This window comes from Bos grunniens, chromosome 17 (assembly GCF_055505025.1).
Source record: "Bos grunniens cultivar Pamir isolate PY7600 chromosome 17, Bosgru_T2T1.0, whole genome shotgun sequence".
NCBI classification, from domain to species: domain Eukaryota; kingdom Metazoa; phylum Chordata; class Mammalia; order Artiodactyla; family Bovidae; genus Bos; species Bos grunniens.
The window spans coordinates 73296773-73364161 of NC_141181.1; the positions used below are offsets into that span (position 1 = coordinate 73296773).

At 62.6% G+C, this 67389-nt stretch overlaps 3 protein-coding genes across 7 annotated transcripts; 1 reads left to right on the plus strand and 2 right to left on the minus strand.

Moving 5' to 3' along the window:
- Positions 1-819: 819 nt before the first annotated feature.
- RTN4R (reticulon 4 receptor) lies at positions 820-19667 on the minus strand. 2 transcript variants are annotated; one of them, XM_086346138.1, is made up of 2 exons: positions 19370-19667; positions 820-2498 (listed from the first exon to the last, which is right to left on the minus strand). In XM_086346138.1, the coding sequence occupies exons 1-2, from the start codon at positions 19389-19391 to the stop codon at positions 1099-1101; spliced, it is 1422 nt and encodes a 473-aa protein (XP_086202264.1). In that variant the 5' UTR covers positions 19392-19667; the 3' UTR covers positions 820-1098. The 2 variants fall into 2 exon arrangements, with proteins under 2 accessions (XP_086202264.1, XP_086202265.1); XM_086346139.1 differs by lacking the exon at positions 19370-19667 and adding an exon at positions 4391-4418 and having other exon boundaries at positions 825-2498.
- A 20448-nt stretch (positions 19668-40115) lies between these two features.
- PRODH (proline dehydrogenase 1) lies at positions 40116-57744 on the plus strand. 4 transcript variants are annotated; one of them, XM_086346143.1, is made up of 15 exons: positions 40116-40392; positions 43999-44207; positions 48533-48567; positions 48853-49002; positions 50290-50354; positions 50602-50718; positions 51090-51169; positions 51602-51683; positions 52057-52149; positions 52548-52694; positions 53156-53331; positions 53538-53636; positions 56491-56610; positions 56871-56959; positions 57258-57742. In XM_086346143.1, exons 1-15 carry the CDS (start codon positions 40120-40122, stop codon positions 57443-57445), a joined length of 1923 nt encoding a protein of 640 aa, XP_086202269.1. In that variant the 5' UTR covers positions 40116-40119; the 3' UTR covers positions 57446-57742. The 4 variants fall into 4 exon arrangements, with proteins under 4 accessions (XP_086202269.1, XP_086202266.1, XP_086202267.1 ...); XM_086346140.1 differs by lacking the exon at positions 56491-56610 and having other exon boundaries at positions 57258-57744; XM_086346141.1 differs by lacking the exon at positions 56491-56610 and having other exon boundaries at positions 50608-50718; positions 57258-57744.
- A 461-nt stretch (positions 57745-58205) lies between these two features.
- LOC147355955 (protein DGCR6) lies at positions 58206-62546 on the minus strand. The gene is made up of 5 exons (XM_086346144.1): positions 62407-62546; positions 62172-62332; positions 60046-60146; positions 59043-59183; positions 58206-58639 (listed from the first exon to the last, which is right to left on the minus strand). Exons 1-5 carry the CDS (start codon positions 62514-62516, stop codon positions 58556-58558), a joined length of 597 nt encoding a protein of 198 aa, XP_086202270.1. The 5' UTR covers positions 62517-62546; the 3' UTR covers positions 58206-58555.
- Between the last annotated feature and the right edge of the window lie 4843 nt (positions 62547-67389).

The window sequence follows — 67389 nt, forward strand, 5'->3', positions numbered from 1 at the left end:
GCAACGCTCGCACCCCCCACCCCCCTACCCCAGCAGAATGTGTGTTCCTCCCTCCTCAGCTCCCCAGGCCCTGCCCCCGGGGGAGGGTGGGGGGCCCACATGGCTTCTCTAGTTCGAGTCCTTACACCCAGGTTTTGGGAAAACGTGTGTGTTGATATTTTTGCCCGTGCTGCATGTGAGCACACGTGCGCGTGCATGTGTGTGCACACGTGTGGTCCCTGCCCGGCCTGTGCATGCACGTGTGTGCAGAATGGTGTGGGCGTGTGGAGCGCAGGCCCGGCTCTGGCTCTGCTGTCAGCCACCAGGCCCAGGGTTGAGGGTGGCACACAGTCCCTGCAGGGCCTCTCACCGCCCAGGGCTCCATCAGGGCCACCCGAGCCTACCTGCAGGATCCTCTGGGACCCCCCAACCCACACGGGAGCTAGTGGGGGCAGCCAAAGTGGTGCTGGGAGGCCGGGACCGCTAGGGACTCCATGCAACCGCAGAGCAGATGGCCCCACAAAGGCAGCCTTGTCTTGCTGGGCATGGTCTGCGCTGTAGACACTGCTGTCAGGGCAGTCAGGAGGGAGGGGGCCAAGGCACACGGGGGTCGGCCTTAAGGCCAGCAGGGCTGGGAGGGGTGGCGGCCAGAGTGTTCCAGGTCCCTGCTGGCACAAGTGCTGGGCTGAAAGGGGTCTTGCTGCCCACCCAGGCCGCAGCACCCGCAGCAGGCCCTCCACCTTCCTGGGCCTCCGGGTGCCATGAAGGGGGTGGGGTGGCACTTCCCAGCTCACCCCCCTCCCCTGGCTCACAGCAACCCCCAGCCTGAGAGCCCACAGCTTACGAAAAGAGCTCTTTATTCCACATCGTCCAATGTTTTTACACAAGTAAAATAAAATGCATATCTCTATATACTGCGTTCCGGGCGGGAGGCGGCGTTCTGGAACAAACGCCCCGCCGTGCCCTGTAAACATGACGGGTGGAGAATGGGGAGGGCAGGCGGGTGGACGGTGGGCGACGCCGCCAGGGAGGGCGGCCGGCCGGCTGGCTGGTGGCGGGAGGGGACCCCGTATGTACACACACCCAGCTGCTGAGTGAGGCCTTGCGCTAGGGGGCCAGTCAACAGCGCCCGAGCACCGTCCACAGCACCGGCGCCAGAGCCAGGGGGACGAGGCTGCAGGCGAGGCCGGATGGGGTGCCTGAGCCCTCCACTGCGCCGCTCCCACCGCCCCCACTGCCCGCCTGGCCCAGACGGCACTGGCTGCGTGTGCGGTTCTTGCGGGAACAACCCGGCCGCCTTCGTGGGCCCGTGGTGGGGGAGTCCGGGGGCTGGGAACCCTCAGGCTGCACCGCCGTCAGGGGGGGCTCGGCCGAGCCCGGCAGGGTCCCGAAGGGCGAGTCGTTGATGTGCCGCGGGCCAGAGCGGTTGCCTGGTGCGCTGTCTCCAGGCGGGACTCGTCCCTTGAGAGCGTTGCCGGCCGAGGCGGGCCTCCCGGCCTCCAGCACTGAGGCCTTGTCCACGGCGTCCGGCTGGCAGCACTTGGGCAGCCCCAGAGGCTCCTCGTGGACAGGCCCACCGGTCCAGATGGGAGGGGCCGGCAGTGTGGCCACGGCGCAACCCTCCAGGTCGGTGGCGGCCAAGCGCTTGAGGTCACGGCCGGCCAGGCGCGCGGGCAGGCTGCAGGGCAGCTCTGACGAGGAGCCACGGAACTGCTGCAGCCAGGCCCAGAGTGGGCGCGCCCGGCAGTCGCACACCCAGGGGTTGTCGTTGAGCCGCAGGTACTGCAGGGACCTCAGGGGCGCCAGGGCCTCCGCGGGCAACGCGGAGAGGTTGTTGGCAAACAGGTAAAGCGTCATGAGGCGGCCGAGGTCCCGGAAGGCGTGCGGGTGCACGCGTGCCACGCGGTTCTGGTGGAGCAGAAGGCGGTCGAGGCTGTGCAGGCCGCGGAAGGCGCGCTCGGGCACGCTGGGGATGCGGTTGCCGTGCAGGAAGAGGTGCGTGAGGTTGCCCAGGTCGCTGAAGGCGTCGTCGGGAAGCGCCTGCAGCCCGTTGTCCTGCAGGTAGAGGTACTGCAGGGCGGCCAGGCCGCGGAACAGGCCGGGGCCCAGCTCCCGCAGGCCGCAGCGGTCCAGGTGCAGCGTGTGTAGGCGGCCCAGGCCTCGGAACGTGGCGGGGTCCACGGCCCGCAGCTGCGCGTTGTCGCTGAGGTCCAGCTGCTCCAGGAGCGCCAGGCCGGAGAAGGCGGCCGCGTCGATGTGGGCCAGCGCATTCGAGTGCAGCCACAGGATGGTGAGGTTGCGGCAGGCGCGGAAGCTGGCGGCGGGCACGTACGCAATGCGGTTGCCGTGCAGGAAGACTCGCTGGCTGGCGGCCGGGATGTCGGCGGGCACAGCCTGCAGACCCTGCTGCGGGCAGCTGGTGGTCACCTTGGGTTCGCTGTAGCACACGCAGGCGCCTGGGCAGGGCGCGGCCACCCTCCACGCCTGCAGCCACAGCACCCAGGCCAGCAGCTGGCTTCCTGCGGGCAGAGGGGAGGGCGGTGAGGTGGGCGGGGCGGGGCCCGCGTTTGCAGGAGGGATTCCGCCCCTGTGAGTGGGCGGGGCCGGCGAGGGCGGGGCTGTGCGGAAGGGGCTGTTGTCCCTGTGGGTGGGCGGGGCCCTGTTGGGTCGGGGCTTGCAGGAGGGGCTCCGCCCCGAGACCTCTAGTGCGGGGATCCTTGCCCCACACGCCATGAGGAAGCTGCTGCACCCCCAAACCCGCCAGGGGTCTTAAGCTCCGCGGGAAATCTTGACTGCCGCCTGAGACTCAAATACACAAGCTGCCACGCCGCAGCCACCACTCGGGGTCCAAGGGAAGGCCTCCTGGAATGGACACTCACACCTGCAGACGCCAGAGCGCCGGTTGGCCTGTGCGCAGTCCCAGCGCCAGCAGCTCACAGGCCAGGCGGGGAGAGAAGCCCCTGGCAAACACTGGCGCACCAGGTGGGCCCCACTCACCCCGCGAGCCCAGGGCTACTGCTCACGTCCAGGCCTGTCTTCTGACAGCTTCTGCAGCAGCACCACCCACCCCAAGAAGGTCCTCAAGGGCTGCAGGAAGGGTGGGGCAGTGACCCAGAGCCCCTGGAGCCAAGGCCTGCCTGGATTCTGAGGGGGCCTCACCACCTAGGGAGCTGGGAGCTGCAGCCCCTCGGCCCTCAGCTGGGGTCTGGTCCCACAGCTGGACTCACCTGCTCCACCAGCCCCTGGATCAGGAGCCCCGAGGGCAGAGGCAGGGGGCAGGCAGGTCCAGGACTGGGGTGCTGCAGCCCCGGCTGAGAGCCCCTCCAGGCAGATGTGCTTCCTGGTGAACCTCCGGCCGCCTCCTCCCCTCCGCCTCATCTTCTGCTCCATCTCCTACCCAGGCGAGGAGCTTACTCCAGTCCAGCTGCCCCCAACCCTCCCGCCCAGACACTCTCCCAGGGGTTCCACCCCAGCCAGGGGGGTGCAGCTCCCCTTTTCCTTCCCCCATCGCGGGGCCTCACCCAAACCTGGAGAGGGTGGGAGAGCGCTCCTGGGTGCTTTCCCCAGGCTGGGCTCACTGGCAGGGTCACATGCCCAGCACTGGGCTCCCTGCCTGTCACCCCACTGTTGGAGCCTCTGCTTTGAATGCAGAGGTTCTTTCTGCCTCGGGAGTGAGTCTATCAAAATGTGAATCCCCCTGGGAGGGTTACGGCTTATCAGCTAACACTTGAGTTATCAGCTAACACCTTCGTTGACAGCTAACACCTGCATTGACAGCTAACACCTTCCTTGGCAGCTAGCTAAGAGCAGGATTCTGCAGACCCAAGGCCAGCAAAGTGCTGGGGTTGGAGCCGGGAGGGAGAAAGGAGAGGACCACGGGCCAGCTTCCCCAACCCAGGACTGTGACCTTGGGCTCCCGCCCCCTCCTGGGTCCTCTCTGCCTGGGCAGGTGCCGACGCTTGCCCCAAGCCCAGAGGCCCAGCAGGCTGGGTGTATCCACTGGGGCTGGGCCGTTTGTTGGCTGCTGGGGACACGGAAGCCCCAGGCCCACCCCCTGCAAGCCCTGGATACCCCTCCCTGGGCTGGCAGCACACAGGAGGTGACCGGGTAGCATCTCAGCTGGCATCCCTTCCCTACTGTCTCCTTCCAGGCCTCCTTTGGGAGGCAGGGCCCGGTGAAGCCAGCTCCGTGGCCTCCTACTGCTGTTAACCGCAGAATGTGCCTGTGCTATAAAAATGGTACTTCCTGTTCCTGAAACCTTGTGGCAGGGGACTCTCTCGGGTGGGGGCCGGGCGGGGGGCAGGTCCTCATCAGGCCAAACTCTGGACCTCACCACCACGGCTGGGCCACACCATCGTGACCAACCCGCCGCATGCCTGCCGACTGAGCTTTGTTACCCTCGCCCCCTGACCCGGGGCTCCCATGCCAGCAGCCACGGTCTGTGAAGTTGTCTGGGTTGAGGTCGGCTCACCACCAGAACCAGCCGTCCCCGTGCGGGGCCTCCAGAGGACCATAGGCCATGGGCCACGTGTCTGGGCCCTGCCAGGAGGCAGGCATCAGGCACACAGACATGGTTCCCCTCTCGCCCAGCCGGTGGCTTTTTGGAAACCAACTTCTGAGGGTCAGTCCCTCTGCATGGGCCCTGCTGTCAGCACAGCGGCCGGCGGTGGGCCCGCTCCTTGCCTCAGCCTGCGGTAATTGGCTCCGGCCTGGCCCCCTTGGGGCCTGCCCGCTGGTCTCCATGGCAACCCCTCTGCTGAGCAAGCAGAGGGGGCATCTCTTTATGAGATAATCAAGCCCAACTTTGGGTTATGTGTTCATAATCACGGCGGGCGCCCTGGAACGCGGGAACCCCCACCAGGTAGCGGGAGGCTGCCCCTGGCCACGCCCCAGGGCCTGGACCCCACCACTCACCTAATCCCTCCCACCTTAGAAGGTGTCCCCACCCCCCCGTCCCTCAGCCGTACCCAGACTGTCTCCCAGCCCATCCCCTTGTCCTGCAACCCCCTCCGCCGCCCGCTCCTTGCTGGCTTCCACGGTCCTGGCCTCTCAGGCCTCCGGGTCTGCCCCCATCAGATGCTCTCAGGCTGCGCCCTGCTCACCTGCCTCTCCTTTCTTCCCCCTCAATCCCCCCCAGGCTCCGGCTGGCCGCCCACTGCCCCGGCCCCAGTGGGCCCCCGTGGGAGCTGACCTCCCGCACACAAGGTGAGAAAACTGCCCAGCGCGTGGACCTCATTCACAGAGACCACAGCACGGCACGCCGGGCCCCCTCAGGGCTCTGTAAGCCTCACGACCCGGGTCCCTGCCAGGCCAGCAGGCCCCTGCAAGCCCCACGACCCGCGTCCCAGCCAGGCCAGCAGGCCCCCTCAGACCCTGCAAGCCTCACGACCCGGGTCCCTGCCAGGCCAAGGTCCCCTCAGGCCCTGCAAGCCTCATGACCCGGGTCCCAGCCACGCCCCCTCAGGGCCCCTGCAAGCCTCACAACCCGGGTCCCAGCCAGGCCAAGGTCCCCTCAGGCCCTGCACCTCACGACCCAGGTCCCAGCCAGGCCAGCAGGCCCCCTCAGGGCCTGCACCTCACGACCCGGGTCCCTGCCAGGCCAGCAGGGCCCCTCAGGGCCTGCACCTCATGACCCTCGTCCCAGCCAGGTGACCTCAGGTACCCTGCAAGCTTCACGACCCGGGTCTCTGCCAGGCCAAGGTCCCCTCAGGCCCTGCAAGCCTCACGACCCTGGTCCCTGTCAGGCCAGCAGGCCCCCTCAGGCCCTGCACCTCACGACCCAGGTCCCTGCTAGGCCAGCAGGCCCCCTCAGGCCCTGCACCTCACGACCTGGGTCCCATGCCAGGTCAGCAGGCCCCCTCAGCTTCCCCCAGAGCCAAGCCCTCCTGTCCCGGGGCCTCTGCACAGAATGGCCGGGGTCTCCTCCGGTACTCTCCCCGTAGAGGGGCACCTCCAGCTTAGGCCAGGTCTGCTCTGGAGCCGTGGTTCAGGGCTGCACTCGGGGGAGGACCAGCCCCTCGGGCCTTGGGGGCAGGGGCTTGGGGACCAGATACTGTTCAGGGTCTCTCTTCCTGACTGGCTGACAAGACTGGGAGGCTGGGAGGTGTCAGGCCTGGCATGGCCTCCAAGGCCATCTGCACCAAAGAGATGGAGGAGGGCTGCCAGCCTTGAGGCCCAGAGTCTCCCTGCGGCAAGGGGGTGGCTGTGACACCCACTCTGCGGGCTGTCACGAGGGCCCACCAGCTGGCACAAAAAGGCCTGAGACGGAGTCGCAGTCGCACGAGAACCCGTTTTCTTTTTGGTGTGTGAGCCCACCTTCAGATTAGGAAGCTGAGGCAGTGAGAGGCTAAGCTGTGACCTGCTGCCACTCAGAGCAGGTCCTGGGGGCACATGGGCAAAACAAGGAGCCACAGAACAGCCAGAGGGGCAGGAGGCACCAGCAGTCCCAGCCCAAAGGGCAGCCAGTGTGGCCACGGCCAGAGCGGGGCCCAGGCTTGGAGGTGTGGGTAGCTGGCCTCGGGTCCCGGAGCCTGGGGTCGGTGGTCTGTGGCGGGCTCGGGCAGCATCCGCCCAGGACCCTCTCGAGCACCAAGAACGTCCCATGGAGGGTCACATCGCCAACTGCAGTACAAGGCAGAACAGGAGGCCACAGCCAGCTTAACCAGGCCAGAAATAGCTCGGGTGGGGGTGGTGTCCACGCGCCGCAGAGGGTCACGGCTCCCCAGTGCGGCTGCGCCCGCGCCCCATCCCTGCCGGCCCCACCCGCGATGGGCTCACCGCCCGCCCCCGACGTCCATCTGTCCCCCTCGGTCATCGCTGTTTCTCATCCTCACCGCCCACCTTCCGTCCGGCCGGCAGGCACAGACACGCTCAGTGCGGCACACGTGGCTGGGCCGTTTCGGGCCCCTTGCCCAGCTTGGGGGTGGGTGGCGGGGGGTATGGGCTGGCCCGATCCCTAGCAGGCAAGGTGACCCCCTGTGGCAGGAGGGTGAGGGACATGGGGTTGAGCAGTGGGGGAGACAGGCCTGCTGTGGGCAGAGCCCGTGACAGGCAGACCAGGGCTGAGCGGGCCCAGCGGTCTCTGGGGGACTAGCGTGTCGCCCGTTTTACAGGCGAGGGGGTGCGGTTTTGGGGTGGTGGGTGGGGCACCCGCTCACAGCCCAGGAACTAGCAGGCATCCCAGTCTCGGGGGTCCGGGCACTGAAAGGCCTGCCTGAGCCGCGGAGAGCCAAAGCTCCTACCGCCGCCTCAGCCAGCAGCCCTGCCTCAAGCCCCCGGGAGGCAGTTACACAGAGGGTAACAGGGGAGGGGGGCCTGGCCGCACAGAAGTGGGAGGCCTGGGTGCAGAGCGCACCCACCCGTGTGCTCTGAGGGTGGCACGGTCGTGGCCCTGCTGGGACTCTGTGGTCCAGGCGCACACTGGACCCCACCACACGGCGTCTGGGGGCCACGGAGCCCAGCTGGCCGCAGGCAGACATCGAGGGAGGCGTGCTGGAGCCCGCTGCAAAGTGAGGACCCAAAAGTACCCTCTGACAGGTGGGACACAGGGTGTGTGGGCTGCAGGCCTCGGAGCCAAGGCTGGGCCGCCAGCACGCAGGGCTTGGGACCCCGCCCTGTCCAGGCACATGTTCTTCCACAGCGCCCACCTCCCCGGGGCCCCACTGGGTGGGCTGGGGGTGGGGGTGGCGCTGATGACACCACACCGGAAGCCTGGTCCAGCCCCAGGACCACTGGTACAGGCCACGCCCGACTCCCAGCAGGGACTCAGCAGGCACTTCCTCCTCCCACCTCGCACACCATCAGGCCCGCAGCATACACCGGCTGCCTAATTACCTGGGGATCTCTGTCCGCACGGCCCGGCTCGTCAGGGTCCTGTGCTAATGCAATGCAGTGGCCACTGTCGGCTCCCGTCCCCAGAGGATACTAATGAGAAAGTGGCTGCTGGCCGACATGCCCCTGCCCCGGGGGGGCTCAGAGATGGGGCGTGCCCCATGCCAGGGCCTGGGCCCTGCTGCCACACAGCTACCACCAGGCCCACCAGCCTGCCTCGATGCCATCCACTGCCCCCTCCTGTCCTGGACCAAATGCCGAGCCTGGCAGGGCCAACAGGGCTGGCTCCCGCCCTCCCCCGTCCTCCTGGGACCTTGCCTCTGCGGTCAGCTCGAAGCTGACTGTTCCCGCGAGGCCCTGTTGGCTGCCTCCGGCAAGGCCACTGCAGTGGGGGAGCCCACGCCCCGGGGCCCACACTTCGGGCGTGCACTGTGGGCACGCGCGCACACACACACACCGTCTCTGGACGTGTGCTGCTGGAGCCTGGGTGACCCGGGCTTAGAGGTGAGCTTGCTGGACGGCCCCAGGGCTGCTATGACGAGGCGACACCGGCAGACATGGGAGTCCCAGGGCTGGGCCGAGGGGTCGGCCGGCCTTTGTGGTGGAAGCTGATGGGCCATCACCTCAGTGGCTTCCGAGCCCTCGGCCCTTTTCGGCATCGGTGATGAGGCCAGCGGCAGCCTCTGCAGAGCAGGACTTACTTGGCTCTGAGAAGACAACGGCCGGGCTCTGGAGGCCCTGGACCGCTCACCCTGGGGATCAGCCTGTCCTGGCTCTTGACTGCTGCGGTCACCACTGACCCGAGGGGCAGTTGTACTGGGAGCCTGCTCCTGCTGTCTCAGGAGGGTCAAGTCCTCCCAAACGCTCCCGACTGGGGTGGTTTGCGCTCCGAGATGGGCTTACCCCGGGCGGGGTGCTTGGGGGCTTTGAAACTGAGCAGCAGAGCTTGGGTGGGGCAGCAACCAGCAAGGGAGACGGTGGGGAGAAGCAGCAAGGCCCACGGAACCCCCCGGCTAGAGGCAAACGGGGGGCCCGGACCCTCAGCCCGAGACGCTGCCACCGGCCGAGGCCACCGCCTCTGGGTGGCCGTGTGTCCGTGGGAGGCTCCGGGGAGGCCTGCTGGCAAGGAGGCCCTGCACGCGGCGGTGTCTCCCCTTTCCTGACCAAGGTGCCCCACTTTTATCATTCGTCCTTAAATGGGAAGAGCTGTCAGCCACGGCCTGGATCCTGACGTTGGGGGAAGTGCGTCAAACCCAGCTCTCTGTCCCCGCCTCCCACCAAGTGGATGGCGTGGTGCTGGTGGGCCAGTGAGCGCCCCGCTCCCGTGTGACCCGGCCCCAAGCCCCGGAGGAGGAGAGACCCCCCCCCCCCCGCCCCAGCGCAGGGCAGACGCGAGGCAGCCCCGAGCACTCCAGCATCAGGGCCTTAGGTCATGCAAGGCCTTCGTGGCCAAGCTCGGCTCCCAGGGAGGCACACTGTCCACCCTGGCACCCCCGCTTCCCATGCGTCCAGCGCCAGGGACCTCCTGGGAACACCCAAGGCACCGACACCCTCACTCCTGGGGGCTGAGCTACATGCCCCCAGTGCAGCGAGGAGATGACCATCAACCCCACGCCTCAGATGTGGGCACAGAGCCTGATGGAGGGGCAGCGACCACGGGGAGCCAGCAGGACGCTCACTGCAGGGGCTCACCAGGTGCCTGGGCACAGCGTACAAGACCGCCGCCTGCCACACCAGGTGACCAGGGCAGGCCCTGAGCCCCAAGGGACCCAGAGAGCTGGGCGGAGAAGCAGCCCCTGCAGCGGGTGAGCCGCTGAGCCCCCTGCCCAGTGCAGGCTCTGGGTTCCCTGACCCCCTGAGCGCTGCCACCTCAGCCCAGGAGTCCCACTCCATGGGCTGCCTGAGGTGGACCCCAAGGTCCGGCGGCCCTGGTCTCCGCTGTGGCCTCTGGGACATGCAGAGTGGCTCCTGCCTGATCACCCACACCCACCAGTCGATGGGCCCCTCTCTCAACAGAGCACCCCACCAGCCTCCATGCCTCCCCGGTAAACATTACCAGAAAACCAGGTGTCTGGAAGAGGTGCCAATGCTGACAAAAGTGGAAATGATTCTAGAGGAAGCAGAAACTGTGCGGTGAGTAGATAAAAACTAGGGAAATCCAACCAGTGTCCTCACAGGGACAGGAGAGGATATAAAACAAGAACAGGGTGCTATGAAAAAGGAGCCGTCAGGAAACAAGAAGAGCCCTGGGAGCTAAAGATAGACCTGCTAAAGTTACCAAAAATCAATGGAAAGTCTGGAAAACAAGGTCAAGGAAGTCTTCCAGAAAGAACAACAACAAAAAAGAAAAAAAACAGAAGAGAAAAAGATGAGCATGGAGCCAACACCTGTCTTAGGAAACTCCAGAAAGAAAAACAGAAGAGAAGAGGGGAAATTACCGAGAAATGATACTTGAGAACTTCCCGGAGCTGAAGACCCCCTTGGGCGAGTGCCTGGCACAACGCGGGACCTTCGTGGCACGGCCTCAGGCCTCAGGGTCAGGAGAGGAGCCGCGGCACGGCTGCAGACTCACTTAGGAGTGGGCACGCGGCTTAGACCTGCTGACGTTCGAGGGCTCAGAGACTGGTTCTTCACGGGGTCTTTTTTAGATAGTGGAACATGCTTCAGCTAAAATTGGACGTGAACCCAGAAAGAAAGAAACACGAACCCCAAGAAAGACTGGGTGGTGAAGGGCAGTCAGGGGCAGCTGTGAAGGGACGGCCGCGTGCCTGGCCCAGGAGGGGATGGCAGGTGAAGGCCTGGAGGGAGATACTCCCCCGACCCCGGGGAGAAACCAGACCGCCAGCAGAGTGCCTGCTGTGGAGCAGAGGAGGTCCCAGAGGGTGGCACCTGGGATGAGGGCAAAAGACAAAGTCAGCTCTAAACTCCAGGAAAAACCAAGGGCCATGCCAGAGCGAGGGGTTACCCTCTGTGGCCATGCGGTGATGAGCATCTGCGTGACCTGGGTTAGGAAACAGTGGTTATGAATTCAACTGGCAGCCTCGCTGGCGAGCGTGCTGGAGAAGGGGGCGGGGCGAGGTCGGAGCCATGGACACATGGGGGTAACCACCTGGAGGAATGGGGCACGCGGCGGCAGCAGGTGGGTTGGAGGAGGACCGCACACCAGAATCCCGGGACCAGCCTCCCAGGGCCCGGTGCAGGCTTTAACTTTGAGCAAGACGCGGCCGACCACGGTGTTATCTTTTTAAAAAGACTGCAGGCTTGGCAGTGAAACCTCAGAAACAGAGATAAATAAAAAGAAGAAAATAAAGTGTCTCTGCCAGAAGGTGAAGAGGAACGTGGGTTAGCGGCAGCATTTCCAAGGTGTGGGGCGGGGGAGAAACTGGGACTGATTCTCCCCAAGCCTCCGGCACATGGCGGGCGGCTGGCTGCTCTTCAGCCGCTGCTCGGCCAAGGGTGGCCAAGGACGCCCCCGGTCTCCAGGGAGCACCGGGCGCTCGGCTCCGAGGCCTTGGAAATCCAGGCTCTCAGAGGGATCGCTTCCAGCATGAAGATCATCCGTGCGCCGGGCCCCTCAGAGTCCCCCGCCCCGGGTGCTCCCAGGTCACAGATCCGACTCCTGACCCCAGACTGGGGACCCTCAGGAGCAGGGAAGCCAGGGGGAAAAACCCCCGGGGCATCGGGGTGGGGGTCCGCTGACTTTGGCAGAGCGCGGACAGGCCTCCCCTCTGCCTCTATGCGAGCCTCAGTCGTGTGCCTGCGTCCAAACACCCGGCGTGCGGAAGGGGTGGGTGATGTGAATAAGTAATTGCTCTTTTATTAACGAGTGATAAATTATTCCTATATGATTGTGTGATAACTTTGCCTTATTTGAAATCACTTTGGGATGGAGCTCGTTGGCGGCTTCTCACCAGCGAGGGTGGGGGCACCGGGCGCCACTGCTCGTGGAAAGCAGGTCAGGGCACTTCGGCCGCTGTGCCAGGCACCCCGGGGCGGGGCGGGCAGGCTGGCCTGGTTTCCTGAGCACCCGCCCCTGGGCCCAGAAGTGCCTGAGGCTGAGGTCGGGCTGGGGAGCAGCCCCGGAAGGCCCCGAGCATTGCTGGGGACGCCCGCAGCTGGGCACCGGGGGCCACCCGCACGTCACACCGCTTGGCCCCGCTGAGGTCCTGCCTTTCGCCCACCTGGCTCCCGCCTGGGCCTCCGTGCTCTGCCCAGCCTGACACACACGTTTGCCTTTCCCCCCAGATTTTTCCTAATTTATTTCACGTCCTCTCTCCTTGCTCAGCCCGGGGACTCCGGCAACCTCGGCTTCTCAGACCTGGGTTTGTGGTCTGTGAATGGGGGTGTGGAGGCTGTGAACCTGACAGACCCCCACGGGTGGGGGCCCATCACCCTCCCTCCACGGTCACCTCGACGGTCTCCTTGCTTGTTTTTGCCCCACCCCCCACCCCGGGCCACAGGCACGAACAGGGTGAGTCAGATGTGTTCTCCGTCGGTCCATCTGGGCTCACATGCTCACATTGGACGGGGTGGCTCCCTGGGAGGAGGAGCAGGGGAGGCTGTCCCGACAGCGGGAGCCCCTCAAGGGCCCTGCCCGGTGGTCTACTCTCTGCAGACTCGTCCCCTCAGCTGAAGAGCGCATACAGCCAGACCTGGCAACGTGGGGACAGTGATCCCTGCCCCGTGTCCGAGCTGTCCATCTGGCAGGAAATGGGCCGCAGGGGTCGGACGGGGAGCCTTCCTGATTCCCAGCGCCTGCCACGGCCTGGTGCTGAAGGGAGGGCTCCGGAGAGGTGCCGAACCCCCAGGCTGCTGCCCCCACCCCCGCCGCCCCGCTTGCCGCCCTGGGAGCAGGTGACGAGTGCGGTCCCGAGGGGCACCATCTGTCTTGGCTGTGACGGGCCCTCTCGGTGAAGTCCGGGAGGGATGCAGTAGGAACGTCTCTATGGGGAGAGTTTTTCTTTTGCAGATTCTCGCACAGGAAGCCAGAAGCTTGTCACACCTGTCCCCGTGTCAGCCTCTGCCTGGCAGAAACTGGGGCTGAGGTTGGGAGATGATGTGCAGCCTAGACCTGGCCAGGGGCCCTGTGCCCGCTGGCGGGAGCTTGGAGCTCGCCATCCCCACCCCCATGGCCCCGTCTGTCCCGCTCGAGCTCCCCTCACCCCTCCCTGCACCCTTCTTGGTTCCCATATTCATCTGACCCCCACCCCGACCCCGGCCTCCCGAGCCCCACATGGTGGACCGTCCCGGGGTCTCGGGGCTTCTGCTCGCACCAGGAGTCCCTGGTCCTGGGCCAGGACGGGGTCCCAGTATGGCTTCATTGGGGGCCTGATGGGGCCCAGGCCTCAGGCTCCTCACCAGCCTGCCAGCACCCACACCAGCTCCTCTGGGGACCCTCGTGGACTTTCAGGCATCTCCCTGGGACCCGAGAGCCTGATTATGTCACAGGAATCTCAAGGTCCCCGCGGCCCTGCATGGGACACCTGCTGGGGATGCAGCTGGAAGCCAGCCTCTCTCAGGGACCTGTCAGGGGTCCCCCTGCCCCTTGTGTCGTGTTAAGCATGGGGCACAGCTCACCCCGCCAGCAGGGCTGAGAAGGGTGCTCCCCAAGTCTGGCCTCAGCTGCTAAGCCAAACCGACCATCCCGAGGGGAGGCTGCCACGTGGCGGGCGGGCAGGTGGGTGGGGGCCCGGACGGGGTGCACGGGTAGGGGAACCCACACTCCAGTCTGAGCGCCACCCGATGTCCTCGGGGCAGGGCAGGACGTGGGGGTCTCAGGCAGCACCATCACAGCCTCTATTCCCATAGCATGGCCCAGCACAGGGCAGGGGGGGTCCCAGCTGAGCAGAAAGGGCCCCCAGGAGCTGGGACAGTCAAGCCCGCAGTGGGGCCCTGGGCAGCAGTCTCCACTGACTCCCTTCGAAACCTCCTGAGTGGCAGGGAGGCCCAGAGGGTGAGGGGCCTGCTGGGGCATGGTTGGCTTGGGGCCAAAGCCCAGGCTCTCCACGCAGGCCCCCCGCGCCCTTGTGGAGAGCACTGCTCACAGGTGGGCACCCTCTGCAGACCTGCACCCTGGGGACCACCTTGGGCACCCGGCCCATGCTCAACAGCCACTGGCCCCAAAGACCACTGGCGCCCGGGGCCCTGGGCACTGACTCAGGGCAGTCCTGAGGCCACCCCACCGTTCCTGCACCCACCCCAGCCTGCGCCCCGGCGCCAGCCCTGGGCTGAACTTGGAGATGTGGACGGTGGGGAAGCAGGTGTGTGAGTGCCAGATGCTGGGACCTGGGAGCCGGAGCAGAAGAGACTTTTCCGAACAAGACCCCCAGTGCAGGCCTCGTTGAGGTGGGGCGGACACAGGAGAGTTCGGGACAGGAGGAGCCTGGCTGGCAGCATTTTAGGACAGCGTCTCAGAGCCTGAAAGGAAGATGAGATGGCGGCAAGCATATGTGGGCGTCTGTGGCCACGGGCCCAGGAGTGCGCCGGTCCACAGCAGACCCCTGGAGGAGGAGGGGCAGGGAGGGGTCCAGCTTGACACTGGACTTGCCCTTGGGGAAGGGTAGCGGGAGGTGGCCAGGACGCTAGGCCTCGGGCCCGGATGCAGGGGTGGAGGGACGTGTGGTACAGGGCAATGACCACCAGACAGACTGAAGCTGGGGAGCCTGAGACCCCCAGAGAGGCACGTGGAGGGAAATGGGTATAGAGCTGCCAGGGGTGGCAGCCCAGGGGCCTGAGACTCCCCTCATTTGCACACGCCTGGCACACAGCCCGGAGGCAGCAGACATTTGTTAACCAACCCCTGGGAGCTGAGGCCCCGATGGCACTCCGTGGCAGGCCAGGCTGAGGCCTCAGAGCTGGCCCTGCCCGGCCGGCCCAGAGGCCAGCAGGCCCAGGGGCTGTGGACTGCCCACTAGCCTCGACCCCGCCCCGCCGTGCAAGTCCTCTCTGTGTGTGCTGAGCACCTACTCTCTGCCTGGAGCAGCCACAGGACGCCATGAGCCAGCCCCCCACCCCCACGGGCCCCGCACACACACCCAGCAAGCACCCCACACACGTCCAACTCAGGGCATTTTCCCACCCATGAAGGCACTGGGCCGGGAATTGGCCACTGTGGGTCATGGACGAGGCCTCTGGTGACCGGGAGAGGGTGGTGCTGCCCAAGGTCACACAGCAGGCCGGCCCTGCCCGGGCTGATCCAACGGCTGCCAGACTTCAGGCTGAGGAGAATTCTGGCAGGTCCCCGAGCCCGTCCCATCTGGGCTCTGGCAGGAGGTAAATAAAGGCACTGTCTCAGCAAGGTCGCAAAGGTTGGGACAGACCAGGGACACCATGCTGGGCCCAAGCAGTTGAGGGGCAATCTCAGAGGGCTCCCTGGATGAGGTGAGGGGCCCAGGGCCCTGCCATGGCCTGAGCCCCTCAGTGCCCCACCCCCTTCCTCCATGGGCCCCTCACCCATCAGCTTCAGCCTCAGCCTGACATTTCCCGTGACATTTGCTGCAAAGAAATAGAGCCATAAACCCAAAGGTTAAATTTGCACATTGCCTTGCTGCCAGGAGAGCAAGGTCCCTCCGCCTACCAGGTGCATGGCTTCAGGGCTTGTGTGGGACAGCCCACCCTCCCCGGGGCCCTGGGTGGGGGCCCCAAGGTCCCCCTCCCAGCCCTTCCATTGGATCTCAGCCACCAGTTCCCAAAACAGGTTCCTGGGCACCACAGGCCCTGAGCGTGCTACACAGGGTGCCTGTCAGAGGGGCTCTGCCCATCCAATGCCCTGCAATAAAGAAGCTCCATCGGCACCTCCTACCCAGCCAATCCCAAACCAGCTCGACCACGAAACGCTCGTCCAGTCCCCCCAACACTCCATGGAACCAAGATCCCCTGGAGCCTGCTCTGTGATGGTGTTGGGCCAAGGAGCACCCTCCTCTGCCGCGCCCCCCCCCCCGGGGTGCCAGGCGGCTGCCTGAACAAAGCTGAGTCAGCTTGGGACACCCCGCTTCCTGTCCTGGGCTCCCCGTGTCAGCATGGGCCCAGCTCCACGTGCCAGGGCCCTGCCGGGGCAGGCCACGTGCCGGGTGTAAGCGTGGCTGCCCGACTCCTTCAGCTCCACCTCTGGGTTAGCGTGGGCAGGGGGCAAGGCCATGGCCAGGGCCCCCATGGCCCACTGTCCACCCCAGGCCTGCTAGGAGACGGCAGTCAGGACTGTGGAGGGCCGGGGTGGGGGCTGTCAGAAGGCGGCAGAGGAGAGGCCGGCCCACGGCGCCAGAGGCACCAGGGCTGGACCTGGGTGCCGCCAGCAGGCCCAGGCGGGGGGGTGTGAGAGGCCCTCGGAGCCGGGCTCTGGGCAGGTGGGCGGGGCTGGGCCAGGCCCCGCCTCCTATGGGGCACCCGGCCACGCCCCCGGCTCCTGTGTGGTGTTTGCACCCCGTCTCGTGTCCTGCTGCTCAAGCGGCCGTGTTGAGAGGCCAGGGCCGCTTAGGACACGACTGAAGGCAGGTCCTTGGAAAGGGCTTCCACCCTCACCCGCACACCTGGACACACAGGAGCGGGTCCCATCGTGCGCAGAGTTTAAGATACAGCGACCAAGGAAGAAACTGTGGCAGAGGACGCCCGGCCAGGCCCACAGGCTCTAGCGATGGCGGAGATGCAGGCTGTGGGTGCTGCCCGCCCTTGGGCCCGGGCGGATGCTTCCAGCTCCGTGGTCACCAGTCCTTCAAAAGCATTCGGTCCTAGCAGCTCAAGACAGGCAAGGTCCACAGCCCTCAGCTGCTGGGTTCAGAGGGGGTCTGACAGGCCAGGAGAGCCAGGGAGTCAGTGAGGGAGTGAGTGAAGGGCCACCCAGGAGCAAAGGTGGGATCTGGGGACTGGCCGCTGGGAAGGGAGGAGCGGGTGGACTCGGGGGTTGGAGGTCAGGGCACATTGACCGTGCAGAGCCAAGAGCAGTCAGGAAGGCCAGGACGGGGCCCAGGGGCGGGGGAGGCACTCACACCTACCCCCTACTCCCAGCGACACCCCTATTCTCCCCTCGGGCTCCTGACCCCCTGTGCACGCACAGACTGAGGCTCTGTGAGGACTTTCTGGCTACAGGCCCAGGACAGCAGGAAACACGGCCCCCCGGGGGGCTCCCCTCTGCCTCCTGGAGCCCCAGCATGTCTCCCACAGACCCCCCCGCAAGACCTCCTGCTGGTTGAGACTCCCAGCCCAGGCTCGCCTGCCCCACCTTTCCTCCACCACCACAGGGAGAGCCGGCCCTGACCGCGGCCCCTGGCTGGCACTGGTTGTCACGTCAGGAAGCCAAGGCTCGGGGTTCAGCAGCCTGGCGTGGGGGACACACGTGGCCATGCCCCCTCCCGCAACGCCCTCTCTCCCTTCTGCCCCCACCTGCCCCTCCCTTCTCCAGCTCCCCAGGGGCTTCCATGGGCCTTTGTTCCCCATCTTAGTGGGGAGCGTCCTGCCGGCAGTGCAGGGTTCCAGGAGGACTTCCCTGTGTGGGACTGCAGACCAGCGCGGGGTGCTGGTGTTCTCAGTCGGCTGCAGGCAGAAGCACTGGAGCCAGCACTCTGTGGGGGCCTCACCCTGTACGTGTCCCTAGCTACTCCCAAGGGAGGCCTGATCACTGACCCATGTCCCCAGTGAGGTGAACCGCACACCCAAGGTCACACCACGGCCGGTGGCGGAGCTGGGACCACATCCGGGCCCTGATTCTCCTGCCATTCCACACCCAGGAATTGGGGTCTGTGAGCAGCCTCCTGCCTCACGTGGGCACTGGTTCCTCTCTCACCTCCTTTGGAGCAGGAGCGGGGAGGGTACCCACTTTACAGATGGGAAGACTGAGGCTGAGAAAGGGAGCAGCCAGCCCCCATTGCCTGCCCCATCATGGGACCCACCCCAAAGCCTATAGGGATGAGCTGCTTGTCCTCATTCTACAAAGACTGGCCCTGTTGGAGGGGGCCAGGTGGTGGGCCCCACCTCTCTGAGCCCTGTGCTGGGGTCCTGCTCAGCATGGTGAGAGCGGGTAACCTACACCCTTACCTCAGTCCTCCACCCTAGCAGCTGAGGCAGGCGACCCACCACAGAACCCCTCACCCAGAGGATTCTCGCCGTGGAGACCACCAGCCCACCGGGGACAGAGCCTTCGTGAGGTCACCCTGGGTCAGCTGTGGGGTGGGCACATGCCTACCCTGAACTGGACCAAGTGGCAGACTCCAGGGCGTGCCAGGGGCTGGCCTGTGTGTCACGGCACTGAGGCACTGACCTCGAGGTGTGAAGTGGGCCTTCCCCACCCAGGTAGGTCCCAGCCCCCATCAGCCAGCTCTGCCTCAGCCTGAGGGGAGCAGGGCAATCAGACACCTCTTTGGCCTCAAGCCCAGGGCTGGGCACTGAACTAGCTCCAAGCACCCGGTTCCCGGGGCTCTGCTACAGATCTGGGTGGGGGGAAGCCAGCCATGGCCTGCCTGGGCACACAGGGCACCTGCACTAGGAGTGGAAGAGACACACGCCGCTGTGCTCGCAGGAGCACGCGGTCATGAGAACAGAGACACACGTGCAGACGCATATCGAGCTCAGGCCACACAGGCTCCGGGGCTGGGAACGGAGGATCCCTGGACACCGGGTGGCTCCTCCAGCCCGATTCCCCCACCCTGAGTTCCCGCTGCCTGGCCTCCCCGCCAGGACACGTGCTCCTGTGCGCCCAGCGTGAGCCCACTGAGGCGACCACAGCGCCCGTGCTATGTGCACGCATGGCCGTGGGCGTGCGGGCGGGGGTGGATGTGCACCACAGCGTGTGCGCGCGTGCACGCGGGGCAGCCTGGCACGCGTGTGCACATGCGTGTGCAAGTGTGCAGCCTTGTGGACATGAGCACGTGCAGAGAAACGTGTGCAGCCTGCGGCACCACGGACATGAAGGGGGGGAGACCAGGGGCGCACCCTCCAGGCAACGCATGCCCCACCCGCCCCCAGCCCTTCACACCAGGTAGAGGGGAAGGGTCCCGCGGGAGTCGCCAGGGAGGGGGCGCTCGAGCCCCTCCACGTCCCCTGCCCCTCCGCGCAGCCCGCAGGGGCCCTCAGGTTGCGGATGGGGGGTGCTTGCCTGCACCTCTGCTCGCCCGACCCCTGGGGGGGGGACAGCTCTGGGTCAGCCCCGCCCTCCGCGCCCTCTACTGTCGCCGACGCCCCCATCATCCCGCTGCGGTCTGACCCCAGAAAAACCAGAGGTCCTGAGCCGAGTCCGCGGGGTGCGAGGAGGGAGGCGGCTGGACACCCCCACCCCTGCTGGGTGCCCGCGTTTCTGCAGACCTGCTCGTTAACCCCTTCGCGGCCGGGCGCTCAGAAGCCGGACCCCACCCTTCCCGACAGCGGACCCCCACCTTGGCCCCGCCGCCGGCCCCGCCACCGCCGCCAACTTTCCCGGAAAGCGGCAACTTTTCCTGCTGCCGCGGGCTCCGCCCTCCCGGGGCCGGGCGGCACTGCGGTGACCCTCCGCAGCCCCCGGCAGCCCGGGCGCGCCCCGCAGCTCGGGGAGGGGCGCCCGGATTCCGCGCGCGGCCGGCCCGGGAGCGGCACTCACCTCTGGCGGACGCCCTCTTCATCGTAGGGGTCGGGCGGGGCGCGTCGGGAACCGAAAGTCGCTCCGGGGCCGGCGCCCGTCCGCCCGCGGCCGGGTCCGCATCCAGGCGCCGCCGCTCCGGCCCGGCCCCGGCCCGGCCGCGGGACGAGGCAGCGCGCTCCGCCCGGTCGGCTGGGCTGCGGGCGGCGGCGCGGAGGCGAGGGCGGCGGGCCGGGAGCCGATGAATGTTTTATGGGATCATGTGGTTTGACGCGCGAGCGCTCCGCCGGGTCCCCGCCGGCCGGGCCGGGCGGGGCGGGCCGGGGGCGGGCCGGGGCGGGGCCTGGCGGCGGGCGGGGCGCCCACCTGCGCGCTCCGGGCCGGGCCGGGCCGGGCCGGCGGGAGGGGCGTCGGCCGAGGACGCGGGCTGGGCGGCGGGGAGGCGCTCGGCCCGCCCGGTGCAGCGGCTCCGCGCGGCCCGGACAAAGGCGGCGCGTTTCTAAAGAGGCAGCGGCCCCTGCAGGCGGCCGCGGGGATGACGGTCCGGTCGAGCCGGCTGAGGGTGCGGGTCGAGGGCGTGGCGGCCCGGGCGTTTGGGGTTCCCCGAGCGGCCAGCTACCCCTCAGGGCTTTGTCCGCAGGCCGGGGAACGCGGGGTGCGTCTCGGCGCGGCCGACGCCCTTCCTCGCTTCAATAAACACCGGAGGCCAACCCCCTCCGCCAGCAGCCCTTTGCTGGGGGAGCCTTGCTCCATTTTTCAGTTGGAAAACAGGCTCGAAGCTTCGCCGACTTCCTAGGGCCCCACCTGTCTTTGTGACCCAGGGAGGGGACTCAGGCTCAGGCCTGCCCCTACCTCCACAGGTGTCCGCCCCCACCCCGCCCCGTCCCCTCCCGTGGATGTCGTCTCCCGCCCAGGAGCTCCTCTTCAGAGCCCACTTGCTTGGTGCCCCCCACCCCTATACAGAGTCAGGCCCGACTCTAGGGCCAGAGAACCCAGTGATGCACCCTCACACTCTGGGGACACCTGCACAGCTGTCCCGCCTTCCTCTGCGTGGGGTGGGGAGGGGGGAGCTCTCCTGAGTCTTCAGCCAGCCCCTGGGTCAGCATCCCTGCAGGCTGCCTGGAGGCCACGTGGATGGGGATTGGCTGGCAGGGGGTCCCTGGGATCCTGTGCTCCGGGAGGCCTTGGGTCCTCCCTGTGGCTGCAGCATCCTGGCTGAGGGCTTGGGAATCCCCCTGGGAACCCAGCCAATGTCCCCCAGAGGCTGAGGGGCTGATGACTGGGAGGCCTGGCACGTTCTGCCTTCTCATCAGACCTGCCTCCCTCCTGACCGCAGAGGTGGCTTGGGTGAGGTTGGCAGAGCATGGGGGAGCAAGGCCGGCTGGCCTTCCAAGGGCAGGTGGGGCCTCTCTGAGTCCAGTGTTCCCATCTGCACACAGAGTCACAGGCAGCCTCACAGGCTGGACACCACTGCTGGTGCCTGAAGCCCTCCAGCTGCTGCATGTGGCACCAACCTTTGCCCGCTGCGCCCCGGTCACCCTTGTCCCAGGCTTGGCTTACTGGGTCATTGTGGAGCACACTCGATTCCCAGACACGTGGGAGGTAAGTGGGAGTCAGGACCCCTAGCCTTGGTGTTCTTGGCCCGCCCCCAGCCACCACGCACAGCCGCCTCCCCAGTGGATGCTGGGTGCCACCGGTGATTCCTGCCACGGAGCGGAGGCGTGTCCCCCACCGTGCAGGCGGGGAGCCTGAGGTCGGGCTCACAGCGCTGGCAGGAGGCAGAGGCTTGTCCCTGGTGTCAGCCCTCCCACCACGGCCCATGCACGTGGCCGCAGCACCCAGCTTCCAGACCGGGAAGAAGTTCTCCCCTCAGGCCCATCTGAGACCAGAGGACTGGCCCCGTCACTCTCAGTGGTTGTCATTCTGAGGTCAGGGTGAGTGTGGACCTGGACCCAGTGCTCCTGGGTGGCTGTAACTATCTAGGCCCCCAGGTGCGCCCACCACTGCTAAAGCCTGTAGATTCAAAGCCCTTCCTGGCAGCAGTGGGGGGCACCCGTTCTGGGGCCACACGTTTCACCCTCCGAGCTCGGATGTTCTGGCTCTTCTGGCCTGGGGCTTGGGCCTACCATGCACCCAAAGGTCTGTGTGGTGGGAGTGAGCTGAGGCCTGCAAGCCACTGTGGACTGTGGGAGAGGACACTGGGAGACTGTTTCTCCCAAGTCAGCACCACGGCCAGCGCCCTCCTTGTTGGCTGCGGAGCCTGGGAGATGACCCCTATGTGGGGGGGCCGTGGGTGTTGGCTGGGGAAGGGGGAGATGGGTGTGGACCCACAGGGAGAGGGGTGCTGAGCAGGGCTGGGTGGCAGATCAGCCTGCCTCCAGCAGGAGGCTGTGGGGGGTGGGCGTGTGGTAAGGGTGTGGGTACACCCAGGAAAGCCTGGGGGACGTGCTGCAGCCTCTGGGGGTCAGTAACCGGGGCCAGAGCTGGAGACACCGTGGGAAGGGCCTGGTTGCACTCTGAGGACCAGCTGCTGGGCTGCCCAGTGGGGATGGAGAGATGACAGGCTGTGGTCCAGGCCACACCTATATGAGCTGCCCAGGCTTTCTGGACATGTGTCTCTGGGGCCAGGAGGCTGTGGACACCTTGCTCTCAGGGCTGCACAGCCTGCTCCCCCGCCTGGGCTGAGCTTCTGCCTGAGCTGACCCCGCAGCTGCCACACGCAGGGAATGGCCTCTGTCAGCTCTCCCGTTCCGCCCCTCTGGTGAGGCCACATTCCTGGCTGCCTCACCCTCACCCCATCCTGGGGACCAGCCCCCGAGATCAGCCTGTCGGGCAGGAGAGGCCCTGTGGGCTGTGTGACCTCGGCCCAGGCCCTGGCCTTGCTGAGCTCGGGGCAGCAGGTGGACGAGGTGGACACTGATGCCTCCTGGCCTTCATCCCTGAGGGGGCATGCGAGAGTCTCCCTCAAGCCTCCAGGTCCTCTGGCACAATCCAGCCTGGACCAGGGGACACTTCCATCGTGGCTGGTACCGGGTGATGGGTTTCAACCTGCTCGGAAGCTCCCAGGGGCTGTGTTCCATCCTGCAGAGACAGGCCTGCGGTGGCTTTGCTTGGTGGCTGGTGTGGGACTTGTGGGCATGTGGTCCCCTGACGGCTGTCTGGGGAGGGATGGGGGCACAGGGCATGGTTTCTGCTGCACGCACGTCAGGCCACCCTGGGTTACCCGAGGAAGGACCTGATTTTGCCCAAGTGCTGCTCCAATGTGACCCTTCCTGGTACTGAGTGGGTGGCTGGGAGTGTGATCCCAGTGCCAGGGAGCTGGGGGGTGTTGGCCTGCCATCTGGCCTCTCAGTGGAGGGCAGCTGCCTGCTCGAGGCCCAGAGGAACTCTGTGCCAGGCCTGCTAAGTGCATCACCCCCTTCTGTGCTGTGGTGCAGACACCACCGCCACCACCCACTTTACAGACAGGACAGTGGAGGCCAAGGGGACTTGGGTAGACCCACGCCCTGGCAGCCCCTCCCGCTGTTTCACCTGTCCCCCACCCCAGCCACAGGGCTGCAGAGGGTGTTCTGGCCCCTGTGACCATCAGCCCTGTGTCCCTGAGGAGTCCCTCTGCCCAGCTTTGCTGATATTAGGCCACCATTAATCCACTTCCTCATCTCTTATTCATCAAAGCCACATGCAGCAGCTGCTGGGGCCGTGCAGGGAAGGGGTGACAACCCGACCCCCGGCAGCCGCATGCCCCGCATCCTGCTGGGCCTGCCCAGCTCCAAACGACTCCAACCTCCACAGCAGTCAGAAGCCTCTTCCCACAGGGAGGCCTCAGGGGTTCACCCTGCAGGGCGTGCCCCTCCCACCCACGGGAGGTGTGTGCGTGACACCATGTTGGCCCTCACGCAGCCCCAATCCCCGGTCCCATGGCCAGTCTCTGGGATGGGAGCCTGGGCCTGGGAAGGGGCTGTGTGGAGCTGTGGCCCTGGCCCCTGCCCTCCCGCCCCCGGCTGCATCCCTTCTCCTGACTCCTAGGCTGGGCTGAGTCCCCAAGGCTCCCTGCGGGCAGGCGCAGCGTCCTGTCTCAGGGAGTGTAGGTGGCCGGCCCCTGCCTGGGAGCCAGCTGGGGCCTTGCTGGGGCCTGAGTAGGACACTCCTGGTCCCTGGGGAGCCCAGAGTCTGTGCAGGGGCCGCACTCCGGAAGGCAGGGTCCTCAGGCTTCGCCCCAGGCGGCAGGCTTGATTCGCGCCCCTCCCCCACGCCTGCAGGGAATGCAGATCCTTCCAGAGCCACCCACCCAGCAGTGACAGCTAAATTGGGAGCCGCTGTTCACACCAGGAGCCGGCGAGCGGTCAAAACCGGGTCGGGGGAGGGGGCACTGGGCCCACAAGCGCCCAGCAGGCTGGGGAAGGCGGCCGGGGCTGCCGGGTGGAGTGGGCATGAGTGGAGGGTAGGGTGGACTGTGCAGACCCGCCCGGAGCCACAGGGAGAGGTTCCTGTGGGGCCGACCCGGGCTGAGTGAGCACCCAGTGCTGCTTTTCCTGGGGTTCACTGGACCCCGAGACCTTCTCCAGGCTGCCTCAGTCCATGGGGCGTGAAGACTGATTCCATTCTCCCAGTGGAGGGGCAAAGGGCAGGGTAGGGCCAGTCCAGCTGGAGCTCAGCACTCGCCCCCAGAGTGTACTGTGAAGCCCCCGGCCCTCCTCCCCTCAATGCCTTCATCCGCTCCATTTCTCAGTCATTTAGTCATTCAACAAACACACTGAAGGCCCATTCCAGATACCCTTAAGTGTCTCCAGACTCAGGTCCTCTCACTCTCACAGGATACAGATTGGGAGGCTGAGCTCCAGGGGGAAAGCCTTGTCCTGGGGTCACTTCTGTACGGAAGGGTCACCCAGAAGCCCACAGGGACTGACGTTCAATGGAGTGGGCAGCTGAAGCAGAGCCAGCTTGGGATTCACCCACTGCCCCGACACCCTGCTGGGGGGCTCAGCCTGAGGTCCCGAAGCTCTGCCCCTGGCAAACGGCTCTTCACCCTGGAGCCTCCGGACAGAGGGCCATGCCCCACACCCCAGCCTATTCTGGAGCGAGCCTCACCTTGCCCCCTGCCCCCTGCCCCCTGCCCAGGGTCACAAGCAGGGAACAGGACAGGGGCCAGACGTTGCCTTCAAGTGATAGAGGCCTCAGTGGCCAGTCCTGGAGACTAGGGTCCTGCCTGGGACTCTCCAGGTGCAGTTCCGAGCTTCCTCATCTGTTCAGCAGGTCCTATTGCCCGCCTTCCCCCAGGGCTGAAGGGCATGTGTGCAATGTCTGGCTTGAGGAGGGGGCTCCAAGGCGGCTGCAGCAGCAGGCAGGCCTCTGAGACCGGGGTATTTTTAGCCAGGATTCCTGCTGACAGGCCAGGCTGGCCGAGGTTTGCTGCCAGCCGCAGAGGCGCTTCTCCCAGCCTGCATCAGGATGCACAGGGTCTTCCCTCCCCAGCCCAGCCCCTGCTCCGGGCCTCTGCCCCTCACCTATCCAGGTGCAGCCTTCCCGGTCAGGGGGCTGGTTCCTCCCAGGGGGGAGGCTGTCCCAGGTCAGACACTCCGGGAACTGAGCCTGGCCCTGGGGGACTGCTGAGCGCAGGTGAGGGGAGACCCTGCTACGGAGCCATCTGCTGCCCAGGTCCTGGGCCTCGGGCTCGGGTTGCCACTCCTGACTCGCCTAAGGGTGGGGTTTCTGGGAGGCTCTAGTCAGCGCACGGGCTCCAGGCTGCAGGGTCTGTCCGAGGGCCCCCTGGCTGCAGCCTCTCTGCCCCGCTGCCGGCCCCCTCCGGAATGACTAGTCAGCAGAGTGGCCAGAGCCACCAGCCCCGGGCCCGGCTCCTCGCCCCCCGGACACCACTGCCTAGTGCCGCCCACCTGCTCCGGCCACTGGGTCTCTCTAGCCTGTCCTACAGGGTGGGCGGCTCTGCATGTGAGCACGGGGCCACGCCTGGGCCCGCAGAGCTTCCTGGCTCAGCCAGAACCGTGTCCCTTCCCACAGACAGGAGAGGACACCCGGAAAGGTACTGCGCCCGGGCCGCGCCCTCCGCACGCTCCACTCCCCAGGGGCAGGGGCCGAATCACGGTCCAGCACGCTGGACAGCGCCGCGCCTGCGCACTCTGCGCGAGGGCGGGCCGGGGGCGGGGCCGCGGGCGCAAGTCAGGGGCGGTGGCCCGGCGCGGGGGTTGCGTCGGGGGGGCCCCCGCTGGAGTGCCGACTGGTGGTTCTCTGGGTAAATCAGGAGGCCTTGCCAAAGTAATTCTGAGCAAGCAAAGAAACCCTGGAAAAAATTTTAAAATAAGCATACTGAGGGAGACGGGCCATGTGGGATCCCAAAATATACTTTAGAACCACAGTAATTAACACAACCCATGGACAGTCAGATGATGGGAGAGAAAGCCCAGAAAGAGGCTTCAGTGCGAATGTGAGACGGGAGCAGGTGAAATCCAGGAGGAGAAACGGATTATCCAATAAATAATTCAAAATATATAACAAATACATCATTTTAGGACAACTAAACAGACATTTGGGGGATATGTTTGGATTCCCTACCCCACTCCTGATACTAAAATAAGTTCCAAATGGACTACAGCTTTAAAAAGTATAAAACCCATAAAACTACTACAAGAAGAAGGAAAAAAACCTGTAAATTGAATCATTCTAGGAACTATACAAAAACCAGAGATGGATATATCCAACCTCATAAAAATAAAAGGCAGATGCTTGGCAGTGAGTGGGGGGCACAAGATAAAAAGATAAACAGCATACTGTGGGAATATCTGCGACTCACCTCACAAAAAGACACTTTCTGCTACATTCAAAGAATTCTCACCCATCAATGACGAAAAGACCAACAACTCAAGAGAAAAAAGACCAAGATATGAAATGAGTCCATCAAAACAGGCTCAAGCTGACTCAAAATAAGAAACATACAAATGTAAATTATGGCGGGATAAGCGACCCTGGTGATCCAATGCAGGGGCTGTGGGTTCAATCCCTGGTCAGGGAACTAAGATCCCATGTACTTTGTCCCAGATGCCACATGGTGTGGCCAAAAATTAAAAAAAAAAAAAAAAATGACAGTGAGATGCCGTCTCCTGACCCTCTGACAGGGCAACAGAGCCCATTAAGGCTCAGGGACTCACGTTGTGAGAGGTGGTGGTGCTTTAGTTGCTAAGTCATGTCGGACTTTCTTGACCCCGTGGACTGCAGCCCACCAGGCCCCTCTGTCCATGGGATTCTCCAGGCAAGAATACTGGAGTGGGTTGCCATTCCCTTCTCCAGGGGATCTTCCTCACCCAGGGATCGAACCTGGGTCTCCTGCAAGCTGCAGGCAGATTCTTTACCTACTGAGCTACAGGGGAAGTCCTGTGAGAGAGGGCACGCCTGCATAGATGGCTGGGGGTGACGAGGTGAAGGAGTCAGCCTCAGGTGGGGCTGGGCCGTCAGATGCTTGGAGACGGAGAGGGACACACACTCCTGGGCCCCTTTTATCCACATCTCAGGTTGGAGATCCAGTGACAACAGAAAATAAATCGTTATTTGCAAATAGCCCAAATGCCCTCCGCCCCAGCTGTGGCGGGCAGCAGGCAGGGGCTCTCCTGGTGCCCAGCCATGTGGTGCCCGCACCAGGTGCCCCGCCATCTGCCCGTGTCCTCGCTGGCGTGGGGCTAGCAAGACCTGCCCTAGGCTGTCGCCCCGCGGTCCCACTTCTCAGCCACAGGGCCCGACTGACAGGGGCATGGAGGCCCTGCGCTCCCAGCACCCCCAGGAGGGCCACCACCCATCCCCGGGAGTCCTGTTGACTTTGCCCACACCGCTGCGTCACATCCAAGCCAGGCCCACTGGTCATGGGCCAGCAGACTCTGGGCTCCCATCCGCTGGCTGCGTGTCCCCAGTCAGGCCCTTGCCCTTCCAGCCTCAGGCCCCTGTTGCTGAAATGCAGTGACACCAACTTCTTAGGAGGTGCAATTAACAAGCGAGGGGCAGGCAGGAGGGATGTGGGGGGAGCGGCCTCCCTGGCGGGGTCCCTGACTTTGCAGGTGCCGCGTGGGGCTATCCGTGGGAGGTAAGGAGACAACAGTCTCATTTGGAGAAGAGGTGGGTAATTTAGGAGCGCTGCCTGGAAGAGGCAGGTGGCTGCTCCTGAGTGCTGGGCTGGGGTGGCTAAGGCTGACTGTCCTGTCCTCAGGGACCAACTTGGTGCCCATGAAGAGTGAGCGGGTGCTTGACCCGCTGGACCGCTGGGCAGCCCCTGGGGCTGTGCTTCGGGGAGCAGAAGCTGGGTGGGACCTGCTCTCACTGCAGCCGAGCATGGTCTCCCTTGTCCATCTCTCACCAGCTTGTCTTGGCCTGGCAGAGCCTTTAGGGGGGAGAAGGTCATCCTTTCAGTGGAGGCTGATGGAGGCGGGATGGCAGCGGGAAGGGGCTGAGAACTGGGGGAGACGCCTGCAGAGGCTGCTCAGCTGCCCAGTCAGAAGCTCCTCCTGTGTACCCCTTGGGGAGCAGGCTGTGCCCCACCCAGGCCCCAGGATGCGGAGACCCCGTGTGGGGGACCGGGCTCCCGGGAAGGAGAGTCCAGCCCCAGGAGCGTGGATCACAGCCGCACACGCGTCGGGTGCTGATCATGGTGCAGACGTGGCCGCGGCCTGGCCCAGGTCTGCAGATGGGGGACTGAGGCCCAGGAGGGCGCCCACGTGCACAGGAAGTGAGGAGGGGGAGCCCACAGCCCGGTGAGCGGGCGGGGGTCACCGTCTCTGCCCCACCAGGCCTGACTCCCTCAAGCCCCCGATGCCCGGTGGGTTGGGGGCCCAGCTGATGAACCACACCTCTGTATCCCTTTGTTCTTGAGGAGTTTCAGGGACTCAGAGGCAGTTCCTTCAGTGGGTAAAGGACATCAGGTAAAAAACCGAGGAAAGAAGGAGTACAGGCTGCAGTTGGTAACAGTGACGTGTCGATGTTGGTTCACTGATCACACGCCCTAAGTAGACTGCTAACGGCAGGGGAAGCCGGGGGGCTCCGCGTGGGAGCGCCCTGTGTTCTGCTCTCGGTTCTTCTGTAAATGTAAAGACTGTTCTAGAATTTTAAAGTTTATTTGAAAAAAGAAGAAGAAGAGATGGGGGGCTCCCCTGGTGGCTCAGTGGTGGAGAGCCCACTTGCCAGTGCCGGGGACATGGGTTTGATCCCTGGTCCAGGAAGACCCCACGTGCCTTGGCGCAGCTAAGCCTGGGAGTCAGAGCTACTGAGCATGCGCTGTAGCACCCAGGAGTCACAGCCGCTGAAGCCTGCGTGCCTCACGGCCCGTGTTTGCAGCCAGAGAAGCACCGCACTGAGAAACCTGTGCTCTGCAAGTAGAGAGGAGAGAAAGCCCATGCAGCAACGAAGACCCAGCACAACCAAAAATAAACGAATAATGTTTTTAGAAAAAGATGTGTGGGGGTCTATACGAGGGAGCGGGTGGGCCCTCCCTCCTGGACTACCTGTTTCCTCCCTGCTGGGCCCAGCACCGTGCTGCCCTCTCCTAACCAATGCCACCCCCTCCTCACGCCCCCCCAGCACCTTCTGGACTGCTCTTCCGGGCGGGGGGAGGCCCGGTGGGCGTGACCCCCCATGCCACACCACTGGGCCTGGCGATGGGTCTCACTCTGCACTCAGCACCCAGCCCGGCTTGGCCTCTTTTGAGCTCCCAGAGGGTTGGGCCGTGGGCTGGGTCCGCCCCCACCTCCTGTGGGGGTGTGGGCTCCTTCAGTCTCTTCTGCAGAAAACAGGGAGCGCTGGGTGACCCCTGCCCGCCCCACGGCCCCGGAGCTCTGTCCTTCCCTCGCTGAGCGGCGGCCTCGTTGCCAGGCTGGGGCTCCTGCGACAGAACAGGGGCTGGGTGGCTCCTGCGAATCTCCGGGGGGTTGAGGAGGTTGCCTGTGCTCACTGGGGCTTGCCCGGCCATGTCCACCTGCTGGAGGAGGGCCAGCAGGGCTCTGCTGCAGTAAGCTTTCCCTCCGCTGGGCCTGGGTGCACAAAAGCTCAAACCAGGCGATGTCTGTGTGCTTATCTCCAGGAGTGATGAGAGGCTGAGCGCCCAGCTCTGTTACTGACCACTGTGAGCCAGCCCCTAGGACCCAACATACTGGAGGCTCTGTCAGTCCCAGCCTCCGCCCCCCTCTCCTTCCACAGTGGGAGGCCTCACACGGGGCTCTCCTGGAGCCTGGAGCCCTGACCCGGCCCCATGGTGCCCACAACCACCAGAAGCCCCCGTCTGGGGACCTGGGGCACAGTGGGCAGCCCCCGGAGGTGGCTAGGCCCCTTCTCTGCTGGGACTGGGTCTGCACGTGCACCAGACCCCATGCGGGCATCTCCTGGGTTCTGTGACGGCATCGCCTGGTCATGACAAGGGAAACCAGAGCCCCCCAGGCTCTTTGCAGAAGGCAGTGCCTGCTCGCAGGAGTTTCCCATTAAACATGGAGGGAGGGCTGCCTGGGAACTGGGCCCTGTCACGGGGTCCCAGCCTACATGCCCTCCGTGCTTTGTGTTCACACCCATCGCCTGCTCTAGGGGCTGGGACCGTGGCCCCCTCAGCGCTCCCTGTGGGGGTGAGGGCTACCGTGGGCCCGGGGCGTCCAGGCCAGGGACGGCGGATACAGAGCGTAGCCCCATGGGGCCTGGGGAGCAGCCTGGCTCCCGTCCCCCAACCGTAAACTCCAGGGAAGGCCCTCACCAGCCAGCCTGCCGTAGGGCGTGGGGTGGCCAGTGAGGTCCCTGCTGGGTCGACCTCTCCAGACTGCCTGGATTGGGACACAGGGGCAGGGTCTTCTCCTAAGTCATGAGGCCCCCAAAGAGCCCAGCCCCCCATCCTGACGTCTGGGGACAGGTGTCTGAGGGCCGATGGCTGCTTCCATCAGGCGGAGGGGACCATTGAACCTCGAGGTTGTCCCAGATGCCCCCGAGGGCCACAGAGAGTGGGTGACACCCCAAAGGGTCAGCCCTCCGCACCGTGCCAGGGGTCGGGAAGGCAGTGGCTGCAACCGGGAAGTTCTGTTGTGGACGTCTGCAGTTGCATGAGTCTGAGGAGATGATTAGAGGGTAGACTCTGGGGAGATGAAGTGTGAGTGGTATTCAGGGCGTGGAGAAAGACCCTGAGACACCGTGAGTGGGGTGACTTGGACTCAGGCCTGCACAGTGGACCTGCAGACCGGGGCGGAGGCAGTTGGTCTGGGATCAGGGGCCCCGTGCCGTGCCTGCTGTGGGCGTGCAGGGGCCTGAGCCTCATGGGCCCTGTAGGCTCCACAGCTGTGCCCTGTGCACACGCAGTTTTCCCGGGAGTGAGGAGGGCGCGTCCACTCCACTGCGCACAGCCCTGCGGTGCCCACGTGCCCAGCGCCTCCTGGGCTGCAGAGAGGCTGCAGGAGCCGAGGCCGCCAGGCCTCAGTGTCCCCGGCTCTGAATAAGATCCTGAGAGAAGCAGCAGGAGCCAGTTGTGGCTGAGCCCGGCGTTTCACGGGACGGAGAGGAGGCGGCACGAGCTGCCAGCATCCCGGCTTCCCCCAGCGGCCCGCCGGGACAGGAGGGAAAGCCTTGAAGTGCCAGGGCTTTGAATCCCATCTCCATGGCAACGTGTGGGCACAAAGGGCTGGGTGAGCTGGCTGCGGGGCTGTGGTGGCGCGAGGCTGGGAGGAGAAGGGGCCTTTCATTTATGAGGACAGAGTGCGGGGAGCAGGGCTGCTCCCAGCCGGGCCCGGCCAAGCTCTGGAGGCTGTGCCCCGTGCCCCGCGGCCAGCACCAGCCCGCACAGCCCCAGGCCCCCTGGCCCATCCCAGAGAGCAGAGCAATCAGTCACGGGGGGTAAATCAGTCACGGGCAGGGCCGCAGCGAGCGTCCAGCGCACACCCAGCCTGAGAAACCGCCCAGAGGCCCAGGGGCGGAGGGAGCCCCGCCGTCCCTGGCACCCCAGTCTGCAGGGCGTGCTCACTAGAACAGGCGCAGGGAATGTGGCAATGTGGCCGAACTCAGTTGCCACCTAAGGTCCTCTCAGAGAAGGAGACTGGGATGGGCCCGCCCAGGAGCGAAGGCCCCGAGGCAGGGCAGAGCCGGGAGAATCTAGGGTGGGTGGGACGCCGGGAGCCCCCCAGAGACCCCCTCAACCCCGCCCCCGGCCACTGGCGCTCGCCCCCTCCAACGTCAGGTGCGTCCTGCCTGCTTTCGCTGCACCCATGTCCGCGCCCTGCTTCCAGCTGCCGGCCCCACCTGCCCCGAGTGTCCCTCAGCGCTCACACCCATCCCTGAGCGGCCACATGCAAGGGACATGGGCCAGGGAGATACTGACCCAGAGACTTGGGGGCCACCCAGAAACCACCCCCAGGAAGCAGCGGTTTCTCTGCACTTTTAAAAACATCCGGGCCCCCTCCACCCAGGTCTGGGCGGGCTGCCCTGTGCCCAGGTGTCCCTGCCGAGCCCCACATGCCAGACGTGAGGTTTCACCAGCTCCACACCCCACACTTCTGTGAGCGCTGCTCCAGCCTCAGGGAACTCACACCCCTCATACCCCTCACACCCCTCACACACCCATCACACCTCTTCACACCCTTCACACACCCATCACACCTCTCACACCTCTTCACACCCTTCACACACTCATCACACCTCCTCACATCCCCTCACACCCCTCACACCCCCTCACACCCCTCAAACACCCATCACACCCCTCACAAACCCCACTCACCCCCTCACACCCCTCACACCTCCTCACACCCCCCACACCGCTCACACCCCTCAAACCCCCCTCACACCCCTCACACCCCTTACACCCCTCACACCATCTCACACCCAAAACACCCCCCACATCCCCTCATATCCCTCACACCCTCTCACACCCCTCACACGCCCCTCACACCCCTCTCACCCCTCACATCACTCCCCTTAAGCTGGGCTGCCGCTTTCCCTGTGGCACTGGTTTGGGTCTCCCCGTGATCTCTGCTGTCTATGGTGTCGCACAGAGTTGGACATGACTGAAGTGACTTAGCAGCAGCAGCAGCAGCAGCATGACCTCTGGGTCGGTTTGGGGAAGATCCAAGTGTCAAGTCTGGGGTCTGAGCCCAGGGACAGGGAAGTGAGGGCCCCTGGGAGCCAGGCAGGACCGTGCAGAAAGGGAGGGGGCGCGGGTGGGCCTGGGTGGGCTGTGCAATCTGGTGGCCAGCTCACGGCTCCTTCTCCCCAGGGGACCCTGCCTATTCTGAAGGGGGACCCTCCAGCTCAGGGGGCCTGGAGGACTGTGCTCCTCAAACTGCGACCCCCTCCCAGACCACCTTGGGCTGTGCCCACTGCCCTCCCCTGCAGGGCTCCCGCCCAGACGGGCCCCAGCTGCTCCCAGCGCTCAGAGAAAGAGCTGGGAGCTTCCACCTGCCCGTCGGTTCCCACAGACCCCCGCCAGCCCCACCGAGGACGTCCTCCCACTACATCGGTCTGACACTCCAATCCCACATCAGCTCCCCTGCAGAGACGAGGGGCAGCAAGGTGAGGTCTGGGAGCCAGGGAGCCCAAGCTCAGGCCAGGAGCCCTCAATGCTGCCCAGGCCTCAATGCCACCTCCCCGCCAGACTCCGTGTGGCCGGACTCTCCCCAGGCACAGCCTCTGCCCCTCCCTCTGAGGCTGGGAGCTGTGTCCCCCTGTCCTGTGCCCACTGGAGACCTCAGGCCTCTGAACCTGGATGAGTGGGCATTGTGAAACGGGGCACAGACAGGCACAGAGCTGGTGAATGCAGCGAGGAAACTCAGTGATGGGATGGGAGGTCTGGAGGTGACCCTGCCAGCCAGCTGGCTGGACCAGGCAGATGGCCTCTGCTCTGTGCGGGGAAGGGGTCGTGCGTGGGCTGGCCAGGGGCTCTGTTCGTTTGTAAGAGGGGTGGGCTGTCTGTAAGGCAGCTCCACGGCCTCTGCTGCCCTCTGCTGGCCAGCTCTGGCCCTCAGCTCCCCTGCAGGCTCAAAGGGCCTGGACCCCAAGAAAACAAACCAGGAGGTGCAAGGGCCAGGCTTCAGGCTTCCCTGGTGGCTCAGACGGTAAAGAACCTGCCTGAAGTGCAGAGGAGACCGTGGTTCGATCCCTGGGTTGGGCAGGTCCCCTGGAGAAGGGAACGGCTACCACTCCAGGGTTCCTGCCTGCCACAGCTACTGAAGGCTGCGTGCCCTACAGCCTGTGCTCCACAATCAGGAAAGCTTCTGCAATGAGAAGCCTGGACTCTGCAAAGAAGGGCAGCCCCGCTCACCCCAACTAGAGCAAAGCCTGCACAGCAATGGAGACCCGGCACTGCCAAAACTAAATAAATGAAACATGTTAAAGGGAAAGGAAACCAGCTTGTTCGAAACCTGTGAAGTACTCTGAGGGGCTGAGAGTAAGGCCTGGGTGGTCCAGACAGAGGCTCCTGGACTGTGGGAAGGGGACTAAGGCAGAGGTGGGGGCACCTCAGGACTCTGTTTTAGTATTGTGTGTGTGTGCTTGTGTGTATGTGTATGAGTGTGTGTACGTGTATGTGTGTGTATGTATATGTGTGCATGTGTGTGTAAATGTGTGTATGTGTATCAGCATGTGTGTATGTGTATGTATATGCACGTGTATGTGTGTATGAGTGCGTGTGTGTATATATGCATATGTATGTGTTTGTAACTGTGTGTGTATGAGTATGTGTGTGTTTATGCATGTGTATGTGTGTGTAAATGTATATATGCATGTATGTGTATGACTATGTGTGTGTACGTGTATGTGTGTATAAGTGTGTGTGTGTGTGTATGCATGTGTACGTGTGTTGGTAAATATGTGCATGTGTGTATATGCATGTGTATGAATATGTGTGTATGTGTGTATGTGTATGAGTGTGTGTATTTGTGTATATGCATGTGTGTATGTGTTTGTAAATGTGTGTATATATTGTGTATAAGTATGTATGTGTATGTGCGTGTATGCATATGTATGTGTTTGTAAATGTGTGTGTGTATGAGTATGTGTGTATATGCATGTGTATGTGTGTATAAATGTGTGTGTGTATGAGTGTATGTGTATGCATGCATGTGTGTGTGTGTGTGTGTGTGTAAATGTGTGTATGTGTCTGTGTTGCATTTCTCATCAGCCATCCTGGACCTCTGGGCCCCTGTCCTCACCAGGACCCCCCAGCTGACGTCCTTATGGCCTGGAGGTGGAGCCTGCCCACCGAGCCCTGCAGCCTGCTCTGTCCTAGGCCCTGGGAAGCTTGCTGGGCTCACCTGGGGTGGGCACCTTGTTCCCCACTCTGTGCCCTGGAGGAGGAAGGCAGCCAGCCCCCAGAGCCTCCTGTGTCCCTGCAGCCTCCCTAGAGCAGACAGAGCACACAGCTCTCTGCTCCTGTGGCCCCCCATCTCCCTCATGCGTGTTTACACAGTAATTGAGGAGGGGACGCCCGTGTGCCACTCTCTGCAACACAGTGTCTGCGTGGACCGTCAAGGGCTGGGTTGTCTGTGCCCTGGGTTGCGCGCTGGCCTCTCCAGGAGGTGGCACATTTCACAGGAGGACTGTGCGCTCTGCCGGGGGCAGGGAGGCCAAGGTCAGCGTGCGGACCATGTGGAGGTATGCACAGCTGGGACCAACTTCAAAGTGTGGCAGGAGCAGGAAGGGAAAATCAATGCTGGGCTAAGGCACTGGCAGCCGCAGCTGGGGCGTGCAGGGACCCGCTGGGGGCCCAAGTCCCTGCACCTCCCCCGTGGGAACCTGGGGCAGCGGTGCCAGCGGGCTGGAACCTGGGGCGCTGTTCACCTGGGCCTGCATGCCCTGTGGTGGTTGGGCTCCTGGCCCAGCTGGAGTAGAACTGCTGACTGTGCACGGGGATGGATCCAGACAAGAGCTGGGGACCTTGAACAGTGACCCGGAGACAGCCCAGGCCCGTGCCTGCACCCTGACCGAACCAACCTCCACAGAGCCCTGGTGAGCCTGGGGTGCAGGGAGCTGGTGAGGGGCCGGCCAGGGGCCCACATGTCCATCTTTGACCCGCCCTGATTATTACACAGCACAGTATAAGCTACACAGCTATTTTATGACATGCTTACTTTTGCAAAAAATGATGGCGACTCATTATAAAAAAGGGCAATTGATACGAAGACATTACCATAAAAGACAAGTGTCACCCAGCCTTGGCCTCCTTGATTCACCCATTCGTGCCCCACTTTCACCCCTTTCCGTGGCCTCTGTGGGCACCAGGGAAGTCCCTCAAAATAGTTTTTTAATCATGGAAGTCACCCTGCTTGTTGGGATAAAAAGCTCCAAGCGGGAAGGCATATAAAGGAGCAAGCCTGTGTTTGTCCCGCTGCACCCCTCCCGGGAGACCCCACTGGGCCCAGGCACTCGCAGATACCACCAGAGCAGCTGTCACCCCCATCCCTGGAGAGGCCAAGCGAACCCCCTGGAGAAGCCGGATGGGGCTGGGGGTTACCATCACTGGGCTGGACACAAACGGCATGGCCGGCCCAGTGTCACCAAGAGTCCCGGCTTCTGGTCAACCTCAGGGGACCAGGTGGCGTGTCACATCCTGCTCAGACTCACGGGGTGTGGGGGGCACCCAGGGAGGGCTGCAGTGAGGGGGACCGAAGTCACAGCTTCGCTGGATGGCCTTGCCTCTGAGACTTGGCCCAGGGCCTGCTGGCCACCCACAAGGTTCAGGCCCTGGTGCCCAGCCGTCACCCCTGGGGAACGACCATCACACAGGATGCTCTGGGTGAGGGGCACTTCTAGGTCCACGGCCCCGGGATGGATGGGGGCAGGGTATCCCCTTGCACACAGGAGCCCCGCCTGCCACCTGCTCATCACCAAGCCCTGGGATCCCTGTGGTCCCCCTGGCCTGTGGGAGACCTGGTTTCTGCAGCTTCTCCAGCCCTCCCAGGGGCCACCCGCAGCTATGAGAGCAGAGCTCCGGGTTGTCCGGTGGGCCCGGGGCTTGTGCTAAACACCCTCAGAACCCACTGAATCTTAACAGTGATCCCCACAGCAGGGGCGGAGTAGGGGTACTCTCACTCTCATTTCTGGCGGAAGAGGCCCCAGACCCTCTTTGGCCCAGAGCCATGGCCTGCGGCCTCATCATGCAGTCCCTGAGCTCCTGGCACAAGTGTGCCCGGGATGCAACCTGACCTGGGTCACCACTGGCTGCTGTTCCCCTGTCATGTCATTCTGGTCTTTCTTTACATGACATGCCTGCCCTGTCCTGTTAGAGGTGTCTGCAGTTGAGCCTACGGCCCTCTCCCCGGGCAGGCCCTTCGCTGACCTCAGATGCATAGGCTTAGTAGCCTGGCTCCATTCTCACACCCTTCCTGCTGATACCAGGGGCTGCAGGTCCCCTTCAAGGCCTGAGCCAGGGCAGGCGCCCTACATGCCTGCCTTCCTGGCCTGCAGACCCCCAGTCTGGTGTGGTGACCCTTCCTTTCAATCCTGCAGTGGTCCCTAGGCAGGTTGTTCCTCCCTGCTGGGTCTCAGTTTCTCCTGCATAAACCCGGTCAACAGTCACAGCTCCCTGGGTGGAAGATTGTGATTGCCATGCTTGCCAGCACGTAGAAGACAGTTTTTACAGAGAAAGAATCAGGGTTGGGGAATCTGAATGCCTTTCCTCACACATATTGAAGGGCTTCTCTGGTGGCTCAGTGGTAAAGAAATCTATCTGCCAATGCAGGAGACATGGGTTTGATCCTGGGTCAGGAAGATCCCCTGGAGGTGGAAGTGGCAACCCACTCCAGTATTGCTGCCTGGAGAATCCAGGACTGAGGCGGGCTGCAGTTCATGGGGTCACAAAGAGTTGGACAGGACTGAGCGAGTGATGGAGCACGTGTGCATGAGTGATTAAAAGTCACCAGACAGAACGGCCATGGGGTGAAGAGTGACGCCCATGCAACACAGCAGTGTGTTCTGGGATGGAGCAGACAGTCTCAACATCAGGGGACGCAGTCGCGTTTTAGTAGCTGAGAAAAATGACAAATTCCAGAGTGAAAGGGAGCTCGGGAAGAATCTGGGAGTGCCAGCAGGGAGTGGATAAGGGGATGACATACCCAGGATAGAAGTTACACTCCGGGGGAGCAAATACTGGCACTGTTTGGTACAGGCTGATAAGAGGAAGACAAACCCCAAATTAAACAAATGTGAACGAACTCCTCTGTGTGTAGACAGAGCAAATATATCAGTAGAAATGGGTGCAGAGGAAAGCAGCAAACAGCCATAAATCAGAGTGAGTTCCGACGTGGAGCTGTGATTTGGGCAGACCAATATTTCAGGAAACATGGGTAAGAAGCAGCTGGCAAAATAGTAACTTTGACAGAGTGTCAATGTCCTGCTCACTGAACAAGTGGAAACAGAGCGCTCCCCAGGCATCAGTAGGAGACAACAGGGAGCAGGAGACTCCCAGAGGAAGTGCGCTCTGGGAAGAGCCGGGCGCACGACGTGGCAGAGAGGGGTGGGCGAGTATCCTGAGCCGCTGGGCTGGCTGCCCACTGAAGTCATCACCCAGTTGCTCCCTCCCGGACCCCTTGGCCTTTCCGATGGGCCCTTCCCTGGGGCTGACCGTACAGCCACACTGCTGAGATCCCAGGGGTCTGACCCTTTCAGATCCGCCTCAGCTAAGCTGGGCGATGGGAACCAGAGCTGGAAGGTGGGAACCCAGAGGTGACGTCAGACAGTGAACCCAGCGCGATCCCCGTGCCGGAGGCAGGCCCTGGGGGACTGGCCCGGGTGGCTGGGGTGGTGCCAGGCCCAGCACTGATGACCACACGTCTGTGCTGCCTTGTCTGTGATTTGGCTGGACTTCTCCTTTGTCAGCTGTGTTTCGCCCTGGACTCTACCCTCTATTTCCTGAGTCAGAGCAAGGGTGGAGCTGTCAGTGGACAGGGGCACAGGAAGGTCAGCCCTTGAGCGAACCTGGCATTTCACACGTGCTGTCATTTTGCCCAAATGTGTGTGTGATCAGTCTTCTCCACTCTCAGCGTGGTGAGCTGTGGGACCCCAGGATGCCAACGAACCCCCGACCCTGGCCCCTAACACAAGCTGCACTTTGTCCTGGTCACACGCAGAGGGCTGGGAGTCTGGTCCTTTGCTGGTAACTGGGTGCAGGTGTTCCTAGGGGAACACAGCCTGGACCAGCTGGGCGCATCCAGCCGAGGAGAGACTGGCACCAGCGGGGTGTCTGCATGGAAAGCCAGAGCCAGGGTGCCAGGTGAGGGCTGGACGCACTCCAGGGAAACCCAGGGTTCAGGGCGGGGCCCAGAGGACGAGTCCCCAACCCTGTCACCAGCCTGGAGCCTGGTGTCAGACTTCCCACGTCAGACACGCTCCTTCCTTCAATAAAGACACATCAAGAGGCAGCTGCAGGGGGAACACAGGTGCCTGGGCTTCAAGGGCAAGAGGAAGGAGCTGGGGTCTAGCCAGTGCCCAGCTCGGGATGTATGTGCCTGCTAATGGGCCCTAAGGAGGAGGGGGACAGAGGGAGGGGGCTGGGTGCAGGGGCGGGCAGCAGGCACAGGTGGCCGAGAGCAGCGGGCAGCCCTCACATGACCCGGAGCTCAGAGGAGGGCCTGGCAGACTGACCAGCATGGCGAGAGGGAAGGTGGGAGTAGGGGGTCTGGCCTCTGGGGGCCGGTGACCCTGGCTGAGCCAGCAGCCTTGTCCGGATAGCAGCAGGGAGTCCCTGAAGGGTTTCGGGGAGGAGGGAAGCTTATCCATGAAAGGAAAATGGGGCAGTCTGTTGGCCACAGCCAGCTCACAAGGCTGGCCTACTCTTGGGGAGCTTAGTTTCTTTCTTTCTTTTTTTTTTTAATATTGCTTTCTTTGGTTGCACTGGGTCTCAGATGCAGCTTGAGGGATCTAGCTCCCTTACCAGGGATCAGACTTGGGCCCCCTGCTCTGGGAGTGTGGTGTCTCCGCTCCTGGACCCCCAGGGGACGCCCAGGGGAGCTAAGTTTCTGAGCTGATGGAAGGACCCTCAAGTCCCTGACCCTTGGGCCTTGACTTGCCCGTCCCCCGTGTCTCTCCTTTTTTGTCTTCAGCTCCAACAGGGGAAAGGGGGGAAGAGGCCCGTGACAAAGTCGAGAAGCCTCCATCAATGTGGACGTGATGATGGGGTCCCCAGGGGACATTAGCAAGCTCTGGGGGAGGGGTGCTGCTGGCGTCTGGCACAGAGAAGCCTGGAAGGTGCTGCTGAAGATTCTGTGACACACAGGACCGCCGCACAGTCACGCAGTCCCCAAGTCAGGGCGTCCAAGGTGAGCCTGGTGGTCCATGCCTGCCCCTTGGGTGGGCGGTGGGACCGGGAGGGCGGGAGAGAATGGAGTTGGCAAGATTCCTTCAGCGCTTGGGCCTTAGGCCAGGGAGAGGACGGTCGGTGGGAGGGTTTCCCAAAGCGCCTTTACACTGGAGGAGAAGCAGCATCACCCTCGCCTTCCCGGATTCTCCGCAGACCCGGAGTCTCAAAGCCCAGATGTGCACGTGTGCATGTGTGCAGGGTGGGCTCCAGCGGAGCAGGAGAAGAAGCCAGGGAGGTCGGCCAAGCAGGCGGGGGTCTTCTCTGAGGCGCAGCCTCCCGCTGAGAAGGGGGGGCTCGGGTGCACGTGGAGTGGCTCCGTGGGCGGGGCCTGTCAAAGACCCGCTCGGGGCCGGGCGCGGGGGCGGAGCCTCGGGGAGGGGCGTGGCGCGGAGCTCGGGGCGGAGCCTGGCGGGGGGCGGGGGCGGGGCCGGGGCGCCTATTTAAGGAACCCCGGCGCGGGCGGACAGCAGCCATGGGTCTCAGGCGAACGTCGTGGATGCACCTTTCCGCCCTCTGTCGCCGCGCCCCGCTGTCTACCGCGCCGGCGGCCCGAGAGCAGCCCGCCGCGGGCCCGGGAGCCGAGCCCGTGTGCGGGCCGGCCGAAACCGCGCGGCCGCCGGTGCCCGCTGTGGACTTCGGCAACACGCAGGAGGCGTACCGGAGCCGGCGCAGCTGGGAGCTGGCGCGCAGCCTGTTGGTGCTGAGCCTCTGCGCCTCGCCCGCGCTGCTGGCGCGTCACGAGCAGGTGTGCGGGGCCGCGGGGCGGGGATGCGGCCGGGCCCCGCGGACCTTCACCCGTCTGGGAGCCGTTACGAGGTTTCAGGGTGGAGAGCGGGCACTCTGGAGCCCGTGGGGGAAGTTAGGAAGGGAGGTGTTTCCTGCACGCGGTTTTCGGGCAGTGAATTTTATCACATGTCAGCTGTGGGTGGTTGTTCAGTCGCTCAGTCGTGTCCGATTCTTTGCGACCCCACGGACTGTAGCCCGCCAAGATCCTCTGTCCATGGAATTTCCCAGCCAAGAATATGAGAGTGGGGTGCCATTTTCTACTCTAGGGGATCTTCTCGACCCAGGGATCCAACCCAGGTGTCAGGTATTGCAGGCGAATTCTTCACCATAGCAATTAAAAACAAAAACCAGTCTAAAGTTTAAGCTGTATAGTGCCTGCAGTAATACACAGTGTTCACTTGAGATTAAAATCAAATGTCATCTGCTTTGCTGAATAGGTAGCCTGGCTGTGTGTGGCTCATAGCCTGGAACCCCAGAGTTCTTGGAAGCTGGGGTCCCCACACATGACCATCGTGAATAGGCAGTGTTGAGAGAGAATATCTGACTTTCGAAACCTGAGCACAATGACTTTGAAAAGTGTGAGGGATTTGGGAAGTTAAAAAGCACAAGTGTCTTAGCCGCTGTTGTCAGGGTGACCCTGGGAACAGTTTAAAAGCAAGGGTCCAGCTGGTGCTGAGGGTCCTGAAGGCTCTGCGTGCAGGTGGTGTTGACGTCTCAGTGAGGCCGTGTGGAGGGCACCTTGGCTCCAGGGAGAGGCCAGGGAGATTGCACCCAGGAGGAGCACCTAGCCACACCTTGGGCAGAGGTGAAAGTGAGGCCACGATGGGTGGGTGGTGAGGGCAGAGTTAGAGCTGGGTGGCTTTGGAAGGGCTAGGTTCAGAATCAGCAGAGAAGCCCACACAGCTGGAGTCCTCGAGCATTGCGGGGGATGACAGGAGGGACAGGCCAGCTCCACTGTCCCTCGGGCGTCTGCCTGGGGCCAGTGCCCCTAGACCGTGCTGTGGATGCTTGGAGAGCAAGGTGGCTTCTCCCCTGGTGCTCTGCCTGTGCCCTGGGGACATGCTTAAGGAGCCCAGTCACTGTGGGCGGTGCCCTGCCCACCCTCCGAGGGATCTGTCCCACTGTCGTCCTTGCTGGTGGTCCTGCTGGTGACAGTGACCTTGGTGCCTGGTGCTGGAGGAAACCGGGCGGAGACTAGACTGTGGAGCTTGTGGGCTGCTCCCCAGACCTGGTCCTTCTTATAGTCTGGCCTGCAGCAGAAATTCCTCCTGCCCAGCCAGTGCAGGTCTGTGCAGCTCCTGCCCCAGGGAGTATCAGCTTGCAGGAACCTGGTTTGAGCTGTGGCATTGGCTCTGGACCCAGTGGGGGCCCGCACTTGCCCACAGGGAGGCCTTTTTGTGAATGGTTTAGAACATCCAGGTGTTCTGTGATGAAAGCCTCTGTGCTTGGGTGTGAGCCAGCGCCGGAGAGCCTGGGGGAAGGGTGTGGGCAGGGAGGCGAGAGAACTGGCCTTACCCGTCCTCACGTGTAGGCATCTCTGAGTCTTTTACAGTGTCTGCGTTCCTGGTGCAAGTTTCTAAATCCATGAAGGATGCTGCTACCTGGGGAAGAGGTGGGGCTACCTGGTCTCGGGCGGAGCCACCTCAGGGCACACTGGGCACCAGGACGAGCCTACAGGCTGCTTTGCACTGGGGCTTTAAACCGCCAGCCCTGCCCCAGTGCTTCCATCGCCCTCTGTGACAGGCTGGCCTCTCCCGTGCCAGGGTGGGACCTGGTGGGGCCTGCAGAGTTGTTGCCCCTGACAACACAGGGGCACAAGGGGACCAGGAGGTCCCTGGACCACACCTCAGCATCAGCCCTGCTCCTGCTCCTTCAGTGAGTGTTGGCTGGGGCTCCTCCACAGTAGCTGGGTGGCTAGGATGGACTGTGTGGCCTGTAGAGCCTAGATTATTTACCCACGTCCATGCTGTGTTTCTGACAGTCCTCGAAATCGGCATGTATGATGTCAGGGATTTCCCACAGCTGAGTGCTGGCTCTCAGGTCCCTGATTCTGCCTCGTCTGCCTCTGGGTTGAACTGGGATTTGTTGGAGACCTGACTTGCCCTTCAGTGAGGCTGCCCAGGCCCACAGCCTCCCTGACTTCTGGCCTGGGCTCCTGGGAGGCGGGAAAAGGCTGCCCTCCCCCAGCTTGGGGCTTTCACTTTCCATTTCCAATCTTCCTTATAAAAACAACGAGATGCAATAAAGTCAGACACTGGGCAAGGCTGCCAATGGGAAGAGGTGATGGCCTAGAAACCTTTGCCCTCGGCATGCCATGTGGCCCCCTGAGTGTCTGTTGCAGTGCCAGGCGCAGGGCAGCTGTGTCAGCCTTGGGGTGGCGTGGGCCGTTTGATGCTGGTTTGGGGATAAAGGCCTGTGACTCACCCATGCTTTTGCTCGGACTAGAGATGGTTCCCTGAGGCCTGATCCCCATAAGAAAGTGGGGTTCTGTTATTCACTGGGGTTGAGAAACCATAGACTGTCCCGGTCTTGGAGTTGGAGGTGGGACAGGGATTCCCGGACAGGTGATGGGTGTGTCCTCCAGCAGTCACCCCTGCCCCCTATCCTGATTCCTTCCCGCCTTGTCACCTCCTTGCCTGGCAGAGCCCTCCTCTTGCCCTGTCCGGCACCCCCTCGCCCCCATTCTGAATCCTGTGAAGGACCTTGCCCCTCCCGCCTTCTGGGTCTCCCCACAACTAGGAGGGGAGTCCCTCCTCTGTTTCGCTCAACCTGGAACTGCGCTGGGCAGGAGGCACCTGCTCAGCCCATTTGAAGGAAGATGGCAGGAATTTGGGGTGTGATGCTGGCAGGTAGAGGAGAAGGCTGAGTGGTTTGGGTGGCTGTCTTCCCCTGGGGCTCGCACGCCTGGGCTGCTGGTCTGTGGTGGACGCACGACTGTGCCGAGCCCCCACTGGCCCCCCGTCGGCGGTCGTCTCTCAGACCCTTGGGGGCAGTTACCCGGCTCACTTCTGGCCCATGCTGCCTCCAGCGGGACTCGTGCTTACTCGGAGTTCTGTGTGTTCATCTGTTCAGCACCCACTGCAGGGCCAGCCCCTTGCCAGGCAGTGTTTTAGGGACTTGGAATAAGCAGTGAGCAAAACATTGAAAACTCTGGGTGCTTGCCTCTGAGAAAGTCACACCAGTCCCCGTCATCCCCAGCCAAGGCGTGGATACAGACAACGCTGTGAACTCACCGCTGCTGTTCCTGGAGAGGCCCGCCAGTCACTGTATCCACCCAGCCGTGGTCAGGTGGCTGCCATGTGCCTCCGGGTTCACCTGTGAGTCTGCAGGGCAGGAGAGGGGTCAGAGCAGCGCTGGGGACCAGCCAACTCTGACGAGTAGTTGGGGACAGCCAGCTCCTACGAGTGGGAAGCAAGCCATTCTGGGTGGTGTGGCCGTAAAACCAGGGCCCTGCGCCGAGTGTGGCCCTGGGGAGCGTGTCAGGGCTTTGCGTGACCCGGGAGTAAGTCCTTCCGGGGGCCAGGAGCCCAGGTGGCCCTGGACAGCAGCTCCCCTTGTCTTCCAGCTGCTGCATCTTGCCAGGAAACTTCTGGGGCAAAGGTTGTTCAACACGCTGATGAAGATGACCTTCTATGGGCAGTTTGTGGCTGGCGAGGACCAGGAGTCCATCCGGCCCCTGATCCAGCACAACAGGGCCTTTGGCGTGGGCTCCATCCTGGACTACGGTGTGGAGGAGGACTTGACGCCTGAGGAGGCCGAGCGCACGGAGATGGAGTAAGGGCCACGCGACGCGGGCAGGACTGGCCGGGACCGCTGGGGGAGCTCCGGCCGCCTGACCTCCACAGCCCTCCTGGGCCTGCCTGGGGTTGGGCCTTTGTCCCGTGAGGATGACGGCCTGAGCCTTCACCAAGGCCTTGTGTGCCCGAGGCTGGGGCTGGCCAACCCTGGCCCCTAGTCTGATCCACCTGGTTTGGGACAGTCTGCAGGCTAAGGATCATGGCTGCAGTTGTAAATGGTTGAAGCAAAGCAAGAGTAGTACGTTGTGATACGTGAAAACTATAGGCTGCTCTCACCCTATGGGGGCGGCTGGCAAAGCTGAGTGGCCGTGGCACAGACGGCCACACTGGCATCGGTCGTCCTCTGCTTCCTGGTGAAGCATCTCTTCAGAGGATTCTGGCCCCGAGGGCGGTCCCTCTGCCTGGCCCGAGACCCTTCCTGATTAGCAGCTGGGATCCTCCTGGCAGCTGTGGAGCCTGCCCGGGGCATCCGAGGAAAATGGAATGTGCTGGCTCCGTGTGGCAGGCCAGCCCAGCGGCTTTGCCAAGGTCACTGACTGGCTGCAGGGGTCTGTTCTCTGGGCAGGGGGTGTGGGGGCAGGAGGGCACCCCCCACCCTGCTCCTGGGCCACAGGACGGGTCCCCCATTGGAGACTCAGGCAGATCCAGCCCTTGCTTTGCAGAATGCCTGCCTGGTTGCTGGGCTGGTTTCTGCTCCCCTCCAGGCCAAGCCGCGCTGAGTCAGCTGCGCCTGAGCCAGTGAGGGTGGGGAACAGGCTTTCTGAGTCGCCTGCCCCATCTCAGGTTTGATGTTTTCTCTGGCCAGGGGCAGGGAGGGGATGGGTCATAGGAGACTCCAGCCCTGGGAACGGAATGTCCCAGTGGAGCCGCTGCTCGATTGGCTTGGGGAGCCAAGCCCCTGTCTCTCAATTTGCTGTCGTGAAGGCAGGGTTCTCCAGCTCCGCACCCCCTGTTCCCGGAGACTGGTGGCTGCCTGGGGCTGCCTTTTGAATAACTAATGGGCTGTGTCCCATTGGGTCTGGGTGGGGGTTGGTGGTTTCACAATGGAAGTTCTTTCTCTGGTATGAAAAGCCTCCTTTCCCCCGGGCAATTCGCCCTGCAGGGGAGCGTTGGGAGGCGGGGCTGGCCGCAGGCACGGAGCTTGTGACCCTGGGCTGCTGGTCCTGCCGGAGCCCTGCTGGCTGGCCTCTGGGCCTGAGCTGCGATCCCTTCCTGTCCTCATGTGGCGGCCTGTCTGCAGTTGTCTGGCCGCCCCTTGTGCTCGGCGGGGCCGGGCTGAGGGTGCAGAACCGGGCTCGTGGGCGCTGATCCAACATCCGGCCATCGAGCTCCCGTGGGGGGAACAAGCGATCACAGGCCCCTAGACCTTGCCCTGGGAATGATGCTGACGCCTCTGCCACTGGGAGGAGGGGCCTGGGGGGCTTCCCAGGGTGGGAAGCGGGAGGCAGAGGGGCCATCCAGGCAGGGTGGACGGTGGTTCCCAGAACAATTGTTAGAAGGCGGAGGCCAGGGTCCTCACTCCAGGAGAGGAGCCCCCCAGGGCACCCCCAGCCGGCTAAGCACCACGGGGCGGGGGAGCGGGGTGAGGTTTCCTCCCGATGATGGGCTGTGACGGCGGCTGGGACAGTGCAGATAGCAGATATGTCTGTCCTGGCTGTTCCAGGCCTGGCCTGGGTCCCCAGGGTGAAGATCGCGGTTGGGGTTGTGTGTGGGGTCTTGGGTGCTGCCTGGAAGCAGGGCCTGGGGCCGCCAGGCTTTTCCGTGCTTCTCTCCTGCCTCCCACATTTAATCAGGGCAGAGCTGGTATTGTAGCCATGCGTTCTGGGAAACAAACTCAGAAGGACAAGGCAGATAGTGGAGTGCAGTTTATTACACCGGTGGGCCCAAGGCAGAATCTCCTCTTAGACAAGGACCCCGACCAGTCTTTGTGAAAAGCTTATATACCCTAAGTGTATAAGGTTCCCTGAAACTAGTCTGAACAAAGGAAAAAGAAAGATACAACCCGTGATTCATATGCCTTAAGCCTAGGTAGTTAACAGTGGACAATTATCAATAGGCTTGTGGTCATACCCCAATAAGCATAATAGAATGTATGATTCTATTTGGTTACACAGATAATTAGGGTATTCTTTTAGGCATGGAGAGCCCTGGGGCTCCTCCTTCCAGGGGCCTCCAATTGGTATGTCGTTTCCATAGATACTGGGCATATAGTTCAAAGTCTACAGTCCGGCCCAAATTGGAGTCCTGCTTTCAAGATGGAGCCTGTTCTGTTTTCTCCTTCAGTGTGGGGGTGGCCAGCGGGGTCTCTCCTCACCTCTTATGTGTGTGCATGCTCAGTCGTGCAGTCGTGTTTGACTCTTTGCAACCCTGAGGACTGTAGCCCACCAGGCTCCTCTGTCCATGAGATTCTCCAGGCAAGAATACTGGAGTGGGTTGCTATTTCCTTCTCCAGGGGATCTTCCCCACCCAGGGATTGAACCTGTGTCTCTGGAGTGTTCTGCACTGGCAGGCGGGTTCTTTACCACTGCGGCACCCCCACCCCCTCACTGTTTATTTTTTCCTAAAAGGCATCCAGCCAGCAAATCTGATGTAGAGCTGAGCTTAGAGATGGCTGAGGGCGTGGCCCGGGACTTCCTGTCATTCCTGCCATTCTGTCCTGTGCCCGCCCTTCCTGGTGCACTTTTGTTCCCTTCTCCACATCTTGGGCCGTGCACATATGTGTGCACGTCTGCATGTGTGCTCACATGTCTGCATGTTTGTGCGCACATGTCTGCATGTGTGTCTCTGCACATGTATGTGTGCACATGTGTCTGCATGTGTGTCTGTGTGCTCACGTGTCTGCATGTTTGTGTGTACACACGTCTGCACGTGTGTCTCTGCACGTGTGTGTGCACGTGTGTCTGCATGTGTGTCTGTGTGCTCACGTGTCTGCATGTTTGTGTGTACACAGGTCTGCATGTGTGTCTCTGCACGTGTGTGTGTGCACGTGTGTCTGCATGTGTGTCTGTGTGCTCACGTGTCTGCATGTTTGTGTGTACACAGGTCTGCACGTGTGTCTCTGCACGTGTGTGTGTGCACGTGTGTCTGCATGTGTGTCTGTGTGCTCACGTGTCTGCGTGTTTGTGTGTACACAGGTCTGCATGTGTGTCTCTGCACGTGTGTGTGTGCATGTGTGTGTGCATGTGTGTCTGTGTGCTCACGTGTCTGCATGTTTGTGTGTACACAGGTCTGCACGTGTGTCTCTGCACGTGTATGTGTGCACGTGTGTCTGCATGTTTTTGTGTGCATGTGTGTCTGAAAGTGTGTGCACGTGTGTGCACACATGGCTGCATGTGTGTGCATGTGTATGTGTGTGCATGCACAGAGTGTGCTCCCCCTTCTCCCCATGCTGAGATGACACCCCCTCCCCCCAGCCTGTCAGCTGCCCCTTTTGTCTCCCAGAGGCCCCACCCACTTGCAGGCCCGCTCCAGAACCACAGCCCTGTCTGCCCAGTGCTCTCTGCTCAGGCTGGGCCCTGTCCCCACACTGCAGCTGTGTGGCTGGTTGCTTCCCATGGTTTTGGAGCCTGGCTGGGGCTTGGAGGGCAGGTGGCTGGCCGCTACCTGGGACTGTCACTGGCCCCAGCCCTGGGGGCCTCTGAGCGACAGTGTTCCCTCTGTGGCAGGTAGTCGCCTGAGAGGTGGACTCTGGGCTGCGTGCTGACGGAGCAGGCCCGAGCCCCCGCAGCCTCGGTGTGGATGGGAGCCGTGGCATCCCTCCACCCTGCCAGGCTGCATCTGCGGTGCCTCCTCCAGGGTGGCCTAGGGTCCTGCCCTCGGGAGGACCTGGGTATTCAGGTGTGATGGCCGGGCCGGCCAAGGGAGGGTGGATGCTGGAAACACACCTTCGGGCTATGGATTCAAAAGTAACCCTGCGGCACTTGGGTGAGGCGGGTGGCGTGAGGGGAGGGCGGGGGGGCGGAAGCTGGCGGCCACCCTGTCTCGGGTCGGCCCGCCTTTTCCTCTCAGGAAGGACCCTCCCAGGCCTTGGGCTGTGTGTTGCTTTGCTTGCCTCTCACCCGCTGTAAGGAGGGGCTCCCTGGGGGGAGACTGGGGTGCAGGGCTTGTTGGCGCCCGGGCCCTGTCTGCCAGGCTCAGAGGAGATGACCCTGGAGGGTGGGGTGGGTGGGGCCGGGTGCTCCCACCTGGCAGGTGAGCTGCCCCCCTCTCGTCGGTGTCTGGCTCAGCGTCCCCCTGCCTGCCCCCCTCCTGCCTGCCCTCTGCAGTGGGGGCCTGACCCTTCCCATCTCCTTTCTCCTTCAGGTCCTGTTCCTCAGCCTTGGAGCGTGATGGCTGCGGTGAGTCAAGGGGAGCCAGTCAGGAGTGAGCCCTCTCCCCTCGCACACACCTCTTGCCTTGGGACCCAGGGCTGCTACTGCAGCTCCAGCCCGTGTCCCCAGGTGCCCTGGCAGGTGACACGCCCTCCTGGCCTTCCTGGAGGCCTGGGCTCTGCCTTCCCCACCTGGGTGTGACCCAGGCTGAGTCAGGGAGCGGGCACGGGCCGCTTTGGAGGCAGAGCGGGTGCAGCTCCGGCAGGGGCCATGTGCAGGGCCGTGGACTCAGGCTGGCACACCCGCCCCCAGGTGTCAGTAAGAGGGAAAAGCAGTTCCAGGCGCACCGGGCCTTCGGGGACCGCAGGGACGGGGTCACCAGCGCCCGCACCTACTTCTATGCCAGTGAGGCCAAGTGTGACAGCCACATGGAGACCTTCCTGCATTGCATCGAGGCCTCAGGTGAGGCCTGGGTGGCCCCCGCTTCAGGGACACCGGGGGGCGAGCTCGAGGCAGGGGCTGGAGCGTTCACCCAGGCTTTGGTCCGCGTCTTGGTGGCTGAGGTCAGGAGGTGGCCTGGGCTCACACACCCAGTCTAGCCCGTTGCTTCCTGAGGAGTCTGGCTGGCCCCAGGTGCCCAGATGCGGACCTGCCGGGGGGCTTGGATCTCGTCACACGGCGCTTGGCTTTGCCAAGGGCAGCACCGTCCCAGGGGCTGCGGCTGTGCCCTCCCGGATGGAGATGCTGCCCCGCGTGGCCCTTGGGCAGGACCACCCCCTCGCGAGGCAGCTCAGCCGGAAGACATGCAGGCCTCAGTGTGCTTCAGTCTCAGAACCCCAGCGGGTCCCCAACGGCTCCCCAACAGCTCTCCTGTTAGGGCCCCGACACTGTGAACACTTTAGGGACAGGATGAGGACCACCCAGAGGCAGCCTGCTGGGGTCAGCATCGGGCACCTGACTGGTCGCATAGACAGTGGCTGCCTCGTGTCTGGGGCTCAGGGCGTCTCCTTGGTTCTGGCCTGGGGACAGACGAGCAGAGGTGTGATCATGGGCTTCCAGCAGCCAGACAGGAGGGATGGAGGCTGCGGAGCGTGGTCTGCCTCCCGGCGGTGCTCTGCGGGCGAGTCTGTGTCCGTGTGCCCTCGGGGTGGCCCTGGGTGCCGAGACCACTGGAGAGGAATCAAGTGGGCGAGCGTGGGCAGGCCTCCCCTGCTCCCTGGCCCCCCTGCCTTCCTGACCGCACATGGCCAGCTCCAAGCCCTCTGAGTGGCCTGCCTGCCTGCGGGGGCGTCAGGGGCAGCTGTGCGCAGGGCGTTCACGGGCCACTCAGGGTTGGTGTTTCTGCCCTGGCTGGTCACCCGGCCCAGGTGTCTGGGTCCTCGAAGGGCCCTCCCCTCCCGCTGCTGCCCCCGCAGCCTGAAATTGCCAGGTAGCCACCAGAGCCAATTCCGAGGGCCAAGTGGCCCGCCCGGGCCTGGGGGCGAGGGCGGACAGGTGTTCTCCCGGGAGGACAGGTGTGCTGGTACCACCGACTGTCTCACTGGGTGGATCATTCGAGTGAGATCATTCTCTTTCTGGGGGTCTCGGGGCTGGGTGTCGTGGGTAACCCATGGAAGGTGTGGCCCCGCCCACTGCCTGCAGCCTCCTGCATGTTGCTGAGACATGTCCTGACTGGAGTAGCACAGATTCTGGGCTCAGAGTCCCCCTAACCCCCAAGGCCCTGATGGCTCTTCCTGTGGCTTCTCACAGGCGGAGCCAGCGAGGACGGCTTCTCAGCCATTAAGCTCACAGCTTTGGGGAGACCACAGTTTCTGGTGAATGTCAGAACCCCCCCACCCCCCCACCCCCGCAGAGGATTGGTATGAACGCGGGGCACTATGAGTGTTAAGCGAAGGTGCCTTCACTCACATGCTGGTGCCTGGGCTCTGGGTGCACCTGGGTAGGCTCGGTGGGCTCAGGCTAGGAGCCGGGCGCACAGGTGGGCTTGGGGGCTTGGGCTGCAGGGGGTCCCGGGAGGGGCTCACGGGCGCCTGGGTGGAAGCTCAGGGCTGGCGTCTGCAGCTGCAGTTCTCGGACGTGCTGACCAAGTGGAGACGCTTCTTCCACCACGTGGCTGCTGAGCAGGGCAAGGCTGGGCTGGCCGCTGTGGACACGAAGCTTGAGGTGGCCGCACTGCAGGTGGGCGCCCCTCCCTGGTGGCTGTGGGCAGGTGGGCCACCAGGAACCCTGCCCAGGAGGCCCAGCCATGTCTGAGTCCTGCCACTTCTCCAGGGCCTGTGTGCAGGCAGGGAGAGACTCGGCAGGCGGGCGCTGGGTGGGAGCGGGGGGCCCCGCAGGGGGTGGGCAGGCATGTGGGGAACCTTGGGGGGTGGCGGGCAGCAGGGAGAGGCCGTCTATGGAGTAGAGACCCAAGGCAGAAGGTAGCCAGGTCTCGTGCTGGTATGAGGAGGTCAGCCTGGCATTGAAGGCCAGCAGGCAGGGCAGGAGGTGCTTGTGAGAAGGGCCGGAAGGGGGGCAGGGAGGGACCGACGCCCCCCTTGCTTCTGCAGGAAAGCGTGGTCAAGATGGGCATCGCGTCCCGGGCGGAGATTGAGGACTGGTTCACTGCAGAGACGCTGGGAGTGTCTGGGTAGGCAGAGCCCTGCTGAGGTCCCCGGGGGTGGCCGCCTGCATCCAGGTGGGGTTCTGGCTGAGCCTCAACGGCCTCTCCCGATCCTGCTAACTCTCTGCTGGGTTGTGGGACCCCCGAACCCCAGAGCTTCCCACGGAATTGTCTGAGTTCTTGAGTGGGGTGCTACACCCCGCTGTCCCGGACCCACCTGGCAGGTTGGGTGGAGGGTGAGGGCAGCTGAGATCCTCTGAAGAGTCTTGTGTCTCACTTCTGTTTCATAAACAGAGGATGTACTGTTTCCATTTGTATCTGTGTTTCAAGGCAGGCCTCGTGGGGGTTGGTCTGGGGGCGCTCCCGCAGGGAGGGGCCTGGTGTGGGGCCTGGGCGTGTGGCGGGCGTGGGCAGCCGTGGTCAGGCTGCCGCCCGCTGCTGGCGCGCCTCTTCCCACAGCACGCTGGACCTGCTGGACTGGTGCAGCCTCATTGACAGCAGGACTGAGCTCTCCAGGCACCTGGTGGTCCCCAACATGCAGGTGACGTGCCCCGGGCAGCTGGTCCCCGCCTCATGGTTCCTACAGGGTCATTGTAGGGGGCCCCACGCACAGAGCCGGGGTTTCCTCGGGGAGGCACGGGGGTCACCTCGTGTGGGGTCAGACTCCTCGGGTGCAGGCCAGGCCTGCACGGGAGCCGGCGTCCTGGGGGCAGTGTGGTCCTGGGTCCTGGTGGCTGGGGGACCCTGGGCGGGCCACTGGCCTTCACGCGTGGACACGGCAGTGGGGGGAGTGGGGCCTGGGTACCAGGCCTGGGAGGTCGGGAGGCCCTGTAGAGGGTGCCCACGGGAGTGGGCCGTGCTGGCCTAGGGGCCCAGGCACAGAGCCCGCTGTGACCGGATGGCCCTGCCCCCAGACGGGACGGCTGGAGCCCCTGCTGTCGCAGTTCACAGAGGAGGAGGAGCGGCAGATGACACGCATGCTGCAGAGGATGGACGTGCTAGCCAAGGTGGGGTGCCCGGGACGTGCTGGGGTTGAGGGCGTGCCCCGGACATGCTGGGGTTGGGGGGTGCCCTAAGATGTGCTGGGGTTGGGGGGGGCACCCTGGATGCGCAGGGGTCAGGTGGGTGCCCTAGAATGCGCTGATGTCAGGGGGTGCCCCGGGACGTGCTGGGGTTGGGATGGGGGTGCCCCAGACATGCTGGGGTCAGGGGGTTGCCCTGGGATGCGCTGGGATTGGGGGTGCTGGGGATGCGCTGGCGTCGGCGGGCCGCTGCCTTGGATGGGCTGGGGTCTGGGGGGGTGCCCCATATGTGCTGGATAGGGGGGGATGCCCAGGACGCGGTGGGGTCGGGGGGGCGCCTGTTCATCCGCGCCCACACAGACCCCCTCCTGTGCGTCCCTCAGAAAGCCAACCAGGTGGGCGTGCGGCTGATGGTGGATGCGGAGCAGACCTACTTCCAGCCAGCCATCAGCCGCCTGACGCTGGAGATGCAGCGCAGGTTCAACGTGGAGAGGCCGCTCATCTTCAACACGTTCCAGTGCTACCTCAGGGTGTGTGCCCGCCCGCCCCACGCTGGGGGGTGAGGGGCCGCAGCAACACGGACGGAGCAGCTTTCTGAGTCCACTTAAAGTGCCTCAACCCCCCAGGTTTTGAGTGGCTGTCTTCTCCGGCCCTTTACGGCTTGGTTCTCTCCAAGTATCTGACGCAGGCTCTGGGCCCCTGCCCAGACTTGTGCGTGTGCTTCAGGGACCCTGAGTGCAAACCCTGGCTGGCCATTTGGGGCCCAGCTGGGTGTTTGGAGGGGCCAGGGATTGGCGCTGGGGCTTTGGGGACAGGGCAAGTGGGTGGGTGGGGTCCCGGCAGGTGCTGATGGCTTGCAGAGTCCCTGCCAAGGGGCCACAGCTGCTGGCTACACGCTGGGGGCACCCAGGCCCCAGGGAGGCTCCGCTGGGGGATACAGGCTGGAGGGGGGCCCATCCCGGTCATCCTTGACCTCTGGCGCGGCCCGCAGGATGCCTATGACAACGTCATCCTGGATGTGGAGCTGGCTCGCCGGGAGGGCTGGTGTTTCGGGGCAAAGCTGGTGCGCGGTGCGTACATGGCCCAGGAGCGTGCCCGCGCATTGGAGGTGGGCTACGAGGACCCCATCAACCCCACGTACGAGGCCACCAGTGCTGTGTACCACAGGTGGGCGGCGCCGGGCTCCCAGGGGGCAGGGCTCTGGGCGTGAGGGGCTGGCCGGGTGTTGCAGGGGGCCCGCCTCCATGCTGTTGGACGCACGACCCCAGCTGAGTGGGACACTTGCTCCTTCCCGTGGTCCCGGAACCCCGGGCCGGCCGGCGGCCTCTGCCCCCAGGGGGCTGTGCGGGCCTGGCTCACGTTCCCCCCCACAGGTGCCTGGACTATGTCCTGGAGGAGCTGAAGCACAACGCCAGGGCCGCGGTGATGGTGGCCTCGCACAACGAGGACACCGTGCGCTTCACGCTGCGCAGGTGGGTCCTACTATCCCCCCCGCCCCGCCCCGTGCCCGGGGCTGCGCTGGAAGCATGAGGCAGGCGGGGGTTTTGGGGGGCATCTGTGGCTCCTGGACCCCCCGGGCCCAGCTGGGCATCTCGCTGCAGTAGCAGAAAGGCTGCCTGCAGTTCCTTTGGCTTTTAGCATTAATACCCGACTTCCTCAGGTTTCTGATTAAAAATAAGTATCATCAGGTGATTCACACAGCGTGAAACGTTGGCAACCTGAGACGCGTCGCCTCGTTTATAGACAGCTCTGCAGCACTTTAAACTACGCTTGGGATTTAACGTGGGCTGTGTCCCCATGGGGCAGCCTTGTAAGTCACAGATAGGAATGAGGTGAAATACATGCCTTTTTATTTTTTTTGGCATTGATTTGTGACTTGTGGGATCTTAGTTCCCCAGCGCAGTGCTCAGTTGCCAAGACGTGTCCGACTCTTTGTGACCCACATGGACTGTGGGCTGCCAGGCCCCACTGTCCATGGGATTCTCCAGGCAAGGATACCAGGGGTCTTCCCAACCCAGGGATTGAACCCTGGTCTCCTGTGTCTCCTGTGTTGCAGGTGGGTTCTTTACCTGCTGAGCCATCGGGGAAGCTCCTTAGTTCCCTAACGGGGATTTCAGCTGTCCACCCAGCAGTAAAGGTGCCGAGTCCCAACCACAGGATGGGAGATTCCCCATCCTGTGTTCTTTCATCTCGTATCTCAACTGAGCGTGGACCCCACCAGGGGTTCTGGCTCCTCCGCCCACCCCACAGGAAGCTGGGTGCGTGGTGGCCTGGCTGGCCTGTACCTTCCCCAGGAGCAAGGCAGGCCCCTCTCCCACAGCGGGTACCCCTAGCCAGGGCCTGGGTACTGGAGGTGCCGGGGTGTGCCTGGGGCACTTGCTGGTTGCTGCCTGGGGTGACTGGTTGTCCTGAGTGGTTCAGCAATGTCCGGCTTGGTCTTCTCCTGCCAAAGGCTGCTTTTACACAGCCTGAATCTGCAGCTCAGAGCCACGGTTTCTGATGCCTGCCCTTGCAGCCGCCTGGCTGGGAACAGGAGTGTGGAGGCCGTGGGGTGGCCAGGGCAGCCTCTGGAGCCGTGTGTGGGGGGTCAGGTGTTTCTTTGGGGTGGGGTGAGGGGCTCTGACTGGCGTCCCAGCCGGGTGGGCTCTTCCACCTCTTCCCTGGGGCCTCCTTGGACACCCTGCCCCGTCCTTGGATGTGGGGTGGCCAGGGGCACCCTTCTGTGCTCAGGGGAGATGAGTTCCGGCTTCCTTGACTTTGGAAGGAACACAGGATTGAGTTGCAAATTTTAAAAGCTGGTTTTTGCTTAGGCTTAAAACATAGTTTCGTGCTGGAGCCTTGATCGAGGCTGGTCCCTCTGTGCCCAGGGTCCGCCCGACGGTGCTCACAGAGGCCCTGCCGGCGCCCACCTCCTCAGGTCGCCATCAGATTCTCAGCCGCCTGTGGCTGCCTTTTTGAGCTTCAGCTTTTGGTCTCAGGCCGGTCCTCTCAGCCTGACTAGGCAAGGACCATGAGACTGCTGAAGGTGTAACTGTCCACAGAAGGCCTCCTTTCTCCTAGCTTCTGGATCGTTCCATGGGAGCTGGCCTGGCCTCCCATATTGGCCTAGTCCTGCGGCCCTAGACGCAGCTTCCCTGACCCGAGTGCCCTGCCGTCCCAGGCCCCGCAGCCTGGCCAGGCCGTTCTGGGGGAGCCTCTGCCCTGCAGGCAGGCTGGGGTCTTGTGTCCTGCTCCAGGGGCCCTGGGCCTGGAAGAGCTTGGGCTGGAATTCCTGGGGAAGCGCTGTGGTCTCTGGTGTCACATGTTAGGGACCCTGTCAAGAGAGCCTGGGTTAGATTTGGCCAAGTCATGAGCCCACCCACAGCTTGGGGCCCTGCGCAGTGTTTTGTGAGCCAGCAGGGTGCGTGGGCCTGCATCCGTGGTCAGCTGGGGTTCTGTTGGCCCTGAACAGGTTCATCTGTGGCCAGGGCAGCGAAGGGCTCTGGCTCCCAGGTCGGGTGTCCAGCAGGCTAGCTCAGGCTTCTCCACAGGTGGTTTCAGGCTTTCAGAAGACCCGGAGAGAGCAGGCCTTTGCCCGTGCCATGTTTGCTGTGGTTCTGTGGCCAGAACGAGTCAGGCCCTGCTCAGGTGTCACTGGGTGGATGGAGAGCCTCTCCTGTGCTGGGGCAGCTGCAGTCACATGGCTGTGGGCGTGGGCTGGCATGGAAGGAGCTGCAGTGGAGGGTGTGGAGGGGCAGATTTCACAGGATGCCACTTGCCTGTTCCTGGACTGGGGCTCGACCTCGGAGCCCAGCCCCGGGCGAGGGAGAGAAGGGTCTGTGGGACGCCCCTTGTGTGGATGTTCAGGGTGAGGTACACTGAGTGGTCTGGGAGCCTGGGGTGGGGCCCTGAGACAGCGAGAACGGTGGTGGGCTCCAGGGACGGGATGGGGGTCCCGTGATGGGCCCAGCCTGGGTGGGTGTGAGGACCCAGGTGGAGGGAGGGTGGTGGCTGTGGATCTGCCCGGTCAGGAGCCAGAGGTAAAAGTGTGGGCATCACCGGTGCATAAATATTTCAAACCCTGGGGATTTTTTAAAGATCCTACAAGTGGAAGTGAGAGTAGGGAGGGTGTGGACCAAACCTGGGGCCCCCACTTCAGTGTCTGAGCGGCACTAGGAGAAATCTGAGCCACGGGCATCAATCCCAAACGCTTTGCAGTCACCTTAGAAAACAGAAGTTGAATTTGATAAATTTCAATTAACCCCACATACCCAAAACAGCAGCACTTAAACACGTTTTCAGAAAAGCAGTGAGATATTCCGCATTCTGTTCGCACACTGTCCTCAGAGGCCCATGTGTGTTTGACGTGTGCAGTGCATCTCAACTCAAACCATCCATCCTCCAGAGGCTCAGTGGCCACCAGTGGCTGCTGACTGAAGTGTGCACAGGGCAGCCAGCAAGGGGAGGGTGAGGAGCTGGGAACACAGCACTGGTACCGAGGGCTTGAGGAGGGGGTGATGGGAGGGCCTGCGCTGGGTGAGTCTGCCTCTCTGGGCAGCTGGGGGCAAGCACAGCAGGAGGGGAGGCTGGCTGGGGGAGGGGACACTTGGTGGCCTTGGCCCTGGGCGGAGGCCTGCAGTAGGCAGGACAGAGCCTGTGCCCTCACCTTACCCTGCGGGTAGGGTTCTCGGGGTGAGGGGCTCAGCCTGCACCCTGCCCATTTACAGGATGGAGGAGCTGGGCCTGCACCCCGCCGACCGCCAGGTGTACTTTGGACAGCTTCTGGGCATGTGCGACCAGATCAGCTTCCCGCTGGGTGAGGGGCCTCCCCGGGGTGGGGCTGGAGCCGGGCCTTCCTTGTGCAGGGCTGGGGAGCAGGGGCAGAGCTGGGCCCCCGGGACCGGGCTGTAGCACCTCCCTGGGGGCGGAGCGGGTGAGGGGTGGGGTTGGGCCTCTAGGGTGCAGGGTTGGGGTGCAGGGGGCGGAGCTGGGTCTCCCCGGGGGTGGGGCAGGGGTGTGGGGGCGGGGCTGGCCTCGGGGCGGAGCTGTATTGCGAGGGGCGGGGCTGGGCCTCCTTTGGGGTGGGGCCTCACCACTCCCTCCCCTGCGTGCAGGCCAGGCAGGCTTCCCGGTGTACAAGTATGTCCCTTACGGGCCTGTGATGGAGGTGCTGCCCTACCTGTCCCGCCGTGCCCTAGAGAACAGCGGGGTCATGAAGGGGGCTCAGCGGGAGCGGCAGCTGCTGTGGCAGGAGCTCAAGCGGAGGCTCTGCACCCGCAGCCTCTTCCACCAGCCTGCCTAGGCCACCTGCACCCATACCTGGGCCGCGACCTCCCCAGGCTCCGGCCAACCCCAGCCTCACACCGATCTCCTTTTACACCCTGAGCTGGGAGAACCTGCAGGCCCCTGCTCTGCTCATGTGGGCTGAGGCCTACACCTGCCAGAAGAGCTGGGAGCCGTCAGGAACTGCTCTGCCCACCCCCACGACCTTGGACCTTAAGAACCACCTTCCCCAGAGTCCAACCCTGGCGCCCTGAGCCCCACACTGGGCAGCGGCTGGCTGCAGAAGCTGGCCTGTCAATAAACCACTTTTCTACAGCATCAAGCCCTCGCTTGCGGCTGAGGGAGTGGCTCTGATGCCTGGGCGGCCTTAGGGTTGGGTTCAGCCACTCCAGCCTCAGGCGCTCCGTGCAGACCCAGCCAGGCAGGGCCCTGGACACCCCCGACCCCAGCCCCAGAGCCGGGCTCGGAGCAATGCAGACAGACAGCACACTCCGATGGGCAGGTTTCATGCTTGCCCGGCCTTGGTCTCTCCCCTGAGATCCTCCCTGCCCCGTGCCCTTCACCCCTGCCCCCCAGTGACCCACACCAGGCTCCTGCTGCTCTGACAGCCCATGGAGGAGGCTGGCTGTGGCCCGAGTGCCTTGGGACTTGGCTGGTGAGGGGTCCCTGTGATGTGGGGGGTGGGGGCATCTTCTAACTTCTGTAGACTACAGAGCCCCCAGACGAGGGTTGTGTGGGCCCGGTCATGACTGGCTCCACAGACTGTCACACAAGCCATGTGCAGGCGACGCTGAGGCAGCTTTATTTCTCGGGGTCACACGCAGTTTGGGAGCCTGTCCCTCTCAGGGGCTGCACCTACCGAGGGAGGGGCCAAGAGGTAGGCCAGGGCAGGCAGCCAGACAGCTGCGTCTGCTGTGCCCTTTGCCTGCCCGCTCTCAGCAGCCCGGGTTGGGGGCAAGGGCGGTGTGGTCCACTTGGCTTCTCACAGGGTGCCCCTCCTGCAGGCTGCTGGGAGGGTGGTGGCCACGCTTCAGGAAGACCAGTGCCAGGGGCTGTCTGCTGCCTGTGGTCGCTGTGGGACGGGGTGGTGCTCCGGGCTGGGACGGGCGGCGGTCAAGGGCGGGCAGGCTCACAGGGCCACCTTCCCTGCCTGTCGGCCCCTTTGCTGCAGCTTCCGGATGAGCTCCAGGAGGTTCATCTGCAGGGTCAGCTCCTGGGGTGCAGATGGGCCCAGGGGGTCCGCCTCAGCCCTGGCAGAGCCCAGGGAAGCAGCCTCCTTTCCCCAGGCACTTGAGGTGACCATCAGGGTCGAGGGGGCACTAGGTAGGGAGCCCGTGTGGGAAGTCTGGCCACTGCCTGCCAGAAAGGGCTGAAGCTGCAGCGTTTGCAGCTGCCCTGGCTTGGCACACGTGGAGGTACGCAGGGATGCAGGGAACTGCAGATGAGGGCCCTGTGGGGCACAGCAGGCCTGAGCAAGGTGGGCGATGCCCTGCAGGCAGCTGGCTTGTCCTCTGGCAGCAGAGGCCCCTCAGCGACCAGCTAGACCCCCAGAGGGGATGTGGCCTTTGGGGACCAGTAGCCCCTAGGCTGTGCCAGGCGAGGCTCACGGCACTGACCTGTGGGTTGGTGGTCACGTAGAAGCCAGCCACCCCTGCCTTCTCCAGTGTGCTCTGCTGGTCCGCCACCTTCCGGTCCAGCTCCAGCACGATCTTCTGGTCCATCGCTCGCTGCTCCTCACGGATCCGGTGTTCCACCGCCTGCCATGGAGAGGGCGGCTCAGGGCTCAGCCTCCTGTCCGCCCACCGATGCTGCAGACACACTCCTGGCCTGCCACCTCTGGCCCCTCTCCCCTCCCCAGTTGCTCCAGCTTCAAGACTAAGGATGGTGTATGCACCGCACCTACGACCCTCTCTTCCCCCAGAGCCCTGCTCCCAACACCCTTCTTCCCCACCTCCTGCCAGATGTCCTCCCTTTGCTCTGCCGGGTGCCACCTGGCACGGACCACCATGAGTGGCCAGATGCTGGCCCCACCTCTGCCGGCTGTCCAGCTGACCGCCGTCTCTCAGCCTCTGCGTGTCTCCTCCCACTAGAGCTGCCACCGCCCCGCTCAGCACCTCCTTCCTGCATGCCCTGGCTTGGGGCTGCCTTGGGACCCTGTGCTGGTCTGGGCATGCACCCTACCCTGGGGATTCTTGGTTGTGGGTGGGCCTCTGGGTTGTTCCTGTCCACCTGGGAACAGGACTTGGTGGCTCCATCCTCCCACCACTGTCCTCGCGTCTCTGTGGCCATGGGGCACAGTGGCTCCCATTCATACCTGCCCTGCACAGGCCAAGGCTGAGGAACTGTGGTCTGGGGGAGCAGGTGGAGGGGGTGGGGGCACCACACATTCTTCACCCATGCCAAATGCACACCCCCCAGCGAAGAGCAATACATGGGCACGTCAGGCCTTTGTGGTACCCATGCTAAGCACACCCACCCAAAGAGCAACACGCGGGCGCGTCAGGCCCTCGCGGCCCACCCCAGCCTGTGGCCCAGGCTGGTTCCCACGCCACTCCGATCCCCTCCACACAGCCCTGTTGGCAGAGCGCAGGTGGGCCCCCCTCATGCCCATACCCCTACCTCGAGCTCACGCTGCTGGGCCGCCTGGAGCACAGGCAGGTTGTGGGGCCGGCAGGCCTGCTGGGCTTCCTGGTGCTTCTGCCGCAGCGCCTGCCTGAGCACTGGGAGAGGACGAGACCAGAGAGGCACCGTCAGGTGGCAGAGGGTGAGGAGGGGTGAGGAGGCAAGGGCGTGCTCCGGCTGTCCCAGCACCACAGGCAGCAGGCCAGCCGTGGGGATGTGGAGGCCTGAACCGGGTAGTGGGTGGAGCTCTGGACACACAGCCCCCAGCCCACTAGGGCCTACCCTCAGCCAGGGTATGGCGGTCTGCAGCAGCAGGGCTCCAGGGTCCTAGAGGAGGGGGAGGCCGGGCATGTGGGGTGAGGGTGGAGCCAGGGCCACAGCTTGAGCACAGGGAATTGGAAGATGGGGGTGGGGGAGACTGCGGGCTGGAGGTTTCTAGCCTCACATGGCTACAGGCCAGGAGTCCGGCGTGACCTGCCTGTCATCCATGGGATATCCACTGAGATGTCCCAGAGACCATGCAGGCCAGGGCCCAGGAAAGGGGCACAAGCAGGATGGCCTCTGCTCCAGGGCACGGCAGTCACTCCTCCTCTGCTCTCCTTGGTTGGCGGAGGGGCAGAGCCACCCTGCACACCCTGTCCATAGCTCCCAAGGGAGTAGGGTGGCACAGACCCGAGGGGGCCCAAGGACATGATGACCAAGTAGGATTTATCCCAGGAATGCTGTTTACCCCAGGAATTTAAAAAATACTGTTAATTCACTCTAGTCACCAAAAAGCCACTTGATCATTTCAAAAGATGCAGAAAAAAAGCTTTGACAAAACCCAACATCCATTCCTGACATAGATGCACTTATCCGGGGACAGACATCCATCAAACCCACCCCACAGGGAAGGGACCTCATGCCACCAGGAGGCACTTTTGCCACAAATGTTTAGTGGGCGCATCATCACACTGCCCAGGTCACAGGGAGCACAGAAGGTGAACAGGGAGGGATGACGTCAGCGTGAGGCAGTCCATCAGATCCAGAGTGGGGATGTTCTAAGGCAGAATGCCCCGGACTCTTCAAAAAGTCAGCACCACAGTGAATGGTGGGAATTCTTTCAGAAGCAGAGGCCCAACTGCAATGCACAACCACACCCTGGATCCTTGTCAGTGCATAATCTGAGGATTATTGGATAATTGGTGTGTCTGAACGTCAGAACGCTCCCTGGAATGACTGATTTCTATCCATTGTGGTTACACAGCAGTGTTCTTGTTCTAGATCCCTGGTTCTAACATTGGACCAAGGCTGACCCCAAGGGTGTCCGGAGACATTCTTGGCTGTCGGCTCTGGGGGAAGGTGCCACTGTTGTCTAGTATAGAAGCCAGGGATGCTGTTTAATGTTTTACAAAGAACTATGAAGACCTGTCCAGCTACAGATTCCAGCAGCGCTGCTATTGAAAACCTTGGCCTAGAGGAATGCTGAGGGCTTCTGGGGAAGTAGTGCGGTGTTGCATACACTGATGGACAAAAAGAACTTTGTCAAAACTTTAATTACTGAGTGGAGCTGGAGAACGTATGGATATTCATTATAGTGTACTTTCAACTTCCCTGTTTATTTTTAAAATAAAGTTGGGTAAAAAAAAATGACAAAGGTGAGAAATCTGAGGGAGCCGGAAGAGCAGCCCGGCACACCCCGCTGGAAGGGGCTCCGGAGGCCGCTCCCACCCCTGTAGGGATGCCTGGGAGGGGCCAAGGCGCAGGAGGTTTTGCCCAGCGTGTGGCTCCAGGGGACGCGTTTTCAGGGCCCAGAGGGTGCTTCGGGGCTCCGTGAATGGGAACCTGATGCACCTTGGAGGGGGAACGGGCCCTATCGGGAGCTGCAAAGCTGCCAACGCCGCGGGCGGCCTACTGCCACAGCCAGAGCCAAGATCTCGCCTGGGAGTGGGTGAGAGCGTCTCTGGGGGTCCCGCGCGAAGGTCACACTGCAACTGACAAAGGGAAGCTGACTGGATCCCATCTGTCATCAAGCCCCGCGCCCTCAATGAGGTCGATTTCAGGGGCTGCTGCCGAGCGGAACCCGGGGAAGGGCTCCGCCCGAGACCAAGCAGCCCGGGCAGGCCGCCCCCGCCCCCGCGCACCTCGGTGCTCGTTCTGCAGCCGCAGGCGCTGGTTGTACAGGCTCTTCTCGGTGAGGTGCTGGATCTCCAGCAGCCCCTGGACGATCTCGAACACGGTGCCGTCGAGCAGCGCCAGGGCCAGGTCGCTGAGCGTGGTGTAGGACAGGCGCTGCTGGAAGGAGCTGCGGGCGGAGCGCGGTGAGCCCGCGGCCCGCCCGCTCGGCCCCCCGGCCCGCCCGCCCCAGCGGCCGCGCACCTGGGCAGCTCCTTGACCAGGCCCTGCAGCGCCGACAGCAACTGGTAGTGCCGCTCCTGCTGCCGGGCCCCGTCTGCCGCCTCCTCCAAAGCGCCCGAGCAGCGCTCCATGGCGCCCGCGCCGCCGGCCGCCGCGCAAACGTCGCGGTCCTGTCACGTCAGAGCGCAGCGCGGCGCGCCACGCCCCCTTTCACAACAGTTCAGACAAACCACGGCTCGCTCTCGCCTCACCGGAAGGAGGGCTGCCCTGCCCTGGAGGAGGCTCGGAGGAGCAGCCCTCATTGGCCCCGCCCCTACCCGGGGCCCCGCCCCTTACTCGGCCCCCGGCGCACACCCTCCCGCCCCGTCCACACCCAGCCCCTACCCTGAAGCCCCGCCCCGCCCCTTACCAACTGCCGCCCCACCCCTTACCCAGCCGCCCCGCCCTTTACCCTCCGCCCCACCCCTTACCCGCCCCGCCCTTTATTCTGCCCGCCCCGTCCCTTACCGTCCCGCCCCTCCCCGCCCTTTACCCTCCCCCCAACCCCTTACCCCGTCTCGCCCCTTACCCTGCGGCCGGCTCCGCACCCTGCCTATTGTGAGTAGTGCTGCTGGGTGTAACTGCATTCTTGTTTGAATTTGGAGATAGATTTTCAAAGCAGTTAATTAAAAAGTGAAAGCATGATTGTTGGATCGTGTTGTTCAGCTTTAGAACACACCTCCCAGCTGTCTTACGAGGTGGTTGTACCTACGTCCCAGCAGCACTGAGGGAGGTTCCTGTCGTTCCTCACCCTCCGGCGGTTGATTTGGTCATATATTTGAAGTTTAGCCCCCTCCAGTGTTCTTGCCTGGAGAATCCCAGGGACTGGGAGCCTGGTGCCCGGCTGCCGTCTATGGGGTCGCACAGAGTCGGATTCGACTGAAGCGACTTAGCAGCAGCAGCAGCAGCAGCAGTCCTAATAGGTGTGCTGTGGTATCTCATGATTTTAATTTGTAATTCCCTAGTAGTATGATATTTTTGTCAGAGAAGGCAATGGCACCCCACTCCAGTACTCTTGCCTGGAAAATCCCATGGACGGAGGAGCCTGGTAGGCTGCAGCCCATGGGGTCGCTAAGAGTCGGGCACGACTGAGCAACTTCACTTTCACTTTTCACTTTCATTCATTGGAGAAGGAAATGGCAACCCACTCCAGTATTCTTGCCTGGAGAATCCCAGGGACAGAGGAGCCTAATGGGCTGCCCTCTATGGGGTAGCACAGAGTCGGACACGACTGAAGTGACTTAGCAGCAGCAGCAGCAACAAATGATATTTTTGTATAATTTTTGTATGATTTTTACTATGTGTAAGTCTTTTTTTTGGCCAGGTGTGTGTTTGATCCACACCCATTTTTTAACATGGGTTTGTTTTAGAGGTTTTTGTCTATTTATGAAACAGAGCAGGAGCCTGTGGTCCTTGCTCGCCCCCACCATGTCCCCTGCCTACCTTTGCTGCTAAGTTGCTTCAGTCGTGTCGGACTTTGTGCGACCCCATAGACGGCAGCCCACCAGGCCTCCCCGTCCCTGGGATTCTCCAGGCAAGAACCCTGGAGTGGGTTGCCATTTCCTTCTCCAATGCATGAAAGTGAAAAGTGAAAGTGAAGACACTCAGTCGTGTCCAACTCCTAGCGACCCCATGGAATGCAGCCTTCCAGGCTCCTCCGTCCATGGGATTTTCCAGGCAAGAGTACTGGAGCGGGGTGCCATTGCCTTCTCCGCTGCCTGCCTTTAGTCTGTGGAAAACTTTAGTCAAAGAATAAGTTTCACTTGAGAAATGAGAAATGCTGAAACAAAGGAAAACAATCAAAGGAGACTAAATAATAGTAGTAATGCAGTCATTAAGCATAGTAGAGGACCTTTACTTATTTCTCAAGGGCTGTAGATAATATTCTGAGCCACATCCTGTGAGCTGTCTTACAGATACTGAAACCCTAGGAAGGGAAGTTCACTACATGATGATCAGGCTGAACCCAGGACATGAGCTGCCACAATTCTGAGAATTGGCTGCAAAGAAATGGGAACAAATGGACCCTGGGCCTAAAGACGAAGCACCTAAAACAACCAAGATGACGCTGGTCGGACCACTGATGACCAGCTGAAGGTGATCGTTAGAGATGACTGTGCTGTTCTGGATGTAGCCCCCCCCACCCCAGTTCTGTCCATAAAAGCTCTCATCCCTTGCTTGTCGGGGGTAGAGGGGCCTCTGGACAGATGTCCACCACCCTCCCCCCCACCCCCACCCCCTGCTGCTGGTTGCTGGTACCTGAAATAAAGCAAATTTTCCTTTCCACCAACCTGGGCTATTTATGGGGCTTTTGAGTGGCGAGTAGCTGGATCCCACCACACTTCTTTCGGTAACATTTGAACCCAACTCCTCTCTTGGACATGTGGTTTAGAAATATTTTCCTCCCAGTTTGTGTCTTGCCTTTGGACTTTTGGAATAATGTCTTTGTCAACTACAAAGTGGCGCCTGCTGTGGGCGCCGCCATCTACTGCACGAGGATTAAAGCCTGTGCTAGCTGCTGACCTTTAACTCTCCCTGAAAGGGGTTCAGGGTGGAGAGCAGGAACGGGGCCTTCAGAGCTGGGGTGGGGTCAGGGGAGGGAACCTAACAGGATAAGTCTTCAGATAGGCATTCTCAGGAGCTGATTTTATGATCCCAGTTCTTGTGTCTCCTCATCTATAGAAAAGCAGTAAAACCCTTCATGGTGGCGACTGCTCCTTGCGACCAGCAAAGGCTCCATGAGACCTGCAGAAACCTAGCAGAAACCACATGTTTGAGAGAATATGTGCCTGATCGCTCGTGTCTCCCCTTCACCCAAATCACATATATATATACTGACCCCCTTGCCTGCCTCCCCCCACCCCTCTTTGGAACAGTTTCTCAGACTTAACTGAGGGGCTGGCTCTTGGGCTGCAGTCCTCATTTTGTCCCAAATAAAATTTGACTTGCAACTCTCAGGCTGTGCATTTTTTTTTTTTAAAAAGTCAGTACCTTTCTTAGTAGACACCTTTAACTTTACAAAGTCCACAATGTTTTTTCTCACATGGACTGGCTTTTTGTGTATTAAAACTCAAAGCTTGTGATCTATGGATCAAACCCCACATCATGTAGATTTTCTTGTTTCTTTGTAATTTTGATGATTTTGAGTTATAAATGTCTTAATCAGTTTGAGTGAATTTGGTGTAAAGTTTTCAAGTTTGTATTTACAGTAATTTCATTTCATGTAGTTTCCAGTTAATTGTTCCATAACTATTTTGGAGAAGTCATGGGATATTTGGCTTGAATTTAGCTTGGATTTCCTCCGTTTACTGGAGGCAGCAGAAGCGTTCTGAGGGCCCAGGCTTTCTGCTGACCCGAGAGGGCAGCTTGGTCTGGATTCTCCCACTGGAGCATTGACTTAAAACAACACCCACAACCCAAAAGTTGAGAGTCGCTTTATTCAGCAGAGACTTTTAGGACTCAAAGCCCAAGAGACTGCATCTCAAGTCACCCTGAGAGAACTGCTCTGAGGAGGGGAGCCAGGTTACATAGAAGCTCTGCAACCAGGGGCAGGTAGTTTAACATCAAAGATGACTGTTAATTAAAGAAAAGCAGATATCCCAAGTTAAGGAATGTAGTGTTTCTCTATGTATGGGAAGAGGCGAGAGTCTGGGCTCACTGAAATCGTTTCTTTCATTTACTTCTCAGCTATCCTGGGCCAGTATCCTGTGCTTTTCACCTTCTGAGGTCCCTTGGGCTCACCTTAAAAGCGGACGCAGCTTGATGGCTGTTTTTTTTCTTGTTGTTCAGTCTGTCAGTCACGTCTGACTCTCTTCAACCCCATGGACTGCAGCATGCCAGGCTTCCCTGTCCTTCATTATCTCCTGGAGTTTGCTCAAACTCATGTCCACTGAGTCAGTGATGCCATCCAACCATCTTATTCTGTCACCCCTGTCTCCTCCTGCCCGGCATCAGGGTCTTTTCTAATGAATTGGCTTTTTGCATCAGGTGGCCGAAGTATTGGAGCTTCAGCTTCAGCATCAGTCCTTCCAATGAGTATTTAGGGTTGATTTCCCTTAGGATTGACTTGTTTTCAGTTCAGTTTGGTTCAGTTCAGTTGCTCAGTTGTGTCCAACTCTTTGTGACCCCATGGACTGAAGCACACCAGGCCTCTCTGTCCATCATCAACTCCCGGAGTTTACTCAAACTCATGTCCTTTGAGTCGGTGATGCCATCCAACCTTCTCATCCTCTGTCGTCCCCTCCTCCTCCTGCCTTCAATTTTCCCCAGCATCAGGGTCTTTCCCAATGTGTCAGTTCTTTGCATCAGGTGGCCAAAGTATTGGAGCTTCAGCTTTAGCATCAGTCCTTCCAATGAATATTCAGGACTGATTTCCTTTAGGATGGACTGGTTGGATCCCCTTGCAGTCCAAGGGACTCTCAAGAGTCTTCTCCAACACCATAGTTCAAAGGCATCAATTCTGCGATGCTCAGCTTTCTTTGGAGTCCAACTCTCACATCCATGCATGACCACTGTTGGCTGGTCTATCTCCTGCTAGATGACGGGTACTCTTCTCCCTCCTGAGTGCCCTGAGGGCTCACCAGCTCATCTTGGAGGGCTGCAATCTCTGATGACTGTGACATCCTTATTTCCAGATATATGGCTGGAAATATTCCACTTCTCACTGGAGGAAGGCCGAGCCAGCCTCCCTGACCTGCTCCTGCCTGGAGGCTGAGACTGGGCCACGTGGGTGAACAGGAGTTTTGTTCCGCGGTTCACCTGCAGGCAGGTGCGGCCCCTGTGGGTGGGGCCCAAAGTGAACGTGGGGTGGGCCCCGGGCACCCTAGTTGCATCCTGCCTCCAAGCGGACGGGAGAGGGCCGCAGTGTAGGGGCAGGGCTCTGGGGTGGTGGTTTGGCATCTGGGGATTCGCTTTGGGGCAAAGGCGAATCAGGATATTCCCCTTGTTATTCGCCAGCTCCCTCAG

What these genes read in the sequence shown, in the direction of transcription:
- LOC147355955 (XM_086346144.1), bottom strand. Translation starts at nt 62,516, where the DNA reads ATGGAGCGCTGCTCGGGCGCTTTGGAGGAGGCGGCAGACGGGGCCCGG. An exon ending in CTGGTCAAGGAGCTGCCCAG is followed by an intron (nt 62,333 to 62,406) that starts GTGCGCGGCCGC and finishes CTCCGCCCGCAG; the next exon opens with CTCCTTCCAGCAGCGCCTGT. An exon ending in GCTGCAGAACGAGCACCGAG is followed by an intron (nt 60,147 to 62,171) that starts GTGCGCGGGGGC and finishes GTCCTCTCCCAG; the next exon opens with TGCTCAGGCAGGCGCTGCGG.
- RTN4R (XM_086346138.1), bottom strand. Translation starts at nt 19,391, where the DNA reads ATGAAGAGGGCGTCCGCCAGAG. An exon ending in GAAGAGGGCGTCCGCCAGAG is followed by an intron (nt 2,499 to 19,369) that starts GTGAGTGCCGCT and finishes CTCTGCCCGCAG; the next exon opens with GAAGCCAGCTGCTGGCCTGG.
- PRODH (XM_086346143.1), top strand. Translation starts at nt 40,120, where the DNA reads ATGGGTCTCAGGCGAACGTCGTGGATGCACCTTTCCGCCCTCTGTCGC. An exon ending in CTTGGAGCGTGATGGCTGCG is followed by an intron (nt 48,568 to 48,852) that starts GTGAGTCAAGGG and finishes ACCCGCCCCCAG; the next exon opens with GTGTCAGTAAGAGGGAAAAG. An exon ending in CCAGATCAGCTTCCCGCTGG is followed by an intron (nt 56,960 to 57,257) that starts GTGAGGGGCCTC and finishes CCCTGCGTGCAG; the next exon opens with GCCAGGCAGGCTTCCCGGTG.